This window comes from Neomonachus schauinslandi, chromosome 7 (genome assembly GCF_002201575.2).
Source record: "Neomonachus schauinslandi chromosome 7, ASM220157v2, whole genome shotgun sequence".
Classification (NCBI taxonomy): domain Eukaryota; kingdom Metazoa; phylum Chordata; class Mammalia; order Carnivora; family Phocidae; genus Neomonachus; species Neomonachus schauinslandi.
The window spans coordinates 66,441,718-66,513,806 of record NC_058409.1 but is presented as its reverse complement, the minus strand read 5'-3'; the positions used below and the strand labels follow the sequence as shown (position 1 = coordinate 66,513,806).

At 37.2% G+C, this 72,089-nt stretch overlaps 3 protein-coding genes across 4 annotated transcripts; 2 read left to right on the top strand and 1 right to left on the bottom strand.

Annotated features, from left to right (window-relative positions):
* Positions 1-2,769: 2,769 nt before the first annotated feature.
* LYSMD3 (LysM domain containing 3) lies at positions 2,770-13,230 on the top strand. The gene is made up of 3 exons (XM_021699377.1): positions 2,770-2,909; positions 6,690-6,952; positions 12,274-13,230. The coding sequence occupies exons 2-3, from the start codon at positions 6,698-6,700 to the stop codon at positions 12,934-12,936; spliced, it is 918 nt and encodes a 305-aa protein (XP_021555052.1). The 5' UTR covers positions 2,770-2,909; positions 6,690-6,697; the 3' UTR covers positions 12,937-13,230.
* A 5,242-nt stretch (positions 13,231-18,472) lies between these two features.
* On the bottom strand, positions 18,473-51,271 carry POLR3G (RNA polymerase III subunit G). Of its 2 annotated transcripts, none has more exons than XM_021699390.1 (7): positions 51,127-51,271; positions 48,500-48,629; positions 40,872-40,928; positions 38,042-38,092; positions 28,750-28,832; positions 24,639-24,785; positions 18,473-19,330 (listed from the first exon to the last, which is right to left on the bottom strand). In XM_021699390.1, exons 1-7 carry the CDS (start codon positions 51,241-51,243, stop codon positions 19,244-19,246), a joined length of 672 nt encoding a protein of 223 aa, XP_021555065.1. In that variant the 5' UTR covers positions 51,244-51,271; the 3' UTR covers positions 18,473-19,243. The 2 variants fall into 2 exon arrangements, with proteins under 2 accessions (XP_021555065.1, XP_044772688.1); XM_044916753.1 differs by having other exon boundaries at positions 28,750-28,829.
* Positions 51,272-59,803: 8,532 nt separating this feature from the next.
* MBLAC2 (metallo-beta-lactamase domain containing 2) lies at positions 59,804-70,332 on the top strand. Its single transcript, XM_021701816.1, has 2 exons — positions 59,804-60,270; positions 69,448-70,332. The coding sequence occupies exons 1-2, from the start codon at positions 59,817-59,819 to the stop codon at positions 69,831-69,833; spliced, it is 840 nt and encodes a 279-aa protein (XP_021557491.1). The 5' UTR covers positions 59,804-59,816; the 3' UTR covers positions 69,834-70,332.
* Positions 70,333-72,089: the final 1,757 nt, after the last annotated feature.

Genomic DNA, 72,089 nt, shown 5'->3' with positions numbered 1-72,089 from the left:
GGATGGTTGACTATTGGTTAAATGTAGATAAAACAAGTCCAGTTATTTAATAATGAAATGTGTGCAGTCTTAATATTGTTTAATAAAATAAAATCATGTGGTAATAAAAATTCAACCTATATAGAGAGGTCTAAGAAGAAAAGGCAGTCTTCTGCTTATTTCCCTGATACATCTCGTACTTTTCAACCACTGTTCAAAATTTCTTTAGTAATATTCCCGAAAGAAAAATTAAATGTATCTCCCTGCATAGATACATGAATGTGTAGGGGTGGGGATAGGGGATATACATTTAAAATTTTATTCCAAAGGAATAACATCATACCTCTTATATGTAACTTGCTGTTTTTTCTTTAAAATACACTTTGGAGATTTTTCCATGTGACTAGTCATGGACGCTCTATGAGGAAGGAAACTCTTTTTAAGCAGTGTATCCCCAACACTTTGAATAAAGGTCTTGCATATACTTTTCCTCTAAAGAAAATTTGTTAGGTAAATGAATAAATAAATCAGAAAATATAGACTAACTTCATTCTTTTGAAGTTAAACATTAAAAACCTAACATTACTTTATTTAAATGTACAAGAAGTTTCTAGTCTGCTACTGATGAACATTTAGAATATTTTCAGATTTTTGGCTATTACTGTAGGAATGCTTACATTCCTGAACACATCAAATTTTATACATATGTAGCTCTGAGTGAATCCAAGGTAATTACTTAACCATTTAATAGTTCAACTGCATATTTAACTTTGATAGATATTGCCAAGTAACACTCCTAGCCAGCTGCATCAATTTATACTTTCATTACAAAACTGTTTTTATTCTGGAGCAAATCACAAAACCTGAAAGTCAGTGACAGAAACACACATTCCTAGAAACTACATATTCTTTCACCTACGGCCTTTAAATGAAAACTGTGTCAGATGCGATCTCAAACTGAAAATCCTTTTGGCTTTGCTGAGCTCTGGGGACATCCTTTTTCTCAAAGACAAAGTACTTGTTCCTACTGGTCTGCTTTTTGGAACTTGGCCAAAATTCATGGCTAACTGATTCCTTTGTATATTTTAATAATAAAATATAGTTCTGTTATTGTCTTTTTATAAAAAGTTCAATAACTGCACCTTTGTTAAACATAAATAATTCAAGAACATGCAGGTATTACTGAAAAAAATATTTATAGAAAGGAACCAGTTAGCAGTGTTGTAGAAGTGCTTGAAATTCTATCACTCAGGCTCTCACATGGATTCCACCGCCTATTTATATTAAAATAAGAAAAGTAACCTACATGCAGAAAGAAGGTTGTATTCACATTAACATTCATGAAGGCTGAGCAGCTGAAGCCCTACATATCAAGTAGGGAATATATCTTTTGTCTACTGATGAGAAAATGTCTCAGTGATAAATGGTTACAGACGGGTGTCACAAGGGCAACAGCACACAGAACAGCGACAACAAACTTAAAAAAAAAAAAGTCTTCTCCTGCAGTTCTTTTTGTAGCATTGTGGACTGCAGTGCCTATCTCCTTAAATAAAAGAAAAAAATTGCGGTGCAGGATTCCTAACCTTTACTGAAGCACCTCCCAGCAAACAAAAACACACTCTTTGAAAGTAATTTAAAACAGAGCTTCAAGGTCTTCATGATGCATAAATATTCAGATATTCTGAAAAGTGCTCTGCACTCTGCATCCCAGCTGTTTGGGTCTAACATGTATATCATCATAAGACAGCACAGTCATCAAAGTGCGAAGTCTCCGGACGTCAACACCGGAGAAACATTAAGTACATCATTAAAACGCTTTACATTATTTACATAAATTCAAACACATTATCAACCTCATTTAGTAACTTTGAGAAAAATAATATATGAAGTCATGAGTTTATCTAACAAACTTATCTCACAGCCGCTAACAGTGACTACCAGTGACTTTCAGTTAATTTTCAAAACCAAGTGAGTTAGTGCAGCATTGGTGGTATAGTGGTGAGCATAGCTGCCTTCCAAAACCAAGTGAGTTAATTTGTAGACAGCCTCGTCTCCTTGGGAATAGGAAGCCTGAGAACCAAAGCCCAAGGGCAAACATTTCCCAGGGCCTGACTCTAGGTGGCTCACTTTCCTCACCTATAAACACAAAGACAAGCAACCGTACCCCGCCAGCCAAAGACTTCTTTCCAGTATTTTGCCTCTTCTGCAAGTCTAGAAGCTTCAGCAGGAAAACTAATAAGCACAGTATAATTTGCTAAAACATGGACGTCAACACTGAACTTCCGGCGTCCTTCTCCACCCTACAGAAACCTCCAGATGCAGAGCAAGAAGAAATGTACAACAGCTCCCGTCAAAAAGAACCTCCCTCCTCCCGACCCCCCACCGCCGCGTATTTTCTAGACAGTCGGCCAGTACTGTGTGGACGAAGGACAAAGGCTCAGCGCGCCAGGCGCCCTGGAGCGCGGGGTTAGACCCCGGACCTCGTCCTCCGAGCTATTTCCCGGTGGATGAAGGGGTGGGGCAGAGGGGGAGGAGACAGGGGCGGGGCTGTAACTCGGACCCCCGCCAGCGGGCCCTGAGGCATCCCTGCGCCTGCGCGCCCGGAGTGGGCCAGGGGTTGGGAAGCTCCCGGGTCTGGTCTCCACCTCGCGTCCCCGCCCTCTGCCTCCTTCCCCGCCCCTTCCCACCTCCGCCCTCCTCCTCCTCCCCCTCTCCTTCCCACCTCCGCCCACTTGACGCGATGACGCACGGCAGGTTTGCGGACGTGGCGGCGGCGCACGGCCCAGAAGGCGGAGACGTTGGCTGCGGTGGCGGCAGAGGTCGGGGGCTGCCAAAAACGGAGGGTTGGTCATGAATTTGCCCGGGACAGGAGCCGCGGCGGCGGACCTGGCAGCCGGCTCCTTGTTGCGTCCCCGCTGCTAACAGAACAGGTAAAGATGGCGGCGAGAGATGGGGGGTGTCCCTGTCCGGGCCGGCGGGATCGGGCCCCAGCTGCGCCCTCACTGGAGATGGCTGGGAGCCCTCGGCCGCAGGTGTAGCCGGGGCGGCCGGGCAGGGCTCGGATCCCGGCCTGCATGGAGGAGACCCCGAGGCAGGGGAGACCTTCGCGACCAAGCCCACTGAAGCCCCTCGTTACAGTCTCGGGGAAACTGAGCCTCAGAGGAAGGACTCCTACCTGCCAGATTCCCAGATCAGCGCATTTACAACCTAAGCACTATGTTTTCCCCACAACTTATTGTTTGTGTTGAATAAATGCTCACGGCTTCTCGTCAGCACTGTCCACCGTGTGATGGTGTAACATAAAAATCCGAGATCTTTGCAGGGAGTAAACAGGGAAATGAAAAAAACTAGGTGTGTGGAATGGAGAGGGAGAGAATTTAAGTTTTTAAAAACTAAATTGGCCCTGGCGGATACAGTCCCTGTGAGACTGTCTCAGTGCTGAACTAGCTTGTGCCCTATGGCCCTTTTATTGCTCTTGCTTAAGGAAAGGCAAAGCGAAACACCCAACAACTGTTCCTACAAATTATGAAGGTGTTTGGGAAACCATTTTCAGTTTCAGTTTTCAGTCATCATCAGAGTGAGCTGATGAACGCCTTAACGTATCCATTGGTAATTTTTGCGACTCTTTGTAATCTAGATAGCATGCAAGCTTTTTTCAGTTTTCTTAAGAGGGGATTCATGCTTTCTTCCTACTCTAAGAATTAAGATAGGTTGAAGAAAATTGAGCCAGATGACTTGAATACAATGTACTTTCTAATCTGTATGGTTGGCTTAGATAATTAATTATCTGCTTGAGTCTAGCTTTCCACTTTGACTGGAGGCACAACCAATTCTTGATTATTCAAAAACAATATCCAGCTTGTGGTATTCTTCTGCCTCCATTTCATTACACAGGAGAGTGAAAAGATAGTGAGATGAAGTTCTAGTCTTTTAAGTATTATTTAGCAATGTACCATGGAGAAGGTTTGACATAAATACGTGAAATGGCTTTGGGCATTGATCAGTGAATTTCAGCTGTTCTAAGCCAGTTTGGGATTCTAAGAACAAATTATTAGAATAGGGAAAAAAGTCTAAATGGGTCAGTATAGCCACATGTAAATTGCTGTATATTAAGTGGTTCTTAACTTTTTAAAACCTGGACCCCTTCTGAGAACAGGAAAACAAATACCCCCCCCCCCCCCGAAAAATGTACATAAGTATAAAATTTTGCCCACAACTCCACAGGATTCACAGACATTTCCTACAATAAAAACACAAGATAGAAAAGACTCGGTTAAGTAAGTGGAAATAAAACTGTTATCTATTTTAGGTGAAGGTGAGATACTTTTTCAACTTTTTGAGAATTAAAAATAAAGCATCTTTAATTTATTATGGTATTAAAACAAGATTAACCTTTAAACTTGTTAGAGTTGTCACTTGGTTAGAACTCCATGAAGTAATAGGCGTGACCAGGACTTCAAAACTGCTTTAGAGATGAAAAATGTGAAGGGGTCCCTGCGTGGTTCAGTCGGTTAAGCGTCTGCCTTCGGCTCAGGTCATTATCACAGGGTCCTGGGATCGAGCCCCGCATCGGGCTCCGTGCTCAGCAGGGAGCCTGCTTCTCCCTCTCCCTCTGCCTGACTGCCTACTTGTGATCTCTCTCTCTCTGTCAAATAAATAAAATCTTTAGAGATGAAAAATGTGGATAGCTTTCTTTAGTTTGGTGGCTGTGAATTGAGGAATCACAGTTCATGGTAATAAATAGTAGCACCATAGGGGGTGGGGATGGGCGAAATAGTCTGCTTAATATATAGTTATTAGTTATCTATGTTATCCTAATAGAAAAACCCTTGAGTTTTTAAAGCATTGCAAGTGTTGCTGTAGAGCAGGGTCAGAAACTGGTTTTCAGGGTTTGGATTCAATGATATGAAATAGTCCATAAATTATATACGTATGTGCCTACACGCAGAACGTAATCTGTTGTCATCCATATTACAAATTCAGACTTTTGGGGGGTTTATGTTTGTTTTCTCTTTTTCACTCTTTTCAGTTGTAAATGTATTTGTAGCATTTACAACTGAACTAAGTCCTTTAAGACACCATTTGAGGGACGCCTGGGTGGGTGGTTCAGTCAGTTAAGCAGACTGCCTTCGGCTCAGGTCATGATCCCAGGGTCCTGGGATCGAGTCCTGCATTGGGCTCCTTGTTCAGTGGAGAGCTTGCTTCTCCCTCTGCCTGCTGCTCTCCCTGCTTGTGCGCTCTCTCTCTGACAAATAAAATCTTAAAAAAAAAGATGCCATTTGGGCTTGTCTTCCATTACACAGTGTTTTGATGGTTTCTTCCTCTTCTGTGTATCTCTTTCTAGCTTCTTTGCAGGCTGATTTTCCTTCACTCAGATACCAAATGTAGCAGTTCTTCAAGGCTCAGTCTTGGCCCCTTATTCTGTACTTTCTTTAGCTAATCTCATCTATACCAACACAGTTTGTTTCTACCTATGCACGTGAACCATGAAATTATATTTCTAACCCTTTCTGAATTTGACTATATAACCCATTTGGCTATTTGACATTCTTTGGGGCTCTCTTAGAGGAATTTATAATCATAGTCCAGCACCCCTCCCCCCGCTTTTCTTCCAGTGTTCATATTTTAGAGAATGGCATCACCATTTACTCAGTGATGCAAATCAGAAATCTTGACATGATCCTTAACTTCCTACCTCTCTTCATATCTAAGTCACAGTATGAAGTCTTATCTCCAAAATGCCTTTTAGTACTTGTCTACTTCTTTCCATCTTTCTCAATAACTGAAAGCAATCTACTGTCCTTTCTTATGTAAACAATTAATAGGAAGCTAGCACTGGGAATGTGGAATTAGTTTTTATATGTTTTTGTTTTTTTTGTTTTTAATGAGAACAGGTCAACTTGAAGGTGAGTGGAGAGTGCATAAGTAAACAAAAAGTATTCATTGATGTATGCTTTTAACTTAAGTCAGTGTTCAGTCTTAGAGTGTCTTTTCTAAAGTAGAAATGAATGTAGTGACCTAAAATCTCTTAAGTCTTTATGGACCATAAATTGAGTTGGATGAGGACTTTGATAAAGGTTAGTGAAAAGCATCTAAGGAATAAGAATCCCTGGTTGAGGGCAAAATTATAACCTACATAGAAGGCACATACTGTACTAAATATAAATACTGAGGTAAAAAAAAAATAAGTCAGTGTGATGCAGGGAGGTAGAGAGGTAGTACAAAAGATATTTTAATCCCACATGCACTTAAAATGCAGAACAAGCCAGAATATTTGGATTCATTAAAGTGTTGTGTTTGTACATATAAAACATATACTTTGAGTCCATCAGAACTATAAATTGTACATATACAATCACAGGTTTTTAATACATAATACAAAAATATTTCCTAATTTTATTCATATACTCAGGATAAGTGGAGCTTAGTTTTTTGACCTTAAAAAAAATAGCAATTTACTTTTGTGAAAATGTTTATCACCTCCACGTTTTGTGATATATGGTCTATAAGAATGGATTTCCTCTTCCTCCTGTCCCATTGTCTCTGCCACCAGATACATTAATTGTACTTTAACATCTGTAAAACTTTAACCTAAATTTTTAAATAACTAAAATCTTTTTTTTTTTTTTTTTAAGTGTCCTGAATATAAGATTCATGTAACTCAGGTAAAGGATCAGGTACATTCCAAAGTTTTCTTCTTTCCTCCTCAGATTTTGACATGGCAGGGAGACATCAGAATCGTAGTTTTCCTCTTCCAGGAGTTCATTCAAGTGGTCAAGTACATGCGTTTGGAAATTGTACAGACAGTGATGTGTTGGAGGAGGATGCTGAAGTGTATGAGCTTCGATCCAGAGGAAAAGAGAAAATCCGAAGAAGTACATCAAGAGATAGACTTGATGACATTATAGTATTAACAAAAGATATACAGGAAGGAGATACTTTAAATGCAATAGCCCTTCAGTACTGTTGTACGGTAAGTTTTCACTTGATTTTGCATAATGCTGTCCAAAATAATTTGTTCATTAGCACAAACTGAAATAAGTTCTGTGCTCTTTTATCTTCTTTTTCCTTTTCTTTCCATAGAAATCTGTGTTATGTTGGTAGCTGTTAACTTTTTACACTTTTAAGTGAATACTTGAATTTCTGTTTATTTCTAAATCCATGATTCTGTTTTTAGTATTGAAAAGATGCAAATGTGTTATCTTTCTCCTTACTCAAGTTGTAAGAGAATATAGAAATACATAAAGAAAATTTTTCTCTGCTTCAGCTTCCTGAAATAACACACTTTGGTGTGTTTCTTTCCATACCTTTTGGTGCTTATAAAAACACTGTACATATGGGGTGCCTGGGGGGCTCAGTCAGTTAAGCATCTGCCTTTGGCTTTGGTCATGATCTCAGAGTCCTGGGACTGGGACTACCCTGCAACGGGCTCCCTGCTCGGGGGGGTCTGCTTCTCCCTCCCCCTCTGCCTCTCCCCCTGCCTGTGCTCTCTCACATGCTCTCTCTCTCTGTCAAATAAATAAAATCTTTAAAAAAAACAATATACATATGATACATAAATATATATTATATATAAAATACTTGGGGTGTTGGTGATTTTGTTATCTTTTTAAAAAGATTTTATTTATTTGAGAGAGAGACAGAGCATGAGCAGGGGGCAGGAGGCAGAGGGAGAACCAGCTGAGCCACCCAGGCACCCCTGGTGATTTTGTTTTTAAAAATTGGTTTAGGGGCTTCTGGGTGGCTCAGATGATTGAGCATCTGCCTTCAGCTCAGGTCATGATCTCCAGATCCTGGGACTGAGCCCCGCATCGGGCTCCCTGCTCAGCGGGGGAGTCTGCTTCTCTCTCTCCCTCTGCCTCTCCCCCTGCTTGTGCTCTCTCTCTCTCTCAGATGAATAGATAAAATCTTTAAAAAAATGAAAAAAAAAAAAAAAACAAAAATTTGTTTATACTATGCCTATTATGCTTCAAGTTGCCTTTTTCATTTTCTTAGTATATCATGGACATCCCTCATTGTCTTACAGATCTAACTCATTTTATATAGCTTTCTAGTATTGCATAGTATGGATGTGCCATAATTATTAAGCGGTTCTCCTATCACATAGTCAGGATTTTCTCCCACGTTTTGAAGTGTGTGGTGAATATCATCACAACTATATCTTTAAATGGTGGTACCTTTATTTCTGTGGAATAGATTCCCAAAAGTAGGATTGATAGATAAAAGGAAAGGTATATTTTTTATTTTAATAATATTAAACTCTGTTTAAACCCGTTTTATATCTGTATCACTATGTCCGTCTTGCCTCCTTAGCATGGAATCTTTTCATGTGAACACATTGATCTGGAAACTGTTAGAACATTTTTTCAAACTTTTTGTTCTCATACTTCCAATCGAATTTTGAAATGTATGTATTGTGTATCTCTTTGCACATTTTAAAGTGAGCTTAAATACTTCCTAATGACTTAAAGGATATAATTTCCAGAACGTTGTCAATATTGATATTTAAAAATATGACTGTTAGAATACTCTTTCCATGCACTTAAAAAAAAAAAAAATTTATTTATTTTAGAGCACACGAGTGGGGGGAGGGGCGGTGGAGGAGGCTACAGGGAGAACCTTCAGCCTTGCCCCTGAATGGAGCCCAGAGCCTGAAGCTGGACATGGGGCTCTGTCTCATGACCCATGAGATCATGACCTGAGCCAAAAGCAAGAGTCAGATGTTCAACTGACTGAGCCACCTAGGCGCCCCATATGCACTTTTTTAAGAGTGTGAAATTTTTATCTTTCCTTTTTCTCTTTGATTAATATTTTCATCCTCCCCCACAGTCTTTTATGTTTTTGTACTTGAAAACCTTTTATTGGTTACCTATTATAGTTCTCTGCAATAGAAACATATATATTTATAAATTTATTTATACAAATATGTGTAAATTTAAATTGAATTTTAAAAAATTTCCTGTGACCATGAAGTTCTGTGTATTATTTCTCTCTGAATAATTACTGCACTTCAGTTGATCAAAACAGATACGACAAATTTTTATTTAAAAATTTAATTAAGTATTTTATTGAAACACATTTCTTGATGAGGTAAGAAGAGCTGGATTTGAGGTTTTTTTTTTTTTGCAACTTGTTCAAATATGGCAACACTATTATTAGGTCATAATGTGTAATAACCACGCGTGTAAATAACCATGTGAATACATGTTGGTAGAGACATTACAGAATGTGCTTTAGAAAGTAGAGAAATAAGTTACAGAATGTGCTTTAGAAAGTTGATAGAAAGTAATCAAGATTTAAAAATTAGGGGGAAAGCTAAAATTATTAAGGTGGAGGTCCAAGAGAAGAGTGTGGTCAAGTAGCTTTGTTAGAGAAAGACATGGGTTTTCCTTAAAGAACCTGATACATTGTCTTAGAAAAAGAGAAATTTGAAATGCCATCTGAATGATTAAAAATAGGTCATATTTCCAATGAGGTGAAAAGGAAAAAGTATATGACTGTATGAGTATATGAGGAGAAAGGTATACGACAGTGATGTGGAAGGAGAAAATAAGGGGAACAACAGACGAAATTTAATAGGTGTTCCACAAATGAGTGGCATAGACTAATGGGAAGAAGCACGTTGAGATAACTGAGGAGAAGTTTGATCTATGTAGTAAGAACACCATTATAAAGTTTTAAGGAGTGCTACAAAATGGTAGGGAAACCTGCTGGTGAGTTGGAGGGGACCCAATAAAGAGGTTAGTGGAATAATTCAAGTGAAGATGATCAGGGTTTAGACTAAAATATGTGTAGTAAGGCTAGAGAAGTTTACAGAAAATCATTTGGGGGTATTCACAAAATGTATTAGCTGATACCTCATTTAAAATGAAGAATGATGAAAGGGCGGTTAGCTTAGCATTAGAGGAAAGAAGGCATTGTCCACAGTAGGGAAAATTGATAGAGTTAGGGAGTTAAGCAGTGCTCCCTTTTGCCAGGAGCTCAAGCAGCAAAAAGGATGATCCTTACAAAAGGATTTGTCACTTGAAAAATCGAGTACTTAGTGCTGTTTTCTTCTTATAAATACTTAGTTTTAAAAATTATTAAAAATATGCCTGTCATAAAACAGTGACAAGAGGACAGAAGGTCCAAGGTTGGAATCCCAAATGCAACCAAGGAAGTTAGTATAAAAGAAAATATAGGGATATTCAGAGTGAGAACCGAGGTAGACTACTAAAACTTGGAAGCCTGGTTCAGAAAGAGTATGGAGTAGTTATTAGTCAGAATAGACAATACCAAACAAATGAACATTTGAAGAGAATAGGGTCAGACTTTGGGGTTTGTCAATGACTCTTCATTTGCCTTAAGAAAAAAACAGTCTTGAGGTTGTAAAACTTGAAAGCACCCTTTTTCTTTACTGTCTCATCTAGTTACTCCTTAGCCCTCTCTCCATCCTTCTCCCACACATATACTTCCAGGGAACTGATTTTTCCAGGAATTCTCATTCTTCAGTGGACTTGATCAGAAATCTGCAGTTGATCAGTTCACCACTCCTAAAAACCCTCTTTGTTTGATCTCCTTGATTTTGCATCTTTCTGATTTTTCTGCTAGTAATATTTAATTATACCAAATATATTAAATATAAATATAAAATATTAAATGTTATAGCTTTTATAACACACTGTATATCGCTATTCTAAATGTTCATGTGTTTTAATTTATTAATCTTTGCAAAATCCTATATGATAGGTAGTGTTACTATTGTCATTTTACATACGTGAAAATTGAATTGCAGAGAGGTTAAATAACTTGCCCCAAGTCATATAGCTTGAAAATTGTCAGAGTTGTCCTTCAAACCCAGATAGTCCATACTTTTAACCACCATCATATACTGCTTTCTTGGCCACTCTTTTTTTTTCTTTTTCCTTTTTTAATTTTATTTTAAAGTAATCTCTATACCCAACATGGGGCTCGAACTCACTTTCCTGATTAAACCAGCCAGGCGCCCCTTAGCCACTCTTTCTTAATCTCTTTTGTAGATTCTCTTATTCAATATACCCCTCAAATGTTGGCATTTCTCAGAGATCTTTCATATGTCACCTTTTTCTCCCAGCCTTTTTTAGAGAATCTGTCTACTCTTGTGACTTCAATTACCATTTTTGCTGGTAATCCACAAATCTATATTTCTACCTGAGATCATTCTTTCAAATTTCAGACATACCTGTTAACTGTCTGTTGGATAGCTTCCACTTAGATATTTCAGTCACCTCAAAGTCAACATGTATAAAATCTGTGTTTATTTTCTTTTCTCCCTCCAGAGTGTTCCATATCTTAGGAAATGATATCATTATCCACTGAGTTGACCAAGCCAGAAAAGTTTTATCCTTAGAGTCACTTTGCCTCTCTGACATCAATCAGGTGATAAATGATCAGGGCTTAGGTTAAAGCATTGATAGAAATCAAGAATGGGACTGATTACTTAAAGATGGTGGGAGAGCTTATCATTATAATTGGTAATCTGAGGAACACTCCCGTGCTCTCCCTCTTGACAGTGGCAGATGGATAGGATATACAGACAGGTTGAGGACCGTATAATCTGTAGGGAAAGCTTATAAATAATGACCGATCGTGGGAGTAATTGAACAGTGCATGAACACTGAGAAGTTCGGAAAAAATATCATCAGAAGGCAAATGAGGGAGATAAATTATGTTACCAATTCTAAGGTGCATGTTTTTTTTCACACATTTTAACATCTTTGAAATTGGAGTGGTGGTATTCTCAATATTTGGTGTTTTGGGTTTTTTTTTTCCCCCCTTAATGATTTGTAAAATAATGGCACATCTTAGAATTGATGGCATCTGAGTTTTGATAAAATACGGTAGGTTTAGTTGGGTAAGTTGACATTTGCCTACACTTTAATTGCCAGACTGGAAGAAAGAACATAAATATTTGTAATCGTTCCTTCTTCCCAAATTGTTTACAAACAACAGAAAGCGTGATATTTGTGCATGATGTACAAAGAGAAATATAAGAGGATCCCAGAATCTACTTAAATACCTAACATTAGTGTTAATAATACATGGGTGATAGTAAAAAGTAATTAGTGATTTCTCAAGACTGGTAGATCAAAAAGTGATGTAGAACTGTCATCCACAAAATAAAATCTCTCTGGGTGTGATAACTTATACTGCTAATAATTAAGCTCAACTTTTTTTTTCCCCCTTCCAAAAGTAACTGGGATGAATGACTATTACCTCTGTTTTGATGGAGAATTCAGTTGAATGTTGCTTTATTTTTTTTTTTTTTTTTAACAGGTAGCAGATATCAAGAGGGTTAACAATCTCATCAGCGACCAAGACTTTTTTGCCCTTAGGTCTATCAAAATTCCAGTTAAAAAGTTTAGTTCATTGACTGAAACACTTTATCCTCCAAAAGGAAGACAGGCTTCACGTCCTTCATCTGTTCAGTATGTTCCAGAACAACAGGAAATTTTGCCAGCTAATGATTCTCTTTCTTCCACTGAGTCAGCTGATAACTTTTTAAAAGAAGTAGATCGAGACATAGAACAAATAGTAAAATGTACAGACACCAAAAGAGAGAACCTTAATGAGGTGGTATCTGCTTTAACAGCACAACAAATACGTTTTGAACCTGATAACAAAAACATTCAACATAAGGATCCTTATTATGGAGCAGACTGGGGAATAGGGTGGTGGACAGCTGTAGTGATAATGTTGATAGTAGGTATAATAACGCCAGTATTTTATTTGCTGTATTATGAAATTTTAGCTAAAGTGGACGTTAGTCACCATTCAACAATGGATTCTTCACATTTGCATTCAGGAGTGACACCCCCATCACAACAGAGAGAAGTGGAAAATGGAATTGGTCCAACTAAAGGAATACCCTTTGGCCAACATGATCATAAACTATATCGTCAAGATTCTCAGTCACCTGCTGCTCAACACAAAACATAGCAGTGAGCTCATAATTACAGTGTTAATGATCATGTGTATCTGGAGTGTGGTGAATCAGTTACATTCAATAACCACTTTAAAGGCAGAAGTTAGGGAGACTGAAGATGCTCTTGTTTTTCACCCTTCTTTTTGGAGCCAGTTGCAAATAGATTGAGTATAAATTCCTACAGTTGCTAGTTGTTGATATTGAGAGTTGTAAATCTATATCTTGTATCAGTGCTTAAAGCAAAAATGAATTTAAATATGGGTCTAGGATGTTCTTAACTTGGAAAATGCATCATTTTTCTTACTCAAGCCTGGTTATGTTTAAATTTTATTTTTCAAGTAATTATTTTTTGGTTTAAGGTTATTGTTAAATATATTAAGCAAAATAAAATTTATAAGCCCCCAAAATAATGTGTTATGGTTAGGAAGTTGCCATTTGGTCACTAGAACACTGGATTAGGTCAAGACCTAAAAGTAATCTTTGTCTCTTAAAGCTCGCTGCCTCTGCTTCTGTTTTTTAAGTGATTATATTTGCCTCTGTTATTTGAAAGCACTTTTGTAATTCTTTAATGAAAAGTGTTATATGAATTGCATTATTTAGGAAATAAATCCCTACACACTGTGATAATTTGTTGCTGTGTTACATGCAGTAACATGCCTTAATTACATTTAATGCCTTATAATACTACTTTATGTAAGCTAATACAATTTTTAGAATTAAAATTAAGGATTATTTCAGATGGTCCAATTTATATGGCCTAGGCCATATAAATTCGTCTCCACCTTCACTATCAAGTAAAACTTCATAGGGTTAAAACAGATTTTTGGCTGCCTCAGGTCTATTGGAGAAAGTGGTTCATTAAGCAAAAGCAAAGGTACAAGAGACCTTTTGTATTAACACTAACAGACAAATTATTTATTGATCCGTTAACCTATATTTTTCAAAGAGGAAATGTCCAACTTAGACCTTTTTTTCCCTCTGAACTATAGCATCAGATTGGGGAACAGAGCCACAGGTGTGTGGATCAGCCAAAAGGGCTTGATAGTGCTACTTCCTAAGATTTGCTGGGGATCAGACAGTCTGGCTAAATAAGCATCATTTGCATACTGATTTCCATCATTTAATTTCTTCAAGTATGTGTTTTAAAAATGTAACCAAATGATTCATTAGAAGAAAGATTTGGTAGAGTCTGGGATTGCCTGTTTGTGTATAATAAAGTATGTACCTTAAGTTATATAATATCACCTCATTTTCTGGGCATTATTTCCTAATTTTTAATGTTTCAGGTTTTGATCAGTCATTTTGTATTTCCAACTCCAATATTGATTTAATAAAAAGGGGGGGATGAATAAGTACATATGGTAAATGAGGTTTCATGTATACTTTCAGGAGCAAAGTATAAGAAGTAAGAAGTCAAACATTAAAGCCCTTGCATGTATCAGAGGACCTTAGACAATTAATGAAAAGTGTTAATATGGAAGTTGTAGCAAAATCATATTTTGAGTAACTCTTTTAGTTTGGAATTCTAAAAATTGTTTTAATGTGCCTTGGCATGTTGGAAAAAAGGTATGATCATTCTAATTTACACTCAGTGTTAACTTGGTCAGTTTACATTGTATTTATTATGCCTGCTGAAAAATCAAGTTTTAGGGAAGGAAAATGATTGGATTATTTTAGGGTAGAATGAAGAACTTTGTTTACATCAAATTGATGAAATTACAGTGATTCCTTTTTGCTAGTGCTACTTTGAAATTGTGATAGGTCTGATTTCCAAAATAAGTAACTTAAAGTAGTGAAGTGTACTATGTATTTGATTAAAAACCATTTTTGTCTTGCAGTGTGTCCTCTTTTGCAAAGGAAATATAACATATCCTTATGACACAATCAGGCAGTTTCCTTTTTCTATATATTTGAATTCTATATATATGTCATATATATAGAATTTTAGATTCTAATCTTTAATGGTCATTTAAAAAAATTTTTCCTAAGCATTTAATAGATCTAGAATAATTTTACCTTTTAAAAAGTACTAATATACATCAAAATTTGTAGCAAATAATTACTTTGTAAAACTTAATAATATTGAGTTATTATTTGATATTGTGCATTTTAAATATGTTGAAACCCTTATTTGAATTTACTTGGATGCTTTACATTAGAAGGTATATATGTTATATATATGCTAACAATTGTGAATCATTGCATTTGGTTCACTTAAAAACTTGGCTTTGTAAGTGAAGAAAAATTTGCTATTTTTAGGGCAGATTATTTTTTTTAACGATGGGTACAAATGGTTAAGGTTGTTTTGAACTATTGAATGCCATTTAAAGTTTTTGCCATCCTACTCCTAGAAAATTATGGGATTCATCTCTTCAAAAGATAGGGTAAAATGGATTATATAGTCTGCTGACCACATTAGAATTAGAAAGAAGACTAATGTTAAATGAACTTTTCCAAAGGACTTTGTGTTTTTTAAAGCTTTTCTTTTTCTGAACTCGCTTGTTCAGCAAAAATTCTTTAAATGACCCACTACTTACTAATTAGTTCTTTTTAAGGTATCTATTTCTAAAATTACCTAGTTGGGAATATGAAGGATGTTTCAGAAATACCATGAAGCAAGGATCCAGTCAAAGCGTTACAGGGTAAAGGTAGAGTTTTTAGAAGTCTGTATTTAAATGGTGCGTTATGATCGGTATCATTCTTATTTTGAATTACAACAACGTTGCTCAGGAAATCAGTATTTTTCTTCTAAGTATGTGCATATTGCACTGTTATATCATAGAAATATCTGAATGCTTTATTTAATTCTTTTTATGTATGCAGATACTATAAATCTTTTGTATAATGTATTTTATACAAAGGCAAAATGGAATTGTAGAACATTGTTAGCATGTACATCTGTAAAACTGGTTTTTAAAACTTTCTGCCCTTATTTTTCGTATTTTAAAAGATATGCAAAATGTAATAAAGTTTCTATTTTATTATTCAGTCTAAAATGAAAGCTGGTGAATTTAATTGAATAAAAGCAAAACTTTTTCCTCTTTTAAACTATTTGATGTAGAGATACTATGTAAGGTAGATAGAATTGCAAAAGGTTTGCCAATTCATATTTCTCACTTGTTATACAGAAAATCCACTGGATTATTTATAGGACATAAATGAAAACAAATTTCAGATGGATGTTCTTTGGATGTTTTTCGATATCAGGGAAGAAGACTTTAAAAGGCATGGTCCATGGCTGCTTAGCAAGTTGTGGGTCACATATTTAGCAAAATGCTCTATATGTAAATTTTATCATAAAACCACCTTTCCACTTCAAGGATATTTTTCAAAATTACTGGTAGCAAAAAGAAAAAGTTGTTTGAAGTTTTTATTTATTTAATGGAGGAATTGTGATACAATTTTTTTTCCTTAAAATTGTATTTAAACTCATTTTTTAAATAATAAGTTGTATTTTTTTTTTAAGATTTTATTTATTTCTTTATTTGAGAGAGAGAGAGAGATACAGCGAGAGAGGGAACACAAGCAGGGGGAGAGGGAGAAAGAAGCAGGCTTCCCGCCGAGCACGGAGCCTGATGTGGGGCTTGATCCCAGGATCCCGGGATCATGACCTGAGCCACCCAGACGCCCCTAATAATGTTTTTACTAACTCCAGAGCCTTTAAGCATATGGAGGCAAAGCCATTGACACTGTACATTTGAATGTGGTGGGGATGGAAAGGTTAACAAGATCTTCCAAATTTCTTAGCATTCTCTTGTATCCACTGTAAGTGAGTTCCCGATACCAGTGATCATACTAATATTACACTGTCTGCCAAATCTCTTAATTTGTTAACATGACTTTAATCATCTAGAGTTTTCTTTTGTGGGTGGTTTATTGAAGAATATTTGGTAACTGTCATACTTGCTCAATAAAGTTATTTTACTATGTAAAATCTGTATTAACAAATCTGTTTTCTCAAACATATTTAAGTAGGTTCAAAATAAGCCATGTTTATATAAAACAAAAGGACACAACTTTGTTTTGTAAGAATTTAATGTGTAAACAGGAAAATAAGCATATAGCAACAAAACAGTTTGGCCTGTTAATAGAGCAATTGTAAAGACACTTCAAGTACTTTTTTATATACAGGAGGCTATCTCTGCATTAAAGTTTACTTTCTTATGGAATAACTAACTTCACAGTCTCTGAGATTTTAAGCCAGAAAGACAAGATTCATGCTGGTAAAGCAACCTGTAAATACTCCCTGTCCTCAATAGTTAGTCTACTTTAAACTTATAAAAAGATCTTCCAAAGGGGGAAGACAGTGCACTTAAGGCAGATGGCTGGGGCCTCCTCTAGCAAATCCCTGCCCAAAGGGGCTGTCTTACCATCTGCTGGACTAAAACTGGAGGCAAAATTGAAAGCTAGGAAAATAAATATCTGTATCTTCAGTGCATCTGACCAATTCACAGGGTTATCTGCAGATTTATATCTAAGCAAGTAAATAGAACTATTGAGATCAGATTTCTATAAATTAAATGGTATTTGGCTAAGGTACTAAGGAGGTAAGAGAATAAAACATCAATGTTTTAACAATCCCAAGTGACTTTATTTGCCCATTACAATTAGAAACTTTATGTGAGTTTCTACTTTAAGTCCAGTAGATTGCTGTTTTAACGTGGACTTTTTTTGTTTTCCATTTAGAATGTTTAAAGTTTCACAGAAGCTAATTTCAACTAATAATTCACATATGATTGACACACTGAACTAACAATGGTCTTCACACCCACCTTGAATAATCTGAGGAGGTATTGAAAGTGATGTTTTTCCTGAGAAAGTCATGTTGCAAAATGGCACAAGACATAAATTTTCTCCAATCCTTCCCTCCAGAATACAAGATGGGAAAATCAGGTTATAATATAGTTTGTGAGGAAAACATGCTTGTTTTTCAAAACTCTGTTTTCAATCACTTACGAAGTTACCATTTTTTAGAGGGTGAGAACCAAATTTAAATTAAGTGATCATTTCTATAAGGTATGAATGAATACACATGGCAAATTTTGGTTGGTGTGTAAGCAATTTTTATAGAAAATAGTTTACAGGTGGAGAAACTAAGGCACAGAAAACTTAACCAAGCTCATTTTCAAGGTTGAGTCTATAGTAAAGGTAGAAACAGAATCTAGGGCTTTGATTCTCAAGGTTAGAAGGTAATGGGTAATATCTTCCCCAAAGGGAAAAATTATCATCTTTATTCTTTTTGGTAGGGAATATTAAGAAATCATTTAAAAATATACAATACGAATTCCCTTGAAAATCTTTGGCATTTGTGTGTCTTTGGAGCCTGGGGGTTTTAGGTATTTTCCTGCCAAAATATAAAACGGCATGGGAGCTAGTTTTTAATCAAAACAAAAAAGATTAATCTTAATTTTAAAATGACCTGAGTTTATTCTGCATTGTTATATAAATCAATTGGATAACTATGAGTCCTGTGAAATTTAACAACGGCCACTACACCAAACAGATTTCATACACATGCATTCTGCAGTGAGATTTATGACTAGAACTTTCTTTTCACTTTCATAAAGTACAAAATTAGATATCTAATTTTTCATAAGCCCAACTATTCAAAGATATCAAACTTAACTACAGTGAGATGATTATATGTTAAGTGGTATTGAGTTGGCTCCAAATTCAAGTATTTTTAGTATTCATCCCAGGTTTTTGTACAGCCTGAGATGTGAGCTGGGAAATTCATACAGTTCAGAATGGGGCATTTTTCCCTGGATGTTTTTGATCACAAAACTTCCAATCTCATAAAATATGCAATTGTAAGAGCTCAGGTAGGTTTTTGCAGTCATTCATAATGCAGCACAGAACATACCATGCGAAAGTAAAAGATAAAATTATTTTCAAGTTTGTTTCTAAAGTGCTCTTTGTGCAGTATTATTATATCAACTTTCAGATTACAGAAATCCACTATAATGACTAGTAATAGTTTTACAACAGATTGAGTTCAACAAGAGTAATTTGTTCAAGTATGAATACATAGATTAAAAAATGCAAAAACTCTAGGCACATTGAAATCCAAATGATACAAGAAAAATCCACTTGAATACATAAGACAGATGACGGGTGTTGAAAAGGAATGTCAGAGTATCAGAGACTGATTGGTAAGGTAACTAGTATGTAAACTCAAAGTGGTTCTGAATATTTTGACAGCAAGTATTTGTCCAACAAAACAGGAACAAAAATATAATATTCCTTATCAGAAATAGAAAACAAGTCTGTCCAAATGTTCAGAAGTGGTATCATAAAGATATTTTGGGAGAAATTTCATAGCTAATAGGTTGCTTCATCCATGTTGTCGTCACTATCTGCACCAAAATCATCTCCATCTTCAAAGTATGAATTAATGTAGTCATTTTCCTAAGTGAAATGATATATTCCTCAGTAAACATTAAAATGAATGAGTAGTAAGATCATTATTAAAAAATATAATCTAGGCTGTCCCTTTAAGTGTATAAATATCAAGTAATAAGAAAACATAGCAGGCTTTTGAAAAGTCTCTATTTCATCTGATTAAAAAATACATTGGTTTTCATTCCCATCTACCTGTGCTGCTTTCCACAAGGCCATCACCTCCTACTATTTTCAGGCACCAACTCGTTAAGAGAAAATGAAGGAATGTCCATGACACCTTAGTAGAATGATCCATCGAATTCATTACACCTTAGTAGGATGATACATGGTCTAGTGAGCTAAACCACTAAACACTTACTCCAAACAAATGTACAGACACTCAAGAAACAAAGCCAATTTACATTAACATTCATTAAACTACACCAGAACTGAGGTTTTCAGTCACGATGTGTAACTGAGCAGAAGTAGAGGGATTTTTGCTTCCTGTCAAAAAACAGGCCTCAAGATACCAAATCTCCTTGAGGTTAAGAGGAATTAAGCTCCTGGGAACATTTCAGTTATCAAGACTGGGGAAGATTTATCCATGTAAATAATTCCTGATATTTCTGTGCTTTCTATCAAAAATTCAAAAATCCATTTTGGATATGGAATAAAGGAATTTATGCACATTATTAACTAATTGCAGTGTATGGGCTGTATTTGAATTTTGATTGGAATGAACAATAAAATTTTGAGACAAAAATATTTGAATATTGGCTTAATATTTAATATTAAGAAATTATATTTCATTATGTTAGGTGTAATAATAATATTGTGATGTTACAGAGCCCTTATTTTTTAGTACATACTGAAATATTTATGGATGAAATGATACAATGCCTGGGGTTTGCTTTATAACAATCCAAGGCGGATGGGAAATGGAAGTGGGGGGATAGGAATGGATTGGGTGAATAAATGAGTGGTTGAAAGATTGGCTATAAATTGATGATTGTTAAAACTGGGTGATAAGTTCATGGGTGTTTATTTTACTTGTCACTAGATTTTTGTACTTCATTGAAATCCACCATAAAAAAATTAATCTCTACATCTCCACTCGCTATAGCAGGAGTTACAATAGAGTAAGAAGTAGAGACTATTCTCAAAAGAAGGTCACCTGGATATCAGCTTTTTTAGTATCTTTGTTTTTTAAGATTTTATTTATTTGACAGAGAGAGACACAGCGAGAGAGGGAACACAAGCAGGAGGAGTGGGAGAAGGAGAAGCAGGCTTCCTGCGGAGCAGGGAGCCCGATGCGGGGCTCGATCCCAGGACCCTGGGAATCATGACCTGAGCCGAAGGCAGCCGCTTAACGACTGAGCCACCCAGGCGCCCCACTTTTTTAGTATCTTAATGGCGGGATTTTTTTTTAACATATAAATTTATATAAATAATGCAAGATAACTTGTATTGTTCAGGTATAGATTTCCTTACTTTGTCTTCCCTAACACTGTAAGTTTTTGTATCCAGTAAGTTTCCATAGCATCCCCAGGAAGATGGCCTGGTTTCTCTGGTGCCAAGAAATCCAGTAACGTCTGGAAGCCTGGCTGAAGCCTCGGGGCTAGTGTACAGGGGAGGGGTGCATGGGTGAGAGTTCAAATGAGACCACCTTGTAAAAGAGTTGGAAGGGATACTTCACTATTCCAAATCAAGCATCTGCAACTTATGCTTTGCTTTAGACACGAACACTTCCAAGTACATTCAGTGATTCACCTTAGGTAATTTTGTGATGTTAATAATCTCGATACACGTACAAAGTGAGAACTTGTTGAAACTGATGGCTTAAATGGTTCTTGGCTTTCACTTGTTTTTTCTTTAATTACAATATTCAAAAGACCGAAGGAAGAAAAAGTCTGCGTTTCTTTAATTTTACAAAGAGGTGCTACCTAGATAATTTGCTCCATTTATTCTTCAAAAATAATGCTTATCAAATCCTCAATATGTCAAGTTAATTAACAGGATTTTTTCATTAATTAATTGCTAAAAAGAGCCAAGAGTATGACTTTAAATCTAGAAAGTCTTTAACTGAGTTCCCCTCTTCATCCCTCACCCAGACTCATACTCAAAACATGTATCCTTTCTCTACTAAAGTGAGAAGTTGTTTTTTTTTTTTTTTACTGTATTTATATAAACTGTGTTTAGTACTCTGCTAAAGCCTCACACAGAATTCTGAAATTATTAGAATCCTGATGTTTGTCATTCTTACTAGGGATGATCGTAATTTCAACAGAGCTCACCTCGAGCAGATTTTATAAAGAGAGCATTCCAAAAGCTAATCTTGTCTAGAAAACAGGCCACTACCCACTCAAAGATAATAGCACGCTACAATCCCCAAGACCAGTTGTGACAACCAAAAACGTCTCCAGATATTAGCAAATATAACTTGGAGGGCAAAATCACCACTGGCTGAGAACCACTGGTTCATAGCAACAAGCTTTCAAACATGATTTAACCATGGTTCCTTCCAGTGCAAGCAACTGAGCTTTCTAAAATACAAATATGTTAAAACTACTCCACTGCTTTAACCCTTCAAAGGCTACCCACAGCACTCAGGAAAAAGTAATATTGCTCAGCCTGGTATTTAAGACCCTATATATTTGTCTCTTCAGCTTCATCTCTCCACGTACCCCCCCATTACACTCTGATCCAGCCATATTGACTAGTCAATTACACTATTAAGCTACACTCTCATCATGTGCAAGCCTTCTCCACCCTCTTTCCTCTATCTCCAAGTCCCCTCCAGTCCATTGCTCATCTTGATCTGATTAAGTCTTCAGATTGTCTTCTTTGAGATATCTTCTTTCACATCACTAAAATGGAGTTTGGTGCCCCCCTTACGTACCCCTATGGCATTCTGTACTATATTAACCATAGCATTATTCAGTGTATTGCAACTGTCTCCCCTCTTGTGTGTTTCCCCACTACACCAATATCCTTGATGAGAGAACTGTATCTTCTCTTGATACTCCCCTTGCCTAGTAAAATTCCAAGCATATGCGTGGTGTACAATTACTATACAGTGAATGAAAAAAAAAAATAAGGAGTAAAAGGTATTTCTAGGGCAACTAAAATTTTGGATAGGGATGCAGTCAGGGAGATTGTAGAGAGAAAAGGAAATCCAAGGGAAGAAATCTGAAGAATACTGACATTTAAATATTAGAAAGAAGAGAACTCAAAAGAGACCATGAAAAGCTATCAGAAATAGGAGAAAAACAAGAAGGGTTGTGTCACAAAAACCAAGAAAAGCAACAACATTTGCCTATGTCCTGGCATATAGTTGATGCCATAATTGCCTTAAGTTGTTGAATTTAAATAAAGGAAATATTTTAACAATGAAGCTGTGAGCAGTGTTAAATGTTGCAGAAAAGTGAAATAAGGCCTCAAATTAATCTATTGGTGAATGTGGTGGCAATAGTTTCAACTGCACATAGGTGGCAATCAGATGAAAAGAACTAAAGGGCGGAGGGGGGCGGGGGGGGGCGTGTGAAGCAAAGCCGGCTAAACAGCTTTCCAGGAGACAGCTGGACACTTCGAAGGGATGTGGGGAGCATACTTTACAATGAGAGATGAACATGTTTTAATGCATGAGTGGAACAGAAGAGTAGGAAAAGAGATTGAAAATATGAAAAGGGAAAGGACATAAGGATTACGGACCCCCCAAAGGCAGGACAATTAGCCCCAAATACAGTGAAGCCTATTTCTTCCACTGGAAAAAAAAAAAAAAAAGGAGGAGGAGGAAAGACATTTCGTTTGAAGGCAGAGGACATGAAATTAAGGGAGTTTCTTCTTGATGGCTTCATTTTCTGTATGAAGGGGTTATCATCTGCTAAGAGTAAAAGGAAAGGGAGTCAAGGAGAGGGACTAAGAAGAAAAGAGATGACCTAAAATAATTGCTGTGGACAGAGGACATGGTAAGGAGGAACACAGAGACACGTTGCCAGCAAAAAGGGGCTGGTGACTGTTGCTTCAGTGGCATCAGTTTCTGAAAAGCTCAACAGGTGGCTTGGAGGAAAAAGGGGAGAGAGTGGAACTGATCGAAGGTTACCTTGATCTCAAATGTGTGCGGGGAGGACAAGGGACAAGGGCAATGGCAAGAAAGCAGTCAAAGGGTGAGCAAGGGTCTAGGCCCCTTAGGGAAGGAGATTAAGACAGGGAACCAGTAAAGGAGAAATAGAGAATCAGGGGTTTGGCAGTCTCAATCACGTCAGAGTGCAGGGATAAAAAAAGTGAATGATCTGGAAAGAAAGTTGGACACAACGTGGTATTTTTAATTTTAAAATGTTTAAAAGTTATCTGGAAGAATAAAGAATACTCAGGAAAATCCTTCCCTAGAAATAACAAATAATCAGAAGCTTCTATTAACGGGAACAGCAGAGTGATGGTTCAAAACCAGGTCCCAGAAATACATCTAAGTAGAAGTGGAAATCTAATAGCTGATACAGGGGAATTGCAAATCAATGAAGAAAGCAAATTATTTAATAAACGAGGTTAGCAGCTGGCTAACCATTTGGAAATAGATAAAAACGGATCCATACCTCCCTCTTTACACCAATATAAATTCCAAAGCAATCCAAAATTTAATGTAAATGAGTTAAAGCATATAATAAAGACTTCATAGTTATACCAGTTTCAGGTAAAGAAAAGATTCAGCATCCTGTGGGAAGCTGAACTGGAGTGAAGACAAAGTTTACTTCCATGGAGAAGAAACTCCCAGCATAGGGTTACTGCATGAGGTGTCTACTAAGTCCCAAAGATGCTGTGACCAACAAAGTTACCCTGCTCAAAAACATCCTGATTGGCTCTAGCTTATTTTGAAAGGCACCACGTTTCTAGAAGTTAGAAATCCCAAATTCAAACCACTAAGTCCTAACTCAGTCAGATACTGGAGGTTAGATCCTAACTGTTCTCTGGCAGTGTCCACATGCACTTTGGGATTTGAAATATGATGGTATGGCAGGGATTTCCTCTTCAGACCCTAAATGACTAAGTCCTTAATTACAGTAATGGCAGATTTAAAATTTTATGTAGATAAATCTTAAACTAATCTGATCAATTTGCTTCACTTGTGGACTTCCACTTACAAAGTTGTCTATCAAGTTACTCTTACCTCCTAGATTCAGTTTGGTATCATCTCAATGCTATAATAATTCTCCTGACACTAAGGAACTGATACCAGTGATAATGATATATCCCAACTTGGTTTTGGTTTGTTATTTTAATTATATAGCATATATCTGATTACTTATTAGATAATCCTTAAACTTAGTAACTTTATTACCTCTTCTTGCTCTTCTTCATCATATTCCTCTTGTTCTGCAGCATCATCGTCCTCCTCCTCATCGCCTTCTTTACTTTTCTCTTTGCTTCCTTCTTTCTCTTCATTTTCCTCATCTGATTTTTCACCATCACCTCTCTTTTCCAATTCCTGGTATAAATGAACTTCATTAATTTAAATGGAAACCACTAGACTTTGACCTCCCTGCTTAGCTTCAAGAAAACACAATTACCATTCACCTTATTCTAATCCTCCAGGCCACTACCTAGGAAACTGTGAGTTCACTCAACAAAGGAGGAACTCTCTGTCCTGTCATTATACTAGTATTTTCATTGATTTTGTTACTTCATAACTGGGTCTCAGGGATGGCTCGGTATCAGCTCTAAGCACAATGCTTTATTTTTATGGTTTGTATCCTACCTCCTTCTAAAATACTGAGTTGATTCAGTTCATAGACGGAAACTTTCAGAATGCTATTTTGTTATCTCTCCAACATAAAAGGAGAAAAAAGAATGTAATGGTAACATTTCAAAAATGTCTATGTTGTATTTATTTATTTATTTTTAAAGTAAGCTCTATGCCCAATATGGGACTTGAACTCACCACCCTGACATCATGAGTCGCATGCTCTACCAACTGAGCCAGCCAGGTATCCCTATGTTAATACTCATAATTAAAGCACAGGATCACTTTAGCTAAGATATGATTATTCTTAAACGATAATCAGAACATTAATTCATATGGCTGCAAATGCTCCATCCTATTATATTTGCTTTGTAGATTACATATAGAGAGAAAACACATTTTGTATTTGGAGTGACTACAATTTAGCTATTCCTTTACTGGCTCTTAAGTATTTATTTTTATTTATTTTTTTCCCCCATTTTTTTTAATGTTATGTTAATCACCATACATTACATCATTAGTTTTTGATGTAGTGTTCCATGATTCATTGTTTGTGTATAACACCCAGTGCTCCATGCAGTACGTGCCCTCTTTAATACCCATCACCAGGCTAACCCAACCCCCGACCCCCTCCCCTCTAGAACCCTCAGTTTGTTTCTCAGAGCCCATAGTCTCTCATGGTTCGTCTCCCCCTCCGATTAAAATCCCTTTAATTATATTCAAGTTTGAATTTAAGGAAATCAAAGGCAATAAAAACACTACATCAGATTCAATTTCTAATCAAAATTCAAATTCTGGGGTGCCTGGGTGGCTCAGTCGGTTAAGCGTCTGCCTTCGGCTCAGATCATGATCCCAGAGTCTTGGGATTGAGCCCCGCATTGGGCTCCCTGCTCAGCAGGAAGCCTGCTTCTCCCTCTCCCTCCGCAGCTCCCCCTGCTTGTGCTCTCTCTCTTTCTGTCAAATAAACAAATAAAATCTTAAAAAAAAAATTCAAATTCCACCTTTTTTTTACCTCATCCCACCGAGGCAGAACAAATAAAACCAAGGTAATAGACATAAGATGATTTATCTTCACACTGACCCATGTTGCCTTATATGAGTTATTACTATAATATAACGAGTGCAAATTTTTCCAATTGACAATCCCTTTGGAAAATTGCAAGTAAACAAAATAGTGTTTATCAATCTTCTGAAGTGTCTATAAACACACACACACACACACACACACACACATAATGATGCTATGTTGACATTAACATGGAGTTTTTTCTTTTCTACTTTAATCAAATTGCAGTAAAGAGGCTTACAACCCATAAATTTTGTGTAGTTAAAAGGGAATTGCAGTGCTATACTTACTAAACTCTGTGCAGGGTATATACTATATCTGAAAAATCCTGCTATTAGCTATTATTTCATAATTAGCAATAAACATATTTAAACCAACTATGGAACATGTTTTCAAAATATAAAAACCATTCACTGCTCTGTAGGACTAGGAAAGTCTTTATATCCATTACTGTAACCTTGAATATTTTTTAAAAAGTAACAACTTTATTTGTATCACATAGACCTAAATCAAGCCCATAACATACTTAAATCGGTTACCTATAGTAGATTTATGCAATTAAAAAAAATGATCACAGAGCCACACACATTGTCTCATTACTTTTTTCTTTTTGCACTAAGCTACTAGTTTTGGTTTGTCTACTTACTAGTCTCCATTTTCTCCTCTGTGAGATTTAACTATTTACTACTACCTTACAGATTTGTTTTTAAGAATAATGTGATTAACACGATGTGAAAACACTTTGCAAACAGTTAACTTATAGAGAGGGAATAGTTCTTCCAGTTTAAATAATATGCAGCTAACCTATAGAAAGAGCTTCCTGTAAGTCAAGCAGACATAGGCTCAAATATTAGTTTACTGCTGTCTGATTATTCACACATTAATCATGAGATTTGACTGTTACTTCCTCTCCATCCACAGTTTTATTATAATAAAACTTACAACTACTTTTGGTGAAGAAATGAACAATAATAGAGACATCCAGAAGCTAATTTTGCTCTTTAACTGAGAGATAATAAAGCGAACTCATTTAGAGTTCCAGATTTAAAACTTCAATTTTAACAATGTGCAAAATGAAAAAGGTGTTTAAATGTAGAAAATCGGGAAACACAATTTGTTCTGATGAGAAACCATATTCTGATCAATCTTCCTTATAGCATATGTCATCTTAGCAACTTCTTTCCAGGAAGCTTTAAGAAGAGTCAGAATCTGTGTTCAATCAATACAAGTTGGCTAGTTCTGCAACCTCATCCATCATCCCACCACAGTTAAACTGACAGTTATCACTATTCCTTCAATATCTTCCTGGCATTATTTTCAGATATGTTATCTCCAGCTCAAGTACCGGCCAAAAAATAAAATAACAAAAATATGAGTTTCTGTTATCACATGGCAATGCCAACTTGACCAGACAAGTAAAAATTTTAAAGCCTTGACCTCCTTATCTGTAAGTAAGGAAAAATATTACCCATCTCTCTTTGCTGTTATGAAGTCTTCAGGACATAATGTATGTAAATAGCTTTCATCGAAGAGCCTGGTACATAGTAAGTTCTCAGTAAGTGCTAGCTGTTATCATTATCATCGTTATCATTACCATCAAGGCAAGGTAACATATGCATGGACAGTGGGAATAAATTGGCATAACTTCCGTGGAGAGTGATCTGTCAATATCTATCCATATTATCTAATACACATAACAACTGACCCAAGAAATCCACTTCAAGAAATCTACTCTATAGGTGTAAAATGGCATACTTAATATGAATTCACTCCAGCACTGTTTATAATAGCAAAATTCTAGATGAAACATTAGGTCCATCAATAGGGTACTGGTTAAATAAATTATGGTTCATTCTTAAAGTGCAGCCAAAAAAGGAAAAAAAGAAAAAAAAAAAAGAATGAGGCAAACTCTATAGACTGACATAGAGCCATCTCCATTGATTATAAGTGATAAAATGAAAATGCAGAAGAATGTAATATGCTAGCTTTTGTCATTAAAAAGAAAAAAAACCTGTTATTTGTTATGCATAAAATATTTCTGAAAGATCTAGCTATAAGAAACTGGTAATACTGGTTGTCTACAAGAGGGAAACTGGATGGTTAGGGAGAGGGATGGGAGGGCAAATTTTTAGTTTATTAACATTTTGGATTTTTTATCTTTCTATTTTTGAAATATTAAAAACAACGAAGGTATAAAAGTAGTTCTGTAAGATGTGCTTTTTTTCTCAATAGAATCTTCTACACTCACCATGAGACAGAAAAAAAAGCACTAAAAAAGCACATGTATAATAATAGGAAAAAAATGAGAGGTTTTTTAAAAGAAATACATTTTTGGTATGTAACTCTTTCGTGTTTCTTTCCCATACATAATTCCAATGTAAGGGGAAAGTAGCGATACATGGAAAAGGAAGTAGGTGACAGAGGGTAAGGTAAGTTGACAGGTAAGTGGTGAAGAAGGACAGGATGGAGGTTCTTTATCTCCCAGCCAACAATGTTCAAATCTTTCCAGGTACCCTGTGTGCGGGGCTTGGTTCTGCCAAATCCACATATTATTAAAAGTGAGAGAAGGTGGAAAGACTGAAGAAGGTGAAAGGAGGCATGACGCTTTTTCAGCTTGCTCGTATAGCAAGAAGAAAACCTTACCTCGATTTTTTTCAACACATCTGCAGTATTAGTGAGTGAAGCGCCTTTGCCCGTATCTTTCACCTTTTCGGGTTTGGGGCCTGCTGAAGTAAAACCACTGTTAACACATATTTCTGTAACAGCAACTGTGTATTACATCTCTGCCTTTTCATATGCTGTCTAGTATAGTGATACGTCGTAGCGGGCACTCACATAATTTGCAGACCGAATTGATTTTCTTAAAGAATAACAAAGTAAGTCAGCACGCCTCACCAATTTTCCATGATGAGGAGTAAATGATAATCACTTAATAGGATGTTTTCTAACATTGTAACCAGATATCTTACCAATACTGAAAATCTGTACTGGCGAGTCATGTTATTACGGCCTAAACTACTAAAATGTTACATCAGGTAGAAGCATCAGAGGACCAGTGGAAGACTCTCACCAATATATCATCTGTATTGGCTTCCTGTTCACTGATCAGTGTACTTTATTTTAACTAGGGCAATTTGACCAGGTTTGGAAAATAAAAAACAAGTGCAGAATAAATATGCATTTGTCACTGGTTAAAGAAATGAGAAAGGAATTATACTCCTGCAACATAAGCCTCGTCTTTGGAATGAAGATTAAAATGGTTCAACTAATCACACCCATTATATGAATCTGAAAACTCAAAGCAATATAAATAAAATGTTTTAATGGCTTTGGGATTTTTTTAAAGCCATATATAAAATAATGCATTTGAGGCTATTCTATAACTGCAGGGAACGGAGAATTATTTCACATATAGATCCAGCCAGTCAGTTACCAAGGCATTATGATATGCTACAAAACTGCCCCATTGTGATCAAAAAGTACAATAGTCCTTTCCCAAAATCAAACTAAATACCTAGAAATTACTTGGTAACAGAGGAAAATATGACTCAGAAAGATGTAATTTTGTTAAAGATTAACATTTAACCTACAGAAGAGGAAATTTCTAGATTGTGGTGGATGACCCATAACTGACAGAATTACAATTTACTGTGTTATACCAAATTGCCCCCCCAGGGAGTCACTGAGCTCAGAACCCCAACATATATATTTGTGAAGTTTTGCTCAGGAAAAAAGTAACATATTTAATAATGGGTAACTTTCTCTGCTCCCCTTGAGGGTAAAGACTGTTTAATTTGAACTGTAGCACATAAAATGTAGTATCATATATTAACTAGATCTCAATATATTATAATATGGATGCCAGAAAACATCAGCTAAGAATGTAATTTACTCACACATGAAGTCTTTTTCTCTAAGAATCTTTTGTTGAATTATTTAAGTTTCCTAACACAAAAGTCTGTTAAATGGGTATTATAGAACATGGTCAGGTAAATAAACTTATTAGAAACTACTGATCTCTTGGGGCGCCTGGGTGGCTCAGTTGGTTGAGCAGCTAACTTGATTTCAGCTCAGATCATGATTTCAGGGTCTTGGGATTGAGCCCCATGTCAGACTCCACACTCAGCAGGAAGTCGGCTTCAGGATTCTCTCTTTTCCTCTGCCCCTCACCCCAGCTTGCTCTCTCTCTCGCTCTCAAATAAATAAATCTTAAAAATAAAAAAAATAATGGGGCACCTGGGTGGCTCAATTGTTAAGTGTCTGCCTTCGGCTCAGGTCATGATCCCAAGGTCCTGGGATGGAGCCCCGCATTGGGCTCCCTGCTCCGTGGGAAGCCTGCTTCTCCCTCTACCACTCCCCCTGCTTGTGTTCCCTCTCTCGCTGTGTCTCTCTGTCAAATAAATAAATAAAATCTTTAAAAAAAATAAAATTAAAAATTAAAAAATTAAAAAAATAAAAATAAAAAGCTACTGATCTTTTAACTAAGAAAGTCAGTTGCCAAAAGGCCCCTAAGCATCTTTTGCAACTTATCAATCTAGTTTTACATAATCACAAATTCTATTATGTGTAACTGGGAGAGAAGTGTCAAATTACCAGAATTTGTTGGGATGCTTGGGTGGCTCAGTCGGTTGAGTGTCCGACTCTTGGTTTTGACCTGGTTGTGAGACAGAGCCCAGAGTTGGGTTCCGCGCTCAGCGGGAAGTCTCCTTAAAATACTCTCCCTCTCCTTCTCCGTCTGTCTCTCCGCCCACTCACCAGGTCTCTTACTCTCTCTCTAAAAAAAAAAAAATCTTCAAAAAAAATTACCAAAATTTGTTAATACTGTTTTAACCCCAAAACATGCATTATCTTCCCCATCTTTGGCCAAATACATACATATATTTGAAAAATTTTTTGGTTTCTTTCAATACCTGCCAATAGCTGGTTCTTCAAAAAGCAAACTTTTTCAGCCTTTGGCTCTTTGGGTACTGTTTACTTTCATGTAAATCAGTGGAGATCATTTTAATAAAAGAGAGAGTATAAGTTTATCAGGAATAAAACACAAAAATTATACAATATGCAAAAAAAAAAAAAAAAGCTCGGAGTGGAAACAGAAAGTTTTGTGGTGGTTGTTTTATTTTTTAACAAATGGAAATTCTGACACATTGGACGTTCTTACTAATAATCAATGTGTATATATAGTCCCAGGGATGAGCAGTCAGTGGGACGTATTTGAAAATAATAATTTTTCCAAATCAGATACATTCTTTTTGGCTCTTTAAAGTCTGCTACAAATTTGTGATCCACCAGGACATGACCAGTATCATTAATGCACATTATTATACTGTAAAAATAATATATTTGCCCGATAAAAGCCAAAGGTATAAAGACAGCAGATAAACTATTATATCTCAACATACAATATTTTGGGTTTTTTAAAATATAATATTTTGTACTCAAGCAAGCTAAATATTCTTATAAATTGTAGTTCTGAGATGAAACAAAATAAAAATATTAATTTATATATATGTTAGAACTTACCAAATTATATATTTATATATACAAGTTAGGACATGTATATTTATATATGTCAAATATATGCATTTTATTATATGTCAAAGTTGACTCAATAAAGCTATTAAAAAGGGGAGGGGATCGCTTTCAGAAAACAGGAGATGAAGCAATACTTCCTAACTCATTCTACGAGGCCAACATTACCCTCACCAAAACCCGACAAATATTACAAGAAAGGAAACAGAAAACCAATATCTCTCATGAACATATAAGCAAAAATCTTCAACAAAGTATTTCCAAATCCAATCCCACAATGTATAGAAAGAATAATAAATACATCACGACTAAGTAGGACTTAGCACAGGTATGTAAGGATGGTTCAACCTTCCAAAATCAAACACCCATTCATGACTAAAACCTCTTAGTAAACAAGGAGCAGAGGGGAATTTCCTAAACTTGATAAAGAATAGCTATAAAAAAACTCCATAGCTACATCATACTTAATGGTGAAAAGTTGGACACTAAGATTAGGAACAAGGCAAGAAAGTTCTCTCTTACCACTGCTTTCAACAGATTGGGAAGGAAGAAATAAAACTGTCTTCATTCACAGATGACATGATCATCTATGCAGAAAATCTGAAAGAATGAGCCAAAAATTCTGGAAACTAATAAGCGATTATAGAAGGGTTGCAGGATACAAGGTTAATACACAAAGGTCAATTTTTGGCTGAAAGAATGAGCCAAAAACTCTGGAAGCTAATAAGTGATTATAGAAGGGTTGAGGATACAAGGTTAATACACAAAAGTCAACATATATTTCTTATATGCCAACAATGTACAGGTGGAATTTGAAATTAAAAATCTAATACTATTTACATTAGCACCCCCCAAAATAAAATACTTAGATATAAATCTAACAAAGTATGTATACAGTCTATATGAAGAAAACCACAAAACTCTGAAGAATGAAGTCAAAGGACTAAATAAATGGAGAGATATTCCATGTTCATGGATAGTAAGACTCAGTATTGTCAAGATGATAGTTCTTCCCAATTTCATCTATGGATTCAATGCAATCTCAATCAAAATCCTAGTAAGTTATTTTTCAGTATCAACAAACTGTTTCTAATACTTGTTTGGAGAGGCAAAAGATCCAGAAGAGCCAACACAATACTGAAGGAAAGAACAAAGTTGGGGGACTGACAATACTGGACTTTAAAAACATACTCTAAAGCTATAGTAATCAAGACTGTGTGATAAAGGGGAAAGAATAAACATAGGTCAGTGGAACAGAATAGAGAACCCAGAAATAGACCCACATAAATATAGAAAAAGAAGCAAAGGCAGTACAATGGAGAAAAGATAGTCTTTTCAACAAATGGTGATGGAACAACTAAACTTCCATATGCATAAAATGAATCTAGGTAGACCTTACACCCTTCACCAAAATTAACTCAAAATGGATCACATTTTGAGTTATGCACACAAAACTAAAAACTATAAAACTATAAAACTCTTAAAAGATAACGTAGGAGAAAATCTAGATTACCTTGAGTTTGGTGATGACTTCTTAGATTCAACACCAAAGCTATGATCTATGAAAGACATAACTAATAAGTCAGACTTCGTTAAAATTTAAAAATTCTGCCTTGCAAAAGATAATGTCAAGAGACTGAGAAAACAAACCACAGACTGGGAGAAAATATTTGCAAAAGATATATCTGATAAAGGACTGTGTGAAATAATGGGAAAAAATATATATTGCTTTCAGTTTCTGGTTCCTGGCACAGAACTCCTAAAACTCTTATAATATCCTAAGTAATAAGAACACTAGGAGCATGTTTTGTTCTACTATTTAGTCTTTGAAGCTGGTTCCTGACAGAGTTCCTAATCACTTGGAATTTACTGGGTGATAGAAGTGTCTTTTGTTCTAGGGAGGCAACTCTTGGTGGGCTCCTGGATAGCTTCAAGATGGAGGGTGGTCACAAGACAGAACAAACCATGATTAAAAGACTGGAATTTTCAGCTCCATTCCCCATTCCCTGGGAAAGGGGAGAGGGACTAGAGATTGAGTTAATGAGTGATCATACCTATATGATGAAGTCTCTATAAAAATCCCCAAAGTATGGGGATTTGAGGAGTTTCCAGGTTGGTAAGCACATCCACATACTGGGAAGGTGGTGCACCCCAGGTCCACAGGGACAGAAGTTCCTGTGCTGGGAACCCTTCTAGACTTTGCCCTACCTATCTCTTCATCTGATTGGAACACACACATACACAAAAAACATTAAAAAGTGGGCCAAAGACCTTAACAGACATCTTGCCAAACAAGATACACAAATGGCAAGTAAGCATATACAAAGATGCTTCATATCATATGTCACCATGGAAATGCAAATTAAAACAGTAGTGAGATACTACCACACACCTATTAGAATGGCCAAAATCCAGAACACTGACAATACCAAATGCTAGCCAGGATGTGTAAAAACAGGGACTCTCACTGGTTGTTAGTGAGAATGCAAAATGGTGGAGGAACTTTGGAAGACAGTCTGGTGGTTTCTTACAAAACTAAACATATTCTTACCATATAGTCCAGCAATCATCCTCCTTGGTATTTACTCAAAGGAGCTGAAAACTTATGTCCACACAACAATGGATGTTTATAGCAACTTTATTCATAATTTCCAAATCTTGGAAGCAATCAAGATGACCTTCAGTAGGTAAATAGATAAATAAACTGTGGCACAACCAGACAATGGAATATTATTTAGCACTAACAAAAAATGACCTGTCAAGCCATGAAAAGTCATGGAGGAAACTGAAATGCATATAATTAAGTAAAAGAAGCCAATCTGAAAAGGCTACATGCTGTATGCTTCCAACTATATGGCATTTTGGAAAAGGCAAAGCTATGGAGACAGTCAAAAGATCAGTGGTTGCCAGGGGTAAGGAGGAGGAAGGGATGAAAAGGCAGAGCACAGAGAATTTTTAAAGCAGTGAAAGTACTCTCTATGATAATACAATGGTGGACACATGTCATGTGCATTTGCCAAAACCCACAGAATGTACAATAAGAGTGAATCCTAAAGTAAACTATGGACTCTGTGTAACAGTGATATGTCAAGGTAGGATCATTTATTGTAACAAATGTACCACTCTGGTAGGGGATGTTAATAATGGGGGAGACTATGCATGTGTAGTAGCAGAGAGCATATGAGAAATCTGTACTCATCTGCTCAATTTTCCTGTGACTCTAAAACTGCTCTAAAAATGAAGTCTATTAAAAAGCAAAATGCAAAATACCCATCCTGATAAAAAGAGAGGGGCAACGGGTGGGGGAATTTCTTTTCTCCTCTTAGTTTCTAACCTCATTGTTATTAACCTCTCTAGCTACTTCCCTTTTTTTAAAATTTAAGTAATTAATTAATTTATTTTACAGAGAGTACAAGCAGGGGGGAGTGGCAGAGGGAGAGGGAGAAGCAGGGATGCAGGGCTGGGTAAAAGGACCCTGGGATCATGACCTGAGCTGAAGACAGATGCCCAACCGACTGAGTGACCCACGCGCCTCTGGCTACTTCCCTTTTTCTCTCTTTATTCTTTATATCCAAATTCCCCAAACACTCATTTATGCTAGCTGTCCCCTTTTCCGAAATTCTCATTTACTGTTTAACCTATTCCAATCTGAATTCCACCCTTACAAATCTTTTAGAAAGCTCTCGCTGAGGGGTGACTGGGTGGTTCAGTCAGTTAAGCATCCGACTCTTGATTTCAGCTCAAGTCGTGATCTCAGGGCTGTGAGATTGAGCCCTACATCAGCTCAGGGTCTGCTTGAGTTTCGCTTTCTCCCTCTCCCTCTGCCCCCCGCCACATGCTCTAAATAAATAAATAAATGAAATCTTTAAAAAAAGAAAAAAACTCTCACTGAGGTCAACAATGATCAACATGTCAAAAATTAGTTTGCATTTTCCAATCTTTATCTTACTTGACCTCACGGCAACTTTGTTTAACCTCTTTTAACACTGTTGATCACCTTTTGAAATACTCTCTACTTTTTTGTTTTTAAAATTTTATTTACTTATTTGACAGAGAGAGAGAGAGAGAAAGCACAAGCAGGGGGAGGAGCAGAAGAAGATGGAGAAGCAGACTCTCCACTGAGCAGGGAGCCTGATATGGAGCTTAATCCCAAGACCCCAGGATCATGACCTGAGCCCATGGCAGACACTTAACTGACTAAGCCACCAGGTGCCAGGAAATAGTCTCTACTTCTTGTATACTCTCGCTTCTGTAACTCTACCCTCTTGGGTTCTCCTCTCTCCCACCCCTCTCTCTTTCTTTCCATCTCCTTTCTTTGCTGATTAAATCTCCTCCACCAGCCTATTAAATTTTGGCATTCCTCCAAGCTTAGGCTTTCATTTTTTCTAATTCTCTAATTTCTCCCTAGACAATTTCATCCTTCCCTCCTCATAGTTTCAATTATAGTGTCTATGCTGATCACTATCTATTTTGAGGTCCATCCCCCTGTATGCAACAACATGCTTAACATTTCTACTGGTATATTTCAAAGGAACCTTAAAGACCACCTTTAAATTGAACTCATGACTTTTCCCTCACAAACCTGGTCTTTCTCCAATGTTCTTCCCTTGACCACATCTTAGTAAACTCCTACTCATCTTGCAATCTTGACTTCCAGTTCCATGTCCTCAAAGGAACTCCCCTGACCTCCCAATGAGGACACTGTGCTTTTGTTTAATGTTTTTACTCCATTTGACTGTAAGCCCCATTAGGGCAAGGATTATTCCCACTTTGCTCACTGTTTTATTCCTTTTAGCACAGTGTCTGGCAATAGCAGATGCTCAACAACTTTTTACTCAGTGGAATTATGAAAGAACAACACATTGGAAACTTTCACTTTGGTATTTTATGTACAACATAAAGTTCTAATTTAACAGTTCCCAAATTTTACCAGTTCCAAATGTTTTAGTTAAAAACTTAAAATATATGCACAGCAAAGGAAACAGTCGACAAAGCCAAAAGACAACCAATAGAATGGGAGAAGATATTTGCAAATGACATATCAGATAATGGGCTAGTATCCAAAATTTACAAAGAACTTATCAAACTCAACACCAGAAGAACAAATAATGTAATCAAAGAAATGGGCAGAAGTCATGAACAGACATTTCTCCAAAGAAGACATCCAAATGGCCAACAGACACATGAAAAAATGCTCAACATCACTCATCGTCAGGGAAATACAAATCAAGACCACAATGCAGTACCACCTCACACCAGTCAGAATGGCTAAAATGAACAAGTCAGGAAATGACAGATGTTGGCGGGGCTGCAGAGAAAGGGGAACCTTCTTACACTGTTGGTGGGAATGCAAGCTGGTACAGCTACTCTGGAAAACAGTATAGAGGTTCCTCAAAAAGTTGAAAAAAGAGCTCCCCTATGACCCAGCCATTGCACTACTGGGTATTTACCCCAAAGATAAAATGTAGGGATCCGAAGGGGCACCTGCACACCAATGTTTATAGCAGCAATGTCCACAACAGCCAAACTATGGAAATAGCTCAGATGTCTGTTGACAGATGAATGGATAAAGATGTGGTGTGTGTATATATATATAATATATATATACATTATATATTATATATATTATATATATATACATATATATATACATTCCATATATATATATATATATATATATATATATATATGGAATATTATGAAGCCATCAAAAAATGAACAGTTGCCATTTGCAACTACATGGATGGAACTAGAAGGTATAATGCTAAGCAAAATAAGTCAATCAGAGAAAAGCAATTATCATGTGGTCTCACTGATATGTGGAATTTAAGAAACAAAACAGAGAATCATAGGGGAAGAGAGGAAAGATAAAACAAGATGAAATCAGAGAGGGAGACAAACCATAAGAGACTCTTAATCACAGGAAACAAACCGAGGGTTGATGGAGGAGAGGAGGTTGGGGGATGGGGTAACTGGATGATAGACATTAAGGAGGACACATGATGTAATGAGCACTGGGTATTATGTAAGACTGATGAATCGCTGACCTCTACCTCTGAAACTAATAATACATCATATGTTAATTAATTGAAAAAAATGTTAAAATATAGATAGTATAACCATTAAAAAAGTTTCAGATATGCTCAATTTCAAATAAAAAAAATGTCTATATACTTAAAAAGTCTTTCTTGGCACATCAAAATTCCATAATTAAAGAAAAGAAAAACAACTAAACAAAAACAAAACAAAAATCAACAACAAAAAGTTTTAACGAAATAACCAAATGCCAAACACATTTTAAGAAAAAGCATTCAGAACACTGAGTGTAACTTCAGATTGATAATTTCATAATTAGAATTTGAGCAATAACCTTTTTTAACCTGGACTATTACATTAGTCAATGTACCTTTTTTGCACTTCTTCCTTGGCATCATCTCTCTTGGAAGTCTTCTCCAATCTGCGTGTACAAAAGAGAAAAAAAATACAAAAATTGAAATTTACTCTAGGGATTAGAACATGACAGGGGGCGCCTGGGTGTCTCAGTCAGTGAAGCATCTGACTTAGGTCATGATGTCAGGGTTCTGGGATAGAACCCTGAGTTGGGCTCCCTGCTCAGCAGGGAGTCTGCTTGTCCCTCTCCCTCTGCTCCTCCCCTTACTCGTATTCTTTCTCTCTCTCTCTCAAATAAATAAATACAATTAAAAAAAAAATAAAGGACATGACAGGGGCACCTGGGTGGCACAGTAGGTTAAACATCCAACTCTTGGTTTCAGCTTATGTCATGATCTGAGGGTCATGAGATTGAGCCCCAGATCAGGGCTTAAGATTCTCTCTTCCTCTCCCTCTATCCACCACCTCTCAAATAAAAAAATAAATCTTTAAAAAAATAAATAAAGGACATCACAGTTGCTTCTGCAATGAAAATAATTTCTTAATATCTAACTGTATAGATTAAACCTGGGAATCAAAATATAATTGTAATATGTTTTCTCCTATGAAAAAGAGAAAGTTCATTAAAAAAACTTTGGGGGCGTCTGGCTGGCTCAGTCAGTAAAGCATGTGACGCTGATCTTGGGGTTGTGAGTTCGAGCCCCACATTGAATGCAGAGATTATTAAAAAAAAAAACTTAAAAAAAAAAACCTTTGAAGTAGTGCTATAAAATTTCTACAACATTCTTTCAACAGCTACACAGTATTTATCTAATCAATTTTAAATACAGAAATTTTCATCACAAGAAAAACAACGTAAGAAAATTTTTATGAAGAGTTATTCATGATACATTGTTTGATAAAAAAAGTTTCTAAAATAATATGTATATAATCCCATTAAAAAATAAACCTAACATATAAATATCTTTATATATTTAATATTTGTGCAGAGAAACCTCTAGGTTGGGAACAAAATATTATAATAATTCTTTGTGGGTGTTAGGATTAAGTTTTCTATAGTTGATATTTTTCTTTTCTTTTTTTTTTAAAGATTTTATTTATTTATTTGAGACAGAGAGAATGAGAGACAGAGAGCATGAGAGGGAGGAGGGTCAGAGGGAGAAGCAGACTCCCTGCCGAGCAGGGAGCCTGATGTGGGACTCGATCCCGGGACTCCAGGATCATGACCTGAGCCAAAGGCAGTCGCTTAACCAACTGAGCCACCCAGGCGCCCTATAGTTGATATTTTTCAAAAGTTAAAATATGTGACCATAATCCCAACACATGCAAAATTAAATAAACAATTCTAATAATTATCCAAAAACTTTATAATTAAAAATATAAATAGCTAAGGAAAAGTAAATTCTCTTTAATAAATAATTTTGCCTGGGGGTATCTGGGTGGCTCAGTCACTTGAGTCTCAGACTCTTGGTTTTGGCTCAGGTCATGATCCCAGAGTTGTGAGATCGAGCCCTGTGGGGAGTGTGCTTGAGATTCTCTCTCTCCTTCTCCCCTGGCCCCACCCCTGCATTCTCTTTCAAATAAATAAGTAAATATTTAATTTGCCACTTACTTTTAATTTTCTTAAAGAATTATTTATTTATTTTAGAGAGAGAGCGTACACATGAGCGGAAGGGATTCCTTGCTGAGTGTGGAGCCCTGTGCAGGGCTTGATCCCACCCCTGTGATCATGACCTCAGTCAAAACCAAGAGTCGGATGCTCAACTGACTGAGCCACCCAGGGATCCCACTTTCTTTTCTTTTTAAGCACAGAATTAATCAGAAAAATGAAGCAACATGAGAATGGATTAAAAAATACTGCCTGCTAATAAAAACTCAGTATATTTTGTAGAAAGCATTTGTATCTCAGGCTATTTTACCTGAACTAATAAATCTGGCTTTGACCATATTTCTGCTTTTATAAATGATTCATACATGATCATGAAAAAGTATGTAAAGAGAATCATTCAGGAGATAAATATTTATGATGTGGCAGATATGAAAGATCTGAGATAGGAGAGGGTTGAAGGAAAATCCAACTTTATCAATGATCCACACTGAAAAGACCACTATAACCCATGCAAGCAATAATGTTATACATGCCATTTATGCTCTTACATAAAGGCAGTTTCCATGAAACACCAAGGACAGAGAAGTCAAAGGGAAGTGAGTTAAAATGAGAAGACCTGGGTTCTAGTAGTACTGTCCAAGTCACCCTGATAAATCACTCCATTTCTATGGCAACATTTCTTTATCTGCAAAATGAAAGAGCTGGATGAAATCTCTCTAGCCTCTTCCATCTTGCCTCTGTCTAAGGAAAATTTGTGAACATTGAAAAAAACTCTCTTAGATATGTTTCTATTGAAAAGGCATCTTAACAAATAAAAGTAGTCTATGTCTGCTTGAAAGAAAGGAAGATCCATGATTTTGGCTTAAAATATCCTTTAACTAGACTTGTTTTCTCCTCAAAAGCTTAAAATCACTCACAAACACGGAAGTATTATTGGTACTGTAGATTAAAATTGTGATTGTGGCAAATGGAAACCCCAAATGGGTTTGGCAAGTCCTATTTTATAAAAAAGTATTTTAAGAACTCAAAAACACTTTAACTCTTCCTTGTTACAGTATAAGTCTTTTTATTCTAGTTTTCAAAGGATATACATTACTAATTAATTATAGGAAAGGAGCCAGACTATTTTCCTACAGTGAAAATTCCTATGGTGAAAATAGAAAATTTTCCCTAAAAAAATATGGGGTAGGGAGATAAACTTTAAAAATTATTTTAATATTTTCAGTTTTATAATTACCTGGTATCCACTCCTCTTTGTACACCTTCATGTATCTTTTACTATATCTTTCAATATCTAGAAAAAAAAGAAGTGTTCATTAGAGAAGTCAAGAATAAGCCTGAACGTAAGCCATTCCCTAAGCCGTAACTGAAAACAGCTACATCTTTTATTTCGGGACGCCTGGGTGGCTCAGTCACTTAAGTGTCTGCCTTCAGCTCAGGTCATGATCCCAGAGTCCTGGGATCAAGTCCCATGTCGGGCTCCTTGCTCAGTGTGGAGTCTGCTTCTCCCTCTTCCTCCCCCTGCTTGTGCTCTGTCAAATAAATAAATAAAATCTTTAAAAACAAAACAACCCCCCCCCAAACATCTTTTATTTCACACATAGGGAATTTCCTATATTTGTACATAATGTGTTCCTGAACACCTATTGAAAAGTTCAATAAATATTACAAGTTTAAGGAAGTGGCAAGAAACTGGGTATGAATGGCTGGGGGTGAGCAGAGACCTAAACCCTGATCATGGTTTTTAGAATCAGACAGCCTGACTCATCTCTGAGAATATTCACTAAAGCCCAAAGCCAAGTCAGGAAGCCACTTACATATACGGGCAAGTAAGCCTTCTTGTGACACTAGCCTCCAGCTCCCATACTTTAAATCTTATGTAACTGGGATGTATTAACTACCTAAGTGGAGATGGAAAGCTGTATGCTCACCTCCAGTGCTTGATACACACATTAATACACAGGCTTCTCAGTGAGCTACTCTTCACAACCCATTGAGGAGGAGAATGGGGAAAAGGGTAGGAGTAGCTAGGTTTGGACTTGATGGGGTATGAATGAGCAAGCTGCAAGTCTTCCACATGAACTACTGACAACTCTCCAGGGACCTTCTGTGCTTGCCCAAAATGGGAGTGGCTCTTACTTCTCCTTCGCCAACTCTGCCACAAGAAACTCCCTTAATAAGGGCCCAAACCCTTTCCTAGCAACTTAAGTTAGCAAGGAACACCATCATGCCATAGCCTGAAACCATGGTTCATCATAACATGTGGTTTAGGAGTATAGCCATGAAATAGGGAAGTTAATACAACAGATGCAAACATAAAAAACAAGACCCAAATATGTACCAATTTCTCTTCCATGTTAAGAACATGATTCCAAATAATACTAAGACCATAGTGTTAAACAAAAATAACTAAAATAAAGAGTAGATCAGTGAGACCAAGAAATCAAGCTTTTCTAGGTATTTAACTGTTTTTTTTTTCCATTGGGTTGCCACAAAATTTTATTTATTTATTTATTTTTATTCTTATGTTAATCCCCATACATTACATCATTAGTTTTAGATGAAGTGTTCCATGATTCATTGTTTGTGCATAACACCCAGTGCTCCATGCAGAATGTGCCCTCCTCAATACCCACCACCAGGCTAACCCATCCTCCCACCCCCCTCCCCTCTAGAACCCTCAGTTTGTTTTTCAGAGTCCATCGTCTCTCATGGTTCGTCTACCCCTCCGATTTCCCCCGCTTCATTCTTCCCCTCCCGCTACCTTCTTCTTCTTCTTTTTTTTATTTTTATTTATTTATTTATTTATTTTTTTAAATTTTTTTTTATTTTTTTAAAGATTTTATTTATTTATTTGAGAGAGAGAGACACACAGCGAGAGAGGGAACACAAGCAGGGGGAGTGGGAGAGGGAGAAGCAGGCTTCCCGCCGAGCAGGGAGCCCGATGCGGGGCTCGATCCCAGGACCCTGGGATCATGACCTGAGCCGAAGGCAGACGCCCAACGACTGAGCCACCCAGGCGCCCCTTCTTTTTTTTTTCTTAACATATATTGCATTATTTGTTTCAGAGGTACAGATCTGAGATTCAACAGTCTTGCACAATTCACAGCGCTTACCAGAGCACATACCCTCCCCAGTGTCTATCACCCAGTCACCCCATCCCTCCCATAACTGTTTTGACTTCAATCTTGCTCTCAAGCTTTTCATCTGTAAAGAGAAGTCAACACAGATGACAGATTTGCATTTAAAAATTTTCTCCACAACAGATTGCATATTTTGGAAAAATTTAACCTTTAGTAGTAAACTTTAGAAGAATAAGCAATATTGAAAACTACTGAGATCCAGTTAGAAAGAAACAAAGGATTTGAATAGACATTTCTCCAAAGAAGATATGCATGGAAAAAAGCATGTAAGATGTTCAACATCATAGTTATTTTGGAAACTCAAATCAAAACCACAATGAGATACCACTTGATACCCAATAGGATGGCTATAACCAAAAAGGCAAGGGTGTGGAGAAACTATAACCAACAAGTTTTGGGAAGGGTGTGGAGAAACTAGAACCCTCATATATTGTTGGTAATGTAAAATGGTGCAAGCACTTTGGAAAACAGTTTGGCAGTTCCTCAAAATGTTAAATATAGAGTTACCATATGACCCTAGATAAATACCCAATAGAAATACCATATGTCCACTCAAAAACGTGTACATAAATGTTCAAAGCAACATTACTCATGATAGCTCCAAAGTGGAACTGACCCAAATGTCCATCAACTGGTGAATGGACAAACAAAATGTGGCATATACAAACAACAGAATACTATTCAGCCATAAAAAGGAATGAAGCATGTTGTACCATCAGTGAACCCTGAAAACATTATGCTAAGTTAAAGAAGCCAGTCACAAAAGGACACATTTTATGATTCCCTTTTTAAAAAGATTTCATTTTTCATTTTTAAGTAATCTCTACACCCAACGTTGGGCTTGAACTTACAACCCCGAGATCTGAGCCAGCCAAGCATCCCTATGATTCTACTTATATGAACTGTCCAGAAGAGACAAATCACTACAGACAAAGCAGATTAGTGGTTGCCATGGCTAAAGACAGGGGAGAATGAAGGGTGATACTAATAGGTACAGGATTTCTTTTCAGGTTGATGAAAAGGTTCCAAACATCAGAGAGTAGTGTTGGTTGCAAAATTCTGTAACTACATCAAAAGCCACTGAATTGTATACTTTAAGAAGTGTATTTTAGGGGCGCCTGCGTGGCTCAGTTGGTTAAGCGACTGCCTTCGGCTCAGGTCATGATCCTGGAGTCCCGGGATTGAGTCCCGCATTGGGCTCCCTGCCGAGCAGGGAGCTTCTCCCTCTGACCCTCCCCCCTCTCATGCTCTCTGTCTCTATCTCATTCTCTCTCTCAAATAAATAAATAAATAAATAAATAAATAAATAAAAGAAGTGTATTTTATATATGTGAATTTTATCTCAATAAAGCTATTATTTAAAAAGAAAGTTATTAGAAATTATAATAATAATTATTATTATAATAACTTAAGTATACTAAACTCAAATTTATGTTCCATTATTTTCCTGGTTTTGAATGTCTATTTACCCAAAATGGGCAATGTCTTTTGAATGCAGTTAACTGTGCATCAACTGTGCATTCTAGGAATGCATGTACAGTTGTCATGCACAAACTCTGAATATATACATTTCATATATCCTGATTCCAGATTTCAAATATATCTTTATTAATAAATTCTAACTTGTTACTTCTGGTTCTTCTCACACTTGCACCATCATAATGATTCTAGATTAGAAATACATTTCTAATAGGTTCCAGCTTATCATTATTTCCAATTCTTTGTCTTATACTCGCATTGCCAAATGTAGTACTTTAAAAGCTTTGACGGGACGCGTGGCTGGTTCAGTCAGTTAAGCATCTGCTTTTGGCTCAGGTCATGATCCCGGAGTCCTGGGCCCAGCATTGGACTCCCTGCTCAACGAGGAGCCTGCTTCTCCCTCTCCCTTTGCCACTCCCCCTGCGTGCTTTCTCTCTCTCAGACAAATAAATAAATAAAATCTTAAAAAAAAAAAAAAGCTTTGATGGCTCACATTTGTGTTGAAGTGAGGATGGCCCAGCCATCTTCTTTGGTCTATAATTGTAAAACATTTTCATTATTAAATTTATAATTACCAATTAACATGATCAATCCAACAAACTGTTTCATTTCTACATAACCTATTTCCTTTTGATCATCTTTGTCCTTGCCTTTAGCATTTGTCCAGTTACAAACTACATCAAATAACTTTTGGTACATAAACACCATAAAAAAAAAAATACGGTCACATGTCATTTCAACAAACAGGATATTCCCGGTTCTTATCACAAAATATTATGTGATGAGGAGCTTTTCAAGGACTAATGGTATGAGAGTACTGTATTTCCTTTTTATTCTTAGAGATATATTGTTTACCCATTGACTCTTGAGTTTGAGAAAATTCATCTAGAATACTCTCATCTGAAGACTCAGAGATTTCACTTATACAATCAATTTCACGATCATTGTTAGTGCCCAAAGAACTGCTGCATCTACATTCATCTTCTGATTTGTCTAGTGCAACACCTTCCTCTGTCAGTTTTCTTCTCTTTGCCATTATGGGCTGAAAATGAACAATTCTGGATTCTCAACTGTACTCTATGAAAACAAAAACAAAACCAAACAAAACAACTATAAAGACAAGTCTCTCTAGACTTCTTTTATAGCTTCCTAAAAATTAATGTAATACTTTGGGCAACACAAAAGAAACACTAAAGGATAATGTAATAGTGATTTATTTCAATACTGCACCATGCTTCAAGGCAACTTCATCATTCTTCCTTTTTTTTTTTTTAATTATTTCAGTCTTTTATTTTCCAGGATGGGGGGGGAATAATTCACAAGTAATGATAAAATAGTATCTATGCTGATGAAATAGCAAGATGTTTAAAGATGAAGGAAAAATAAGATCACTAAGATTCCAGAATGTATTTAGATTTATAAAAGGATACAACAGGCCGATATGGTAATGCTAAGATAAAATGAGTTTTCTTCCTTTATTTTTTCATTTAAAAAAGAAATTATTTAAAGACTTTATTTATTTATTTAACAGGGGGAGGGGTAGAAGGACAGGGAGAGGGAGAATCTCAAGCAGACTCCAGGCTGAGTGCAGAGCCCGATGTGGGGCTGGATCTCACGACCCTCAGATCATGAGCCTAAATCAAGAGTCAGACGCTTAACTGATTGAGCCACCCAGGTGCCCCCTTTCTATTTTTAAAATAAATTCTCTTTGTCCTTTGGAAGATCTCTATTAAAAAATAAAAGTTATGAATATCAATCACTGCTCAAAAATAAACTCAAAAATCAAAATCGGGTCTCATGGACCCTGATGGTACATTGACAGTTAATAAAAACCAAACTCTATTTATTCAATAACAGATCTTGTGGCCATACTGCAGGTAAATGTGTAATTCCTATTAAGCTTTTGAAATTCTAAAAATGGCTTACAGAACCATCACAACTATCACGCCTGTTTTTACCTCATTGGACCCTAGTGGTTCAGGAACCCTAGCTGGGAACCATTGGATCAGATGCTCTCCATACGCCCTTGCAGCTATAATCCATTAAAGTAATAATATTTATCGGTGTTTTTCTTTTATTACAAAGATAACAAATTTCATGTAAAGAAAATACCAATCATTTCTATAATTCTATCCAAGGACATTATAAACAAATTGTGAAGATATCACAAGAAATATTTTCATTCTATGCCCTCAGTTCTTTGTGATCTCAATACCCTGAGCCACTAGCCACTTAATTATGAGGAAACCTTGACACCTCTTACCCTTATTTATTTACGTGAGTCCCTAAGTCTCTCTTTTCTAAAGCATAGAGGTGGTGAGTGATAGGAGAAGGCTGCTGAAGGTACAGTGATAGAACACTACCCAGAATAAGCTCCCTCTGACAGTTGCATACTTCTGTTCAGCCTGGCCAATTCTTTCTCATTCGTGGTGTGCATAGTACATAAACACTTTATATATATGAATACACACACACACATATATAAGCATATATATATATATATAGTAAATACTATATTAACCAATACACATGCGTATGTGTATTTTTTTAAAAAAAACTTCATTTTCAACCATAGTTTTCTAAAAACACATTACATCAGAAAAGAAAAGTAAACATGAAGATTTTGAAGGAGAATGTACTTGTATCAATTTGGAAAATTTTATACAAGCATTTTCTCCAGAAAGAAAAAGAAACAAAGATTCCTTGTATTTTTAAATACTTTGTGCAATTATCAAAGATAAAGAGCCTCTTAATCCAGGTACAAGCCAACCACTCCCAGAAACCAGCAAGAAAATTATGTTCCTAATGTCCCTATTTAAAAGACTCACAGGTATGCTTTAATAAAATGATATACTTGTAAATTAGACCTGTGCTTTAATAACGACCACATTTAGTTAAGTAAATCTGTTCCATGGTCTAGAGAAAACACTAATTTTAAAAAGATTAAAGTATACCCTACACTATTATTTTTTCCACTAAGAATGAATGTTTATTAGTTCATTTAATCTTACTTTTTTAAATCTTTAAAATGAGAGCTTTAATTTCATTTTTGAATCAAATAGATAAAAGCATGCCACATAATCATGAAAGTAAAAAAAATTCAGTATTTTTGAGATAAAAATGTCTTATGAAACCATTATATCAACTTTAAGCAGCTATGTTTGAAAAATTCAATGAACTTGTCTAAAATGCTTCTTATAATTATAAGCACATATATTACTATATAAGACTTTCTTTTTGACTCTTAGCCAGTTCTAAGTCTTTTACAGAGAGTGAAAATGGAATGCATTTTTAATACTAATGGAATGAGATGATACTATATGAATTTCTCATGCTTTAATGATGTTGTTTTGGGAACTCAAGGATGATATCGATCTCTCTAATTTCAACATTCAAGGGCAGAAACTGAAAATCAATATAGATCTACTGTGCTAAATAACTACCCAGGAATGGGTTCTCTTCCTCTAAAACCACTTCCCACTCCCTGAGACTGTCAAGCTTCTCCAACTGTAATTTCTCCTCTCTGTCCTTGGCATAACCAATGAGTACATGCTTTATGCTTCCTATTATGTCTGATATACAAATAATAAGCCAAAATACAGTCAAGGCTTTTAAAAATTTCAACCAAAATATTAAATAATCAGAGACTTACATAGGATTTATGAATAAGGATAGTAATCATTGCATTATATACATATATGAGCAAAAAACCACTTTAAATCTAATAGCCGGCAACTACTCACAATAAATAATGTTATATACACACAATGAAATACCACATAGTCATTAAAAATCATATTTTCCAAGAACACTAAGGATATGTGAAAAGGCTAATAACATGCTATTGGGTAAAAAAGGAAGATACAAAGACTATGAATCCAATTTTATAAAAAGAATATATATATAAAAGAAAAAAATCCAGAATATGCAATAAAATATCAATAGATCTCTAGACGTAAGCATTATAGGTGACTTTTATTTTTTAATATTTTTCTGTTTTTCATAATTTTCACCAAACACATAAAACTTCTCTTGAAAGGTAATTTTAGAAATAAAATATCAAAAAGTTTAAAATACATTTTTCTGTTAAATCAACATTAAGTATGCTTTTTCAAGGTAGTGGATAATTTCTGATTGAACTAAATCAAGCAATCATTAAGTGCATTAAATGACTATATATCTTATATAGAAACACTTTCATCTGTATACATTCAGCCACATAATCAAAGATTCCACTACCCACCTTGTTTTTCTTCAGGTGTTTCTATGTAATAAGGCATTCTTTTCATAGTTTCTCTCAACTCCTGTTTCAAGGCCAGCATATAATCTTCACCCTCTCCTGCTTTCAGTGGCACTGGTTTATAATCTGTATCCTTTTTAAGAGACAATTTTTTTAATAAGTTAAGTTTTTAAATATCCCTTTTGTCTATAATCTGGAAAATGTCAGTTTTATTGAAAAACTACATTTTATAGATACTAAGTTTTACAATCAACTGAAAAGATGTTGAGCTTTTGTAATCTATTTAACCTTTTAGCCCATTTCCTACTTTGCTCTTATTTTAGAGGTAGGAAAGAAAGATGCTTAATTTTCCTACTGACCACACCAACAATTATTTTGTTACATAGTCTGTTGACCGTGATTACATAGTTTAGAACTCAAAGCACCAGAATGAAAGCAACTGCTTTGGTTTCTTATTAACCTCAGTTAGTAGTGGTGGTATTAGTGGGAGCAGTAGCTAAAAAAAAAACAAGAACAGAAGTAGCAGCTATTATTTAGCAAGTGGTTACTCTGACCCAGATGTCCTCAATATTCAACATCCATGATCCCATTTAAACTATCATCAATATTTTCCCTTTGACAGTAAATAAACTGACAAGTGAACAATCTATAAACTCACACGACATGTAAATGACAAAGCAGGAGTTTGAACCTGCATCTCCAATTTTTTTTTTTTTTAGACAGAGAGAGAGTGTGCATGTGCATGTGTGTGTGGTGGGGGGTGGGGCACAGACGGAAAAGGAGAGAGAATCCCAAGCAGGCTCCACACTCAGTGCTGAGCCTGACCCAGCGCTTAATCCTAAGAGCCTGAGATCATGACCTGAGCTGAAATGAAGAGCTGAATGCCCAACCAACTGAGCCACTCAGGTGCCTCTTGACGTCTTCAATTTTAACGAACTACACACATGCACACATATGTATATTATGTATATATATTCATAAAATATATGTATTTATTAAAAAGTGGGACCTCAGGTTATGTAGTAAAGACATTTCTTAAAAAAAAGACATTTCTAGTATGAGAGCAAAGTATAGGGTACATTTTCAAAATTCCACTCTGAATTTGTTCATTCATTCTACAACTATTTATTAAGTGCTTACTATAAGCCAGACACGGTTGGACAACAAGAGACACCATGATGAACTAATCAAACTTCCTGCCCTTATGGAACTTACATTCTAGGGGAGAAAAACACGAGATGTAAGTAAACAACGAGGAAATACACAATTTCAGGTAGTGATAAGTGGCATGAAAACGAAGCTGGGTAGAGGAAAGAGTGATGGACAGAGTACATGGAGGCTGGAGGTATTGGTCTAGACAAGGGTGAGCACACGTGACCTCTAAGGAAGTCACATTTGAGCAGAGCTCTTGATAAAATTAGGAAGCCATCATGGAAAGACTTGAAAACAGATGGCTCCAGCCAGGGAAACCAACACAGGAAAACGTCTGCGAGAACAAGGAGGCCATGATAGCTAAGGACAGAGAAGGTCAGTGACAGGAAAAGTTAGACAGACACCAGCAAGGCCCTATCAAATAGAGCCAGTTTGCCAGCAGTAAGGAATTACAATTTTATTCCAAGTATAAAACAACATGTCCTAATATTCCCAGTGTTTAGAAGTATCCTCACACATGGAGAAGAGCTTGTTTTAAAAGAAATCAATGTATAAAGTGACATTATGCCTATACATGAGATGTGTATTGTTGTTTCAGGCTATTTACTAAATATCAAAAAGGCAAAATACCAAGAGCAAAAAGTAGAGACTCCCTGTGGAAGACACCTAGATCCCTAGATACATTTGTTCAGGGTCCTCTACCTACATAAATCTTTTGACAAGGGACTTTTCCCTTTTGAAATAGAGGAAAGATTCCTAGATTGAGGGGTATGTGGTTATTTACGATTTTTTCATTTTTTTATATCGTAGCACATACACACCTGGAAATGTAAGCTTAGATTTTAAACTAAATGTAAAGTGAAAGCATTAAATATTATGCCAATTGAGTTTACAGCATACTCATTAAATTTAAAAGCAACACTAAATGTAGTAGGAACACTTAGATGTTGAGAAACAGCAACAAAATTCAAATTGACTTTTTTAAAAATAGAGAAATAAGCAAAAAAAAAAAAAAAGTTGAGTAGGGACTAAAAGACCAAATGGTATACTAGGGAGCAAAATCAAATCCTATAGATACAAGATGAGAGGAAAATCATTAAGTGAAAGTCTGGTAGAGTGAGGACCATTGGGGACCACTGTAAAATCTGACCTGACTTTCAAAAATATTATTTTGATGTTAGAATACATCAAAAACACAACAGAAGGTGCGGGAATTGAAAAAAAAATTCTTTCTTAGTTCACATAGTACTGAGTATATTCAAGGAAAGGTGACTACAGTTTTTTCTGTCTTTTAGGAAAGCAGTGTTAAAAATCAGAAAGAGGTTCAGGGAAGCACACAGCAGCGAAGCACACCCTCTTTTACTTTCTTACATTTAAGATTTTATAATGATATCCTCTATTCAGTCCTATATAGAATTTTAATTTTCTTTGAAACATGAAAAAACAAACCGTGAGAAATCTACTTTTACTGTACTTACGGGAAATAGTGGAGGGGGTTTCAATACTACATCAGGTAACTTTTCACCTCTGCCAAATCCAACTGCCTCAATATTAAAGGTGTAAGCTGCACGTCCGCGTCCTTTACTCCCAGCCATCACAATTAGTTATACCAGAAAAGTGGGCAAATTCTGAAAGACATCATGTAAAAAAGGAAACCAACATAATTTTAGCAAAATATAAAACTCTGCCCGTTAAGTAGCATGGCCAATTTAAAATACTTCTGGAAAGTCCAACTTGTAAAGAAAGAACCACATGATAGACTGATTTCTGGACCCCTCACACCTAGTCATGCCTGGGGGTGACAAGAGGATGGCCTCAACTATCTCATCTCGGCCCTGGGTGAACAGCTGACCCTGGGTCTCCTCTAAGATGCCACCCGGACCACTGCACAGCCAGCTGACGCACTTCTCTCCACCCCTCTGTGATCTGGCCTCAAGATCTCGGACATTTGTGAAAAGTGTGGACAAGGAAAGGTCTGGCTGAGGAAGACAGGCTGCCTTGCTTTTTCATTCAACTTGAAGACTATCATTAGTCACGTACAATATCATTAGTCATATACACTTGAGATTTTTAAATGAATTATTTATCCTAGAATTTGAGTGTTGGAAAGAATCCTTGAGATCTAATCCAATGTCCTTTTAGAAATGGGAACGGGCTCAGTAAGACTCTGAAGTATGTCCAAGCAAAAACAAAATTGTTAAAGTTCAGAGAAAAACATCTGAAATAGTTAAAGGTACGATAAACCTGTCCTCTTTTCAACTTTGGGGACAACAGTGATGTCACCTACTCAAGTTCTGCACTGAATTTCTGAATTGTCTGAAACATGATTATACTATAGTATGAGAACTGCTGGCAGAATATTAACAGGGATCCCTACACCAAGGCTCTTTCATTACAAGTCTGCATTTGACTGCCGTGATGATTTAACACACATCCTCTAAATCTCTTTTCCCATTGATAATACGGTGTATCCTTCAATCCTGCAAGCCTAACAAAGCAGTGATATATCCTCCCATATCACTCAACAGTTCCCCTTTCTTTCTTTCCTTACCATCATTTGAAAACATGAGGTCATTTCCTGCACAACGCTTCTCCAAATTTAAGGCACATGAGAATTACCTAGGAATCTTGTTAAAATGCAGAGTCTTTCATTTGGCCGAGAATCTGCATTTCTAATAAGCTCTCTGGGGATATCAGTGCAGCTGGTGTGCAGTCCACAGTTTGAAAGTAGCAAGGCTGTACATTCTCCCATTTCTAAATCTGAGGAACTGAATCCATGAGAATGTGGTTTAATGCATTCCTCTAGTCCCTGTATTTTCTAAGTAGAGGTGTACTCAAATTTGAATTAAATTTTCTGAAGAACACTTAAAAGAGATGCTCTGTTTTTCCTACTGCATCACATGAGGATGCACATGAAGTCTCTCTCGGTGATGTTCTCTGGTCAGTGGGTCAGGTGCTATCAGTCTGTTTCATCTAGTATAAACTTCCCCATCAGTTTCTACCTAATGATTTTAGCAGCCATTGATGATTGTAGTCTAGATTCATTATTCCATTATGGACTGTAATTCTATTCTTTCTATATCTACTAATTGGAATTCTATCAGGAATCAATTCCCCTCATTCACTATTTAGTTACAATGAAGCACAAGTTATATAGGAAAGGTACTTATTTTAATAATCAAGCTCATTCCATCTGTCCACCATAAAAGAGAGGGAGAATATCCAAATGGCTGTGTTTCATTTGCTGAGTCACTCAAGCATACGCTTGCACACAAAGCAAGTTTCCCAAGTATGAAAACTGCTGAGCAGAAAGACACGCCTACACTCTAAGAAATGAATTGGGGGAGCCCAGTAGGCATGGTTGAGACCACTGGGCTTAATTCTAATCTGGGATTTGCTACTAAATAAAATTAAGAACAATTCCAGGTAACATTTCTAAAAATGCCTGATCATGAGAATTACGTGGAAAACTTGTTAAATATACCGAATCTCATGTGATCCTCAAGTATTCAAACCTACACCAGAATCTTTGGAGGTGGGCTCTAAGAAACAGTTGGGAAAACTCACCCTAAAAAGAGAGTATATCAGCTACCATTGCTTGATGGAATATCCCTTGAGAAATATCAAACTCTGCTGCCTCTAAACTTCCATATTTACCAAGCACCTCTGGGTGTATAAATTGATATCATTAGTGAATATACTGCCCTTGGCAGAAAAATCAATCCTAGCTCTTGAGCCACCCTTAATGATTACATGGCATTCTGGTCTACAGATTCATCTCTTTTTAGTTTGGCTATTATGAGTCAGTAGTCCCGTACCTAGAGAAATTGACAAATTCATTTTCTTCTCTTGCAGAGCTGAGAAGTATTTCTTGGACTCCAGTAACTGTCTCATAGGGAACATGGCTCACAAGTGAGGCCTAAGCCTCAATCTTTGGAATTCTTTGAGTCAACCACTCCCTTGTTCTTTTTTCACCTTCCCAAACTTCTTGAATGACAGGCTTTTTTTTTTTTTAAGATTTTATTTATTTATTTGACAAAGAGAGAGAGAGAGACAGTGAGAGACGGAACACAAGCAGGGGGAGTGGGAGAAGCAGGCTTCCCATGGAGCAGAGAGCCCGATGCAGGGCTCAATCCCAGGACCCTTAGATCATGACCTAAGCCGAAGGCAGCCACTTAACGACTGAGCCACCCAGGCGCCCGACAGGCTTTTTTTAAACCAACATCCCCCATTTTCTCGTTATCCAAATCTTCTTCTACTTCCTATAGACCAGTTTCACTGAGTCATTCATTCAACCAATATTGAGCATTCCAGGCACTGTGGCAGGACCCAGAAAGCTTTGAATAAAACCTTGTCCCTGTCCTAAGAGCTTGTATTTCAGCAGCTGAAAGAACACAAACATGTAAACAAATAAGTGTGTAACATAATGTATGTATTCTTGTTGTGGGTTGAATTATACCCCCCTTCCCCCCACCAAATATGCTGGAACTCCTAATCCCCAGTACCTGTGAATGTGACCTTCCTTAATTGGAAATAAAGTCTTTGCAGATGCAATCACATTAAGATGAGGTCAAGCCCTCTTCCAATGACAGGTGTCCTTCTAAGAGGGAAATTCGAGAAGAGAGACACGCACAGAGGGAAAACACCATGTGAAGATGAAAGCAGAGATTGGAATGCTGCAGTTAAAAGCCAGGAATGGCAGACAGTGCCAGGATGCACTAAAGCTAGGAGAGGCAGGGAGCAAATTTTTCCTTAGAGCCTCCAGAAAGAACAAACCCTGCCCACACCTTGATTTCAGACTTCAGGCCTCCAGAACTGTGAGAGAATAAATTTCTGTTGTTGTAAGCTGCCCAATTTGTGGTAAAATGTGATAGCAGCCCTAGGAAATCATCAATACAGTTCTGAAGAAAAAGAAATCATGGTAAGGAGATAGAGAATAACAAAGGGGTATGGTAGTGGCTTTTCACACAAGGAAGGGCTTTCTGTGGAAGATAAATCTGAGCAGCATGCTGGAGAAGGCCTGTGAACCACACGAGGGCGGGACAAGGCAGAGATGGCTACAGAGAGAAGGAGAGCAAGTGCAGAGGAAGAAGTCACATGCTGGGAGTGTCTGAGGAACAAGAAAGCCATGTTGTTGGTGAGGAGTGAGGAGCAAGGAGAGGCGGGTGGAGGCCAGGGTTTGTGGAAACCTGTGTGAGCTGTGGTAAGGGGTTCAGCTTTTACCTCACTTGTGCTGGGCACTACACTCACAAAGAGGCTGAAGTGCGAAGGACCCAGTGGTCCCCAGTGGTAAAATCCACTGGCCTTTTGTCATGCTCTTGGCCTTCCAAAGCACACAGCTCACTGTTGCCTCCTCCCTTTTGGAACTCTCTCTTTCCTAGGCTTTATTAAAACTCCAGGTTTTGGGGCGCCTGGGTGGCTCAGTCGGTTAAGCATCTGACTCTTGATCTCAGCACAGTTCTTGATCTCAGGGTCGTGAGTTCAAGCCCAGTGATGGGCTCCATGCTGGGTGTGGAGCCTACTTAAAAACAACAACAACAACAACAACAACAAAACACCTCAAAACAAAAACAACAAACAACAAAAAGCCCTCCAGGCGTTTCTACCCCACTGACTTTTTTTTTGTCTACTTCTCTTCTTAAACTTCCTAAGTATGGATTTCCTTAAGGTCCAATCTTTGGCCTTCTGCTCTTTTTGGTCTTGGTCTTCAGAAAACACATCCGTATTCAGTGTTAGATGACCTGTCCCATACTATTATCTACAGCACTGACTTTTGTCTTGAGTTTCAGCCCATGTTCTCACTATCAAAAGAATATTTGGAAAGCACTTTAAACTTAAAATACTGAGATCATCTTCCCCCTACACCAACTAGCTTGCCTTTCAGGTATTACATCTCTATTTCTATCCATGGTACATTATTTTCCCAGTCACTGACATTTGATGATGTGAAGGACATCAGTATTGATTACTCACTCTGTTCCACCCTTCCTATCATATCAATCAGCTAATTCTTCCTTCAAAACATCCCTTCCTTTTCATCTCCTCTACCATAATCCCGTGTAGCCCCTTTCTACCTCACTTTGGACTGACTGCAAGTTTTGTAGTATCCCTTGTTCTTCCCATTTATTTTAATTTATTCTTCTACATAATTCATCCTAAGGCATAGTTCTGATTATGCTACTCTTCTCATTTCCCTCTTGGCTACAGAATTAAATCCAAACTCCCTACCCAAGTGTTCAGGGCCCTTTTAAGATGGCTGCACCTATCCTCCTGACTCCTTCTATCATCATGTCTTGTTTACCATTCTCTCCACTGTAATCTACTCCCTCCTTCCCCTGCCTGACTGGGTTCCCTTTCACCTGAAGATCCAGTTTAAGTCCCTCAAAATCCACAACAGTCATATCACCCCACCTTGCTCTTAGGGAGAGCCTCCTGTTAAACGGATTTTTAAAAATTGAGGTGTTACATATTCCTGCTCTTTAATTCTGGAAGAAATAGAGACAATGCTCTTTTTAGGAAATGGGCCTTTTCCAAAGGGAAGAAGTTTCACTTATGTTTCCTCTTTATTTCTTCGGCTGTAGTAACAGTAGAGATTTTACATCCCTCACTGTCTAGCATGGTGCTCTCTATACAGCAACAGTTCCACAATTAATGTTAAGCTCCTTCTTTCTTTCTTTCTCTCTTTCTGTCATAGGATTTCATGAGCAAATCTACCCAAATCAGTCAGCCTACCATTAACATTGTTGTTGCTGTTTTTAAACTTCCAGAACTTTAAAGTTGGGAGACCTGGATGTACACTGGAATCATCAGAATTTAAAAACAAACAGAACAAAACAAAACTCAAGCTTCCCCCCAGAACAACGAAATCACAATTTCTGGAGATGAGATAGGCCTTAGGACTTTTTAAAGCCTTCCTAGAGATTACAATGTGTAGCCCAAATTAAGAACCACTGCTTCAGATTAAACTTCACATTTTGTAAAAGAGGAAAGTGAAGCCCTGAGAGGTTAGCTAGCTGACTGCCTAAAGACACACAGTTAATTCCTAACAAAGACAGAACTGGGTTAGAGCCTCAGGTACCTTTCCATTGTCCATTGATCTACATTATGCTACCTGAAACATACTTCCAGCCTAGTTGAAGACTTCTTTAATCCCACAGATGTCTTTAATCTTTACAAAGAAGTGAATTAGTAATGGCGAAACTGACTGAATTTAAAAGTGTAAAATCAGAAGCATCATCTTCCATTTTGGAATGACTCCTGAAAATTCCTATTCAGAACTGTTCTGAGATAGTTTGATGGGTGTAGTCCAAGCATCCAAGAGTTGAAATGCAAAACCCATTCTAATCAATTATAAAGACAACCTTGCAGCAGAGGCTGAGCTAATCTCTAAAATTCCTCGTAGCACTAACATTTTATGAGTTATGTTGTAGCCCAAATGTATTGTCATCCACATCTCACACTGTCCCTTGCACATATTAGCTAGGTGAATAAATGTACAAACAGATGTAAGCAGGCATGGAAGCTGGGGGGAGACACTGAAAGCCAGGTCACAGTATCCTTCCCGACGAATGACACCTAAATTGCCCCAATCAGAACCTGATAGGCATACTGACCTCTTCTCCATCTCCCTCAATCCCCTCATCAACAGAAGAATGTTAGCTGTATCCTCTCTTACATGTTGACCTCCCTTCACCTCTGCCTTTGTTCAGGCCTTTACCATTTCTCACCTGGATCTCTAACACAGAAAAAATAAATTCCCAGAAAATGCCAGAATCTCCCTTTCAACTCACTCTCCATTCTTCTCCAGTCTTCTTTCTAGAACATAAACCTTGATGTGTCACTCTCCTTAACTAACAAAGCTTTGAGTCTAACTTTCTGCCTCTTGCCCCCTGCATGCCATACTCTAGCCACTCTCAACTCTACTACACCAACTCTTGCATGTAGCATTCCTTCTGCCTGGAGTGCCTTCCTCCCACATCTACCTGAGCAAGCCCCAGCATCATTTAAGATGCTGTGTAAATGATACTTTTTCTCCACCCAACATGGAGGTAGGTCTCTCCCTTCTCTGTTTCCCAAGTACTACACTGCTTTTATTACCCTTTTAAAAATCATGCTGTAATTGTCAGTTCTTGTCTGTGTTTCCAGTAAGCTCTTCAATTATCCATTCATCAAGTATTTATTAAGCACCCTCTGTGTCAGACCACTTCTCCGTACTGGGAATATAGTAGAGAACAAAACGAAGCTTCTGCTCTCATGGAGCTCATAGTCTAGCACAGGAAATGGAAAGGCCAACTAAGAAAGGACAGACATCCAGGGGAAAGTGTGATGCAAGCAGAAGGATCTGTAATTATGAAGGCCTCCTTGAAGACTTATTCACATTTTCATGCTCTGCCACTAATCTGAACCTAGCAAAAGTCCAATAAACACTGGGTGAATTATTGCTGAGCTCACCACCTAGTAAGGATATCCCTCCATTTCTCCTACAGTAGTTTCCCTCTGCCTACAGGAAAAATACCCAAACTACAGAAAGCTCTGTACTTCCCATGCTCTTCTAACAAACAGTGGTCCTTTAAGTCCTCATATACCACTGTTCAACAATCCTTTCCATTTGTATCCTTACAACACCTAGTTTTTACTTCCACTGTGGTATATATCCCATATTGCTTTACATTGCAATATGGGATATATCTCATGGGTATCTTTATAATTTTTCCTGGCTGAGTAGGGAGGTTAGTCAAGTTCTCAAAGGAATTTTTGAAGCCTAACGATGTTTCCATAGCTGGGAGGTGCTAGGTGGGAACAGGGACCTGGTGTTAATAGTAGGGGTGATTTATGTGGCTGGCTGGGCCACACCCAGGCACTATCCACGTTTCTTGTTCTCACAAGGTGCGATTGCCTCCACCTTTACTTAGTTGAGCCTTTCTATAAACTTTCTTTGCTCTCTTCCAAGAGCAGACAAACAAACCAAAAAAAAAAAAAAAAAAAGCGTAGGGGAAAGAATACAGAATTTCATTTTTCAGAAGATCAGAAAAATCCTCTCCCCCACGATACAGGGTAAAGTGCCAAGAGTTAGGAAAACATACTGAATAGTCGGTCCTTAAGCAGCAAGTCTGCGGCAATGACTCGTGCCTGAGCCAATCATATAGTCACCAGATTTGAAAATCTACCATCAGTTAGGGAGCATAAATCCCCTTCTAACTCACTGCAAACAGTCCCAGGAAGTGGAGACTAGGTAAAATCTGGAAGGGACGGTTTTCCAAAGATTTTGAAGGGTTTAGAAGAAGAAAAGGTAAAGCTATCTCCCAACGTTCCTCAATCCAGAAGCGCTTCAGTGAACCGCCACCCTTGACTTCCCCCACCTTCTCCATGTGCCCCTTTAACTTCTCTCTACCCTCTCCATCTCCTCCCAGCCCCTCAGGTGCTCCCTCTGTTACCTGCTCACTAAGACTCGAGGCTTGGGTAAAACTGTGCAGCCGAAGTGCCGGCCGGCAAGGAAGGGGTGCAAGACAGAAGGCGCGGGCGCTCGGATACACGTTCCACCTCTGGAGAAGCGCGCTCCGCCCTCCACGCGGCCTCAGAGCCTTGTTCCGATCCCGACTAGTTAGCCCCACCCACTCCCTAGTTAGGCCCCGCCCGCTGGGCCAAGAGCTTTTTAGCCCTTGGCAGGCGCCGTACTCCTCCATCCGGCTTGGCCTGACTCTTTCCGCGCCGGCTGGAAGTGCGCTTCCCAGCGCGCAGTGGGTGGGAGGACCCGGCACCTCCCCTGCCTTGCTCCTTGCCTCTGCAGTCAAATCCCTGGGGTGAAGAAAGTGTCTCCTTCTGGGTCTCCAGTGTGCTGCGGTGCCCCTGCGTTAACGCCCCCTTGTGCTGCAGCTACTGAAGCTGCGACTACTCCAGCGCCTAGGTGCGGGCAGAGCAACCTCTGCTCTTTGCGGACCTGGCTGGAGGGTGCGGACAGACTCTCCAGGCCGCGTCTCGGCGCGTCCTTCCTCCTAGTTCTCCCCCCCCCGCCCTCGCGTCTCCCGGATCCCCCGCCCTCTCCTCGCTCTGCGTCTCCTCCCTGGCTGCGGGCTGACCGCTCCACACCGCCGCAGCGCCTAGTGTCTGGACTGCCTGCCGGAGGCACACACGCCTACACCCACTCCGCTGGACCGCACCTCTGCCCAGCATGTCCGCGCTCGAGTGGTACGCCCACAAGTCCCTGGGCGACGGCATCTTCTGGATTCAGGAACGCTTCTATGAGTCGGGCAACCGCGCCAACATATGGCTGGTGCGCGGTTCCGAGCAAGATGTGGTGATAGATACCGGCCTGGGGCTGCGCAGCCTCCCAGAGTACCTGTACTCCTCCGGTCTCTTGCAGGATCACGGGGCCAAAGAGGACGCGGCGTGCCGGCCACTGCTGGCCGTGGCCACCCACGTGCACTTCGACCACTCCGGAGGCCTCTACCAGTTCGACCGGGTGGCCGTGCATCATGCCGAGGCCGAGGCACTGGCTCGCGGGGACAACTTTGAGACCGTGACCTGGCTGTCTGACAGCGAGGTGGTGCGGGCGCCCAGCCCCGGCTGGAGGGCCAGGCAGTTCCGAGTGCAGGCGGTACAGCCCACCCTCATCCTGCAGGATGGTAATGGGCCCTCACGGGCACGCGCTCTGTCATTAAGGGAGGGGATTGGGAAAAACTGTTCGAGGGATGCATGTTGCAGACGTGCGTGGCTATAAGCTGGCCTGTTTTGTCACATCGCAGAAACACCACTACTGTTTCTCCCTTCCCCGAGTAGAAGCCCACTCGATCAGAGCCAAGGCCAGTTCTGGCACCGTGTGGCAACGCCAAGTACTGGAATTAAAGCCGGCTCCACCTCCTAGTCAGTTTCCTGTGTAAGATACAGTAGTAACACTACAGAGGCTTGTGACTAGGGATTCCCCATTCTTTTCCCGAACACCTGTCTGATTTCCAGACGCTTTTCTAGCGAAAAGACTTTTAAGGAATGACTCCTCCCAGAGAGTTCATGACATGCTCTGTGCTTTTGAGGCCGGCTGACTTCATCCGCTATGTCAGTGGTCACTGCTGGGTATGAGCAGTTCCCACCTGTAGGTTTAGAAAGCCATTAGAGAGCAGTGGTTCCAATCTGCTCGTGCATCCTAATCTCCATATAGGTTTCTGTTCTTGATGTAGCCTCATTAGAGAAAGGCTTGATGGCGAACATAAAAAGTAGAGTATGTGAGTCTTACATTATGACAATATACGGTCTGGCTTAAAGCAAGGCCTGAAAAAAATTAATAAGGAGGTTATTTCCGGTGATGGTGAAGTACGTGGACTAATGCATGGATAGCCTTGGGCCTGTGCCTTTGTAAAAGACAGGATGGGGATCAGAGAGAAACTAATGGAATAAAATAAAATAGACGTGGGCCCCAGCCCTCGCAACCCCAGCAGGCACTTAAATAATTGAGCTAATTAGCCACAATAGCAATATTTGTATATTAATTTCCTTTTCTTTTTTAGAATACTTTTGTTGATTTCATTTTATCTTCACAACACGTTTGAAGCGAGGTGGCTGACCACAAAGCAAGATAATGACAAAAGCTAGGATTTGAACCAAGACAAAATAGATCAAAGCATGCAGATCATAAATCCTACCCCATAAATATATTATGGTAATTCTGAGTAGGATATGAAACCCCCTTCTCATATTTTTATCTTGAAACCATTTCAACGTTACTCCAAGAGGTAGAAATATCCTGTTGCACAATGAGGCTCCTTTATGACTGACCAATATGACAAATAATGAAGTATTTCACAATAATCAGTTTATCATACAGATGAGATCTTGATCACTTGAAATAGAAAAAAATAGAAAGCAAGATTCTGTACCTCACACCCCACTGAAAAAGTCTTTTAATTAAAATTTTAAATCTAAAGATTAAAGACTGGTTAGGTGGGAGTCATTATTTGACAATTTGAAATGAAAGAAAAGTACATTTACAGTATTTCTTGTATTTCTTGGTAAAATTGATACTTTTTAGAGGTAGGATTTCCATGCAGTTGACGGGTATTCAGAGTAAATTAATTGTAGCACTGAGACCAAAAAATGTTTACATTAGTATTTAAAATGTATTAATTTGTCTGAATGAATAAATTACTTCTGATTTATTTACTTTTGCTCCTGTGCCAGCAATAGGAAATCAATGGTGAAAGAATGATAAGAATTACTGTTTTATAGGTGAAGAGTCCAAGCAGGCCTGAATATCATGCCTGAGGTCACATATCCTGTTTGGAAAAGAGCTAGGACTAGAATCCAGGTTTCCTAAATCTCAGTTGATGGTAGTAACATTATAGCATTTTGGAACTGCAGGGGGCCTGTAAGCCTTTGAAAGTGTGGGAAAAAAAGCTTAATATTTACCAAACACTTAAAACTGAGAATAGGGTGTTAAATAAAAAGGTGTTTTTCATTAGGAGCAGAATGCCTCACCTCTCAAGTAGTATCTAATTTCCTCTTTTCTCAGGAATATTAATTTCCTTTCTCTTCTGAATGGTGTGGCCTGCTAACTTGCTGTTATCATAATCCAGATGCCTGGAAGGAGATACAAAATACTTATATGAAAAATTCATACACAGTTACACACAAACACACACACACATACACACACACACACACACACACACGAACAGCACATATCCAAACAGCATGAGGTCGTTGTTTTAGTTAGAGCATAAGGAGACTGAAGTCATTAGTTTATTACATTTCATTTAGTGAACTGATGATCACTTGTCATGAGGAAGCATAATCTGGGCATGGTATAACTAACCCAAAAGCTGACTTGTAAATGAGGGACAAGGAGAGATCATCATCCAGTGTATCATCTTAGATGGAAAAACAACTCCCCCTACTAATAGTAACATAGTATCCTCCTATAAAAAGATAGATAAACCTTAGGTTAATATAGTACCTTCTTGATGGGGCATACATCTCTTTGTCTGTTTTTCACAATATTCAAATGATATGAAGTGCAGGCATTTTGTCCCCTGTTATATATGTTTAAACAATTTGCCTAGAGTCACCAAAATAATCACAGGTAGACTTAAATCATTTGGGGAGGTTAAAAAGAAAAAATAGAACCCAGAAAGGTAGCAGGTTGAAAAACATATCTAACTTGACTCCATCCCAAACCTGACTAAGACTACTATAAAGGGACCGTGGTTTGTCTGTTTAACTGTAAATCCATATTGAACTATTTCAGATGCTGCAGAGTAAATGTGATAACTGAGTCAGCAGTTTTATCTTCCGGCAGCAATGGGAAATCAAGAGCCAATCCAGTCTGCACTGCAGGAACCTTAAAAGGCTCAGGAATTAGCAGTAGCTGGTACCTTAGTGGCAGCGAAGGAAAGAATACTAAAATAAGTAGAATTGGTTGAAAGCCATTTAAGAGGTTATTGAAACTCTGGAATGCCCATCTGGTTAGTGTGTCCTCTGGGGGTGGGTAAAGCAGAGGAGTTTCTTGATTGAAAGATGCTAAGTACTATTGAGCTCAGGATTCAGTATGGAAAATAGAAGTGTGTGTGTGTGTGTGTGTGTGTGTGAGAGAGAGAGAGAGAGAGAGAGAGAGATTGTATGTTCCCTACAAGTTTCCAAGAAGGATAGACCCAGGTCTTTACCCGCCAAGTAGCAAATTGGAAGAATCTTACCTGGGAAATGCATCCAGCCCTGGAGGAAAGACTAAGATGCTGATCTCTAATCAATCTTTGGCTTGATCTCTCCACAGTGAAGCCTTGGTCACTAGTCCCATGCATGTGCTTCAAGCAGCCTTTTCACCCCCCATTCTTTTTTTTTTTTTTTAAAGATTTTATTTATTTATTTGAGACAGAGAGAATGAGAGACAGAGAGCATGAGAGGGAGGAGGGTCAGAGGGAGAAGCAGACTCCCCGCTGAGCAGGGAGCCCGACGCGGGACTTGATCCCGGGACTCCAGGATCATGACCTGAGCCGAAGGCAGTCGCCCAACCAACCGAGCCACCCAGGTGCCCCTCACCCCCCATTCTTAAATGGGCAACCAAGCATTATGAAAAATCTGAGAAAATCATCTAACATGAGATCAAATACTAAAACAAATAACATAAGGCAATTTGAGGGTTGAAGATTATCATTAATAGTATCAGGGGATGACAGAAGCTATTGTATTCAAGATATCCAAGAGACAATAGGATGCTTTAAAAATAAGCAACAGAACAGTATATGTGCACGCGTGTGCACACACACACACACACACACACACGAGTCTTGGAATTTAAAATGGCAGAAGTTTTTTTTTTTAAAGATTTATTTATTTCAGAGAGAGAGAGTGCATGTGCAACAGGGGGAGGGGCAGAGGGTGAGGGAAAGAGAGAGAGAGAAGCAGACACATGCCTGCCCCATATGGCGGTCAACGTGGGGTTCAACATGGGGCTTGACCCCATCACCCTTAGAAGATGACCTGAGCTAAAATAGTCACTTAACTGACTGAGCCACCCAGGCACCCCTAAAATGATAGAAGTTTCTTAGTAGAACTAAAAGATAAAGTTGAAAAACTTAAAAGAAAGAGCATATAGGCAAAATGAAAACTAGGAGAGAACCAATAGAACCAGTTTGGAAAATTCAACATTGGAATAAAAGAAGCACAGATAGAATAGAGAAAGTGGAGGGAAAGAAAGCATAATAGAGATAATTCATGAAAATATCCCATAATTAAGGGATGTAAATTTTTAGACTGAGAGAGCCCACAGAGTTCCTAGCATGAATAAAAACCCACCCAACCAAAGGCACATTATTGTAAAATTTCAGAATATTAGAATCAAGCTTCCAGAAATTTAAATTAAAAAGTCATCTATACAGGAGCACCTGGGTGGCTCTGTTAGTCAAGCGTATGACTGTTGGTTTCAGCTCAGGTCATGATCTCAGGGTCCTGGGATCAGCTCTAGGTAGGGCTCTGAGCTCAGTGGGGAGTCTGCTTGTGGATTCTCTCTCCCTTTCTCTCTCTGCCATTCCCCCCTACCCCCGTCTCAAATAAATAAATAAATCTTTCTTAAAAAGTCATCTATACAGATCATAATGGCTTTGGAGCCAGAAAAGAAGAACTATGTCTTATTTGAATACAATTCACTTCCAATTTAGAATTCTACATCCATTTCACTAACAGTGAAGTTCTCAAAAAGATATTTCCCACATGCTGTTACTTAGAAACTTACTAAGTTTCTAAGTTATCCTGTTTACTCACTTCAAAATAAGGAAGTAAAGCAAGAAGAAGACATGGAATACAGGAAACATGAGATACAAGAAAAAGTTGAAAGGAAGCATCAGGATGATGTCAAAGACGGTACTCCAACAATGATATTATGCCAGGTATAAAGAGCTCCACACTGGAGCAGTTAAATCATTAATCTTTTGGAGGATGAGAAGATGAGAAATATATACATGTGTAGTGCCAGTAGGAGAAGAATGAAGAGTAAAGAGAGCTAAAAATTCTTATATTTCATTGTGGAAGTCGACCAGTATCATCTAAAATTTAAAAACCAAGAAAGTAATACATGAATGAAATCAGTACAGTATATCTAATTTGTAAATCAAGAAATGAAATATAAAAATTATTTAGAGATGGGTATATCTAGTAGAGGCAGCTACCAGAAGAAAAATTGTTAAAAAATGGTTGATTCTTGGGAGCAGAATTGGAGATAGAGTCAGAATGGGGCAAATAACTTTTTCGTACATTTTAAGCCCTTTTGGAATATTTTATTTGAAATATATACATATATTTCTTTAATTAAAAATGAAATTAAAAAATGGGGTATACCAAGATGGGAAAGGATATTTAGAAGCCAAGAGAAGTTTAGTATGGCTGGAATCTGATGACAACTGGGTCAGGGTGACGGCTTGGAAGGATATTGTGGGTAAGTGTGTGTGTGATTATATATTTATATATATGATATTTTTATATATGGATACATTTCATAGGCAATTCTGATTCTTGTAAGAGAAGTTTTGATGAAATTATATATGTGAGCATTATAAGCATATGGGAGGCACATATAAAGCCACAGGGTAATGGCAGACCTAATGATATTTAGCCATATGGCCTTATCAACTGCTTACAGTTGGTATCTATTTGATAGATGGGCACTTTTGACTTATCTGTTGCTAAATATTTTGAATATCACTTGGATATAACCAATGATCTATAAGATTCTATCCCTGCATTGGCAATTATCCACAGATTTTTTTTTTTGATTCAACTTCCCTCCCCTCCTTTCTATACACTTACGAAAACATCAGTCTCTGACAGCTCCATTATTACACCAACCTAGCTATAATTTCTTTACCTTACCTGCCAACCATACATAAATGACATAAATGGGGTTTGTGATCCCCAGAGGCACTTTAAATCTGGAACAATTATCTTGTAAAGGAGTCTGGCCCCTTATGACTATCCTTGGTAGATACCTAGGAATGGAATCCCTGGATCTTATGGTAAGTAGATGTTAATTTTTTAAGAAAGTGCCTGTTTTCCAAAGTAGTTATACCGCTTTACACTCCTACATGCAATGGGTAAGAGTTCCAGTTTCTCCACATCTTTGTCAACACTTGTTTTTGTCCATCTCTTTTTATTTTAGCCATTCTCATGAGTGTGTAGTGGTATTTCATTGTGGTTTTATTTGCATCTCCCTGATAACTAATGATGTTGAGCATATTTTCAGGTACTTATTTGCTATTCAAATATCTTCTTTGTTAAAGGTTCTATTACAATCTCTCCTCCTTTCTAAAAATTTTTATTTTTGTTTTCTTATTATTGAGTTGTGAGTATTCTTTATATATTCTGAATTTACATTTCTGGGATAAACCTCATTTGGTCATTATCCTATTTATAAATTGCTGTATTTAATTTGCCAATATTTTGATAATGATTTTGAGACAACTATCATTAGGAATATTGGTTTGTAATTTTCTTTTTTTACATTGTCTTTGTCTACAATTAAATTTAAAAGCTTTCCCTCCTCATCTATATTTTGAAAGTCTAGATTCTTTCCCTATCTTTAGTGACTGACAGAACTGACCAATGAAGCCATCTTTGAGCCTGGACTTTTTTTTGTGGGGAGATTTAAATTATTAACCAATTTCTTTGCTTGATATAGGTCTATTTAGATTTTCTATTTCTTCTTCAATCACTTTAGGTAATTTGTCTCTTCCTAAGAATTTGTCTTTTTCAACTAAGTTGTCAAATTTGTTTACTTAAAGTTATTCATAATATTCCCTTATACTCCTTTTAATTTCCTTAGGGTCTGTAGTGATATCCCTTCTTTCATTCCTGATTTTTGCAATTTGTGTTTTCTCTAACTTTTTTCTTTGTCTAGCCAGTGGCATATCAATTTTGTTGCTCTTTTCAATGAACCAACTGTTGATTTCTTTGATTTTTTTCCTAATGATATTTGTTTCTTATTTATTCCTGTGCTGGCCTTTATTATTTATTCCTTAACACTTACTTATATTTAATTTGCTCCTTTTCCTAACTTCTTAAGATCAAAACTTTGGTTAGAAACTTTGGTTTTAAACAGTTAACCCTTTATAAATAAGCATTTAAAGCAATACATTTTTTTCTAAGCACTGCATGAGTTGCATCCCATAGATTTTGGTATATTTTATTTTTATTTTCATTCAGTTCAAGAGATTTTCTAGTTTCCTTTGTGATTTCATCTTTGATCCATAAGTTATGTACAACTGTGATGCTTACTTTGTGTATATTTGGATATTTCCCATATTTATTTTTATTAATTTCTAATTATGTTGTAGTCAAGGAACATATTTTTATGATTTTATTCCTTTCACATTTACTGAGACTTGCTTTATGTATAGCCTGATGAATATTCCAAGTGCAATTAAAAAGAATGTATGCTGTTTTAAGATAAAGCATATTATATATGTCACTTAGGTCAAACTGGTTGATAGTACTGTTCACATCTTCTGTATTCTTACTGATTTTCTATCTACTTGTTTTACGAATTATTCAGAGAGGAATATTTAAATCTCTAAGCATAATTGTTTAACTGTTTATTCTTTTTTAAAAAATATTTATTTGAGAGAAAGCATGAATGAGCACGGGGGAGGGGCAGAGGGAGAGGGAAAGAGAGTCTTAAGCAGACTCCATGCTGAGGATGGAGCCTGTCATGGGGCTCAATCCCACAACCCTAAGATCATGACCTGAGCCGATATCAAGAATCCAGAGCTTAACCAACTGTGCCAACCAGGCGCCCCTGAACTGTTTATTCTTATTTCAGTTCTGTCAGTTTTTACTTCATGAATTTTTAGTCTCTTTTTTAGGTACAAGCACATTTATAATTTTTTAGTGTGTTGACTTAATGTATATCCTAATAAAATGTACCTCTTTTCCCTTCACCAATAGTCCTTATTTTGTCTAATACTAATATAGCCACTCTAGTTCTCTTATTAATCTCTATATGGTATAACTTTTTCAACCTCTTTTTGTCTTTGACCTTACAGTTCCTCTCTGATAGACTGCATATATACCTTGCTTTTTATTATTATTATTATTTTTAAAGAGGTTATTTATTTGAGAGAGAGAGCACGCGTGCATGAGTTGGGGGAGGAAAGGGGGAGGGAGATGGAGCATCAGACTCCCCACTGAGCAGGGAGCCTGACACAGGGCTCGATCCCAGGATCCTGAGATCATGACCTGAGCTGAATTCAGACGCTTAACCAACTGAGCCACCCAGGCATCCCTGTACCTTGCTTTTTAAATCTATTTTGACAATCTCTGCCTTTGATTAGAATGTTTATCCCATTAACATTTAATGTAATTATTGATGTAGTTGAATTTAGGTCTGCCATTTTGTTATTTGTTTCTATGTCTATTTCTTTTTTTTTTTTAAAGATTTTATTTATTTATTCATGAGAGACAGAGAGAGAGAGAGAGACAGAGGCAGAGGGAGAAGCAGGCTCCCCGCGGAGCAGGGAGCCCGATGTGGGACTCGATCCAGGGACTCCAGGATCATGACCTGAGCCGAAGGCAGTCACTTAACCAACTGAGCCACCCAGGCGCCCCACTATGTCTATTTCTTATTTATCCCTCTTTTCTGCTTTCATTGTCTTTTAGGTTTAACAAATTATGATTATTACACTGTTTTAATTCCCCTATTAACTTTTTAACTATATGTCTTTAATTTTTTACTCTGTGTTTTCACTAAAGATAACAATATGGGACTTTTAAATTATGATGATTTACTTAAGTTAGTACTGATTTAAATCCAGTGAAACAGCAATTTTGCACTCATACCTCAAAGAGCAGCATTCATGAATTGTGTCATCGTACCATGGATGTACTGAAATATACAAGTTTTGTGGTCAAATAAGTTTGAGAAATGGTACAACCATATCTCCCTTGTGTATATTTACACTGTAGATTAGCATAGTAAAAAGCTCTCAGAAGCCCTGTAGAAAAAAAGCTGCTTCATTTTCTTTGAAGAAAGGGTTTCCAATACTATTTGACTACAGAATCTTCCTTTTCTTTTATGTATCATAACAACCTACAGAAATAGCGTTCCACATAACTCACTTTGACAAACACTGGTCAAGCAAACAATAGAAATGAAATACAGGCAACTTATTTTTAATTCATCATTAAGAAGTATTATGTTTTTGAAATAAAATTGAAAGAAGTGTCATCCTTCCAGACCTCTTTAAAACCAACTAATGTTCTTTTATTCTTTAAATGATTGAAGTCAAGTATACAACATGTTTATCTGTAAGCTCTGTTTCCATTTGTAGGGGATGTGATCAACCTTGGTGACAGACAGCTCACTGTTATGCACATGCCTGGTCACTCCAGGGGCAGTATTTGCTTACATGACAAAGACCGGAAGATTCTCTTCAGTGGAGATGTCGTGTATGATGGATCACTGATTGACTGGCTCCCATACAGCAGGATAAGTGACTATGTTGGAACCTGTGAACGTCTGATAGAATTAGTGGACAGAGGTCTGGTAGAGAAGGTGCTTCCTGGGCACTTCAATACCTTTGGTGCTGAAAGGCTTTTTCGATTGGCTTCTAACTATATTTCAAAAGCTGGGATATGTCACAAAGTTTCCACTTTTGCCATGCGATCTCTTGCAAGTTTAGCCTTACGTGTAACAAATTCTAGGACCTCACCCTAGTATCTATACTGATAACCTATTGTGATTAGTTCTATAAATTAATCCAATTCATTTTGTGTTGTTTAAAGTGATTAATAGTGAGCATTTCAAGGAGTGCTTTATTAGAGAAAAAAAGATTGAGAGTAAGCCAAAAAAGGAGGTTCTTTGTTTAAATTTCTTTCTTCCAAATAAGAAATCAATAAAATAAGCTTATAATTTGCCAAGCTGTCATCTTATAATATTTGTCACCTTGTAACATCCAGAAATGACATAGAACTATACGCGAAAGCAAGGAGGCATTTTGCAGTAACAGAAAGAACTGTCCCTGCCTCCCATTTGTCTTATTTTATTTCCTAGATGACCTAGAAAAAGAGGCATAAAGTTTTATGTTTATACTCCAAATTGATATTTTTAGTATTTTATTTAAAGGTAAAGGTTCTTGAGTTTAAAATACATTAGCAGTCAATACAAACATATAAATTAACATTTAAAATGACAGCTAAAACAGTCCATTGTTATGGCACAGAATTTTTATGCTTCGTTTATTTATTCTTAATGTAATTATAGTGTACATTATATGTTGTGTAATTTTACTTACAAAGAGTACAATGAATTTTGTTTATTGCAAAGCTTTAAATATAACTTGCAGAGTGCTTCAGTAAAAAGCTACTAATAGCATTGTCTGTTATGTGCGTGTAATATTTTCAATCATAAAAGTGAAATTCAAATGTCTGTAATCTAATTACAAATTGTCAGATTTCTCAAAAGGACACTGTCAGGCAAATTTGAAAATATACACATTGAAAATAATTTTTTATTATATCCTATTTTAATATTAACAGCTATTATAAACAGAACTTTTCTTGTTAAATAGCAGCTTCAGTATGTGTCATATTTTATAGTATCAGAACAACTATAGAGATCTATGAATCCTGATAGAAATCATTCTTTTACTTACCATAACATACGTATGTACCACAGAAGGCTTTTCAGATTAATTGCAAAATATGCATTAGATATTGACTTAGAGTGAATTGCCTTTTTTTATCCTGATTCACAACACCTATTCCTGTTCAGTATTCTTTGTCTTGAATGAAAAAAAGTCTACATTTATAAAGTTATAGGAAAGGTTTGCTCACTATTTAGTAAAACACTTTGGTTTGGTGCTCTTTATAATTTATTAAAAAGCCTTTTGGAGTATTTCATAAAGGTTTTTTAAACAGTTTTTTCACTGCCTTTTTATTATTGACATGTCCAAAACCAAACTGAGATAGCTTTGGAAACCAGATTTTTTTAGTATTAAGAAGGTTTAGCAACTTTGATTTCTGAAAAATTGTGAAATGTTCCCACCCTCCACCCACCCAGGTTCTTTAGTCTTTTATTCATTCAACACATGCACACCCACACATACCACATGGATACACACAGTCACATACATATATACATGCACAGTATTGTGCTAAACACTGTGGAAGCTTAAAAAGTCAAAGAGACTACATCTTAGCTGGAAGTAGAAGGCAAAACATGAATAATAATATATGCAGGTTGAAGCTAATACAAATTACACAATAGTATCAGGGACATAAGTGGAGGGATGTGGAGTTTGGTTAGGAAAAGATTCCTGAAGGAGGGGTTTTTCAGTCAGATCGGAAAGACGATTTGTTAGGTGGTCAGGATAGGGGACAAAAGATCCAAGAATAGGGATGGAAGCATTGCTGTCTAAAGTAGACTATTCCTTGTGACAATTTAAATTTAATTTTCAGGAATCTTAGATCTTCCAAACACCAAGTATTTAGCATGAGAAAGGTGGGTTTGTGATTGTGTATGTAAGAATCATCCTCAATGACAGACAAGCTACACTGCCACATGCCACCAAATAAATCTCATTCAAGGCAGTTGGTCTGTTTCAATTGATAGTACAACATCAAGAATTTAGATTTGGTTCAGGGCAACTACAATCACTTAATGAGCCTTAAATATAGCCATTATTTTTATATCAGTAGCACAAAAAAGAAAAAACACAAAACCAAGAGTCCTTAACCATTGACCATTTTATCATACTTTAGGACTTAAAAAAAAAAATCAGGGTATAGTAGGCACTAAGTTTTATTGAGAAATATTTAAACCTGATGAAGGCTTTCTTTATTTCTTAAATGTATAATTTTTCAAAACATGTTAATTTTATTTTTAAATTCCCCAATTTTTTTCCCAGTTTTTCAAGTTGTACAAAAACATAAGACTGTGATATTTTGCTTTTGTTTCAGTGTGAATAAATTG

Bases quoted from the DNA above. Each gene is read 5' to 3' on its own strand.
- MBLAC2 (XM_021701816.1), top strand. From the start codon at position 59,817: ATGTCCGCGCTCGAGTGGTACGCCCACAAGTCCCTGGGCGACGGCATC. The intron at 60,271-69,447 runs GTAATGGGCCCT...TTCCATTTGTAG, and splicing joins CACCCTCATCCTGCAGGATG to GGGATGTGATCAACCTTGGT.
- LYSMD3 (XM_021699377.1), top strand. From the start codon at position 6,698: ATGGCAGGGAGACATCAGAATCGTAGTTTTCCTCTTCCAGGAGTTCAT. The intron at 6,953-12,273 runs GTAAGTTTTCAC...TTTTTTTAACAG, and splicing joins CCCTTCAGTACTGTTGTACG to GTAGCAGATATCAAGAGGGT.
- POLR3G (XM_021699390.1), bottom strand. From the start codon at position 51,243: ATGGCTGGGAGTAAAGGACGCGGACGTGCAGCTTACACCTTTAATATT. The intron at 48,630-51,126 runs GTAAGTACAGTA...TCTCTTAAAAAG, and splicing joins AACCCCCTCCACTATTTCCC to GATACAGATTATAAACCAGT. The intron at 24,786-28,749 runs GTAAGGTTTTCT...CATTTATACCAG, and splicing joins ATGTGTTGAAAAAAATCGAG to GAATTGGAAAAGAGAGGTGA.